The sequence below is a fragment of the Ipomoea triloba genome, chromosome 13, assembly GCF_003576645.1.
Source record: "Ipomoea triloba cultivar NCNSP0323 chromosome 13, ASM357664v1".
Taxonomy (NCBI): Eukaryota; Viridiplantae; Streptophyta; class Magnoliopsida; order Solanales; family Convolvulaceae; genus Ipomoea; species Ipomoea triloba.
In genome coordinates, this window is record NC_044928.1 from 1,588,997 (window position 1) to 1,641,376 (window position 52,380).

The window sequence follows — 52,380 nt, forward strand, 5'->3', positions numbered from 1 at the left end:
AAAAAAAAAAAAAAAAAGAATCAAAATAAATAATTTATTTAATATAAAAATACAAATATATATATATATATATATATATAAAGAATTATATGAATATATATATACCTGGCCTTGGTCTCTCGAAAAGCGAAAAGCGACATAAATCGCAGGTAGCAAACAAATGAGAATAGTTGTGGTAATGATAAATCCCAAAACAACAACCAAGAAAATAGCGAAATCGAAAAATAGGAAAATCGCGGTGAGGCTGCATGCATGAGAAGAAAATTAATAATAATAATCAAAAACTAATTAAATGCTAAAATAAATTATTTAAAAACTAAATAATATAAATGAGACTTGAAAATATTTTTTTGACATAATAAAATTTTAAAAAGAACCTATTTAATACGCATTTAATAATTCATCATGGAGTACACACCTAGTTAGTTGAGGAGCAAGCTCGTCATACCCATTTGAGTTCACAAGCCAAGACAATCCAAGAAACCACCAAGTGAAATAGGCAGAGTCTTTTCCATATTCCACATGCTTAATTAAGCTGTTAAATCAAGATTAATATCAAATAAGTTCATATATAGATTAACTGTATCCAAAAAAATCACCCTAACATTATTGTGAAAAATGGTACATCCATCCATGCATGATAAAGAGTTTAGACATGAAAGCATAAACGTAACATTATTATACGTACTTGGCAACCCTGAATTGTTGTTGTAGATGAGGATAATGCTTCACGTAAAGCCATGCAAGGTGGCCGATGCATTGAAGGGCAAACACGAAGATCCATAACCGAAACGGCATCCTCGGCGTCTCTCTTCTACTCGTCACCAAAACAGTAAACGCAACGACGGCGAAGATGGCCGCCACGGCGACGTCGATAAACCTGAAGGCGAGTGTGACAGCCGCTGCCGGCGGCGCCGCCGGGCGGCGGTGTTCCTGTAAGTCTCTGAGGAAGCGCGAGACGAATGCGCGTACAAGGTTCTTCGTTCTCTCCCACGCCATTTTTGGTGTGGAATTGATTGAAGAACGAAGAAATGTGATGAAATCGACTGCGGTTTTGGTCGTATCGAGAATTGGGTTTTAAGGATTGTTTATGTGTTGATGATGTTAACGTTGCGAAACTCTCGTGCTGACTTTTTGACCTTAATCACCTAGACCAATGATGACCAAATGTCAAAGGGAGGCTTGACCAATGCTACGGAATTTCATATTAGGCTGACCAACACCAATAGATTTCTTTTCGTTTTTTTTTTTTTTTTTTCATATTGCATGGTGTCGGCATAACAGACACTACACGGTAAAAATGATGTCATTTTACACAATTTTTTTTTTACATGACTCGTTGCAATATATATTTTATAATTCATAAGGTACATTATTTTACCCTAAAAGTTTTATTATTCTAACACATCATGTACATTATTTTAATACATAAAGTACATTAAACTATAATATAATGTACATTTTCTTACTTCAAAAGTTTCATTATTCTAACCCATAATGTGCATTATTCTAACTCATAAAATTCAGCGCCTTCGTTTTGGACCGTGATTCACACAATTGTGAACTGTGTCGCGATCTACATTTTACGAGGCGCAAAAAATCTAATGCAGCTGAAAATTAATCGAGTTTTATTTTAGAACAATTGTCTCAAGATCGTGACTAAAATTTATCCCATTTAAATCAATGGTAATAGTTTCAATTTAAGAATTCTAATAATATCTCATCAAATTATTCACCCCCTATTTGAGTGATTAAATTTATTTTTTGGGTTAAAGTTAATTCCATATGATTGATGATCATATATATATATTTGCTATGTACACGAGTAAGCTCAACTGGTCAATCAATTCAAAATAAGCTAGGTCATTATTGGAATTAAGGGGATATTTAATTCATGAAATGTGAAAGTATCTTGATTAGTAATAAGATTGCCTTCCAAAATGTAATGTAAAATTACGTAAATATAATATTAATTAATTAAAATTGTGAGAATGTAATTTTCTTGAAATTCACTATAAATATATGATAGAGTTAATTCTATGAATGGTCCTTCAACTATTTACTTTTATCAATTTATATTTTTACTCTTAAAGTTAACTCTGAATTATTTTAATTAGGTTTACCAGAATGATCAAAATTGGAACAAAATCAATACTCAAGAGATAGATTAATTTTGGTCAAATTAAAAGTCGATGATAAAAATTGATAAAAGTAAATAATTAGTCAAAAGACCATTTCTGGAATTAACTCATATATGATATATGCAGTTTCAATTTAAGAGGAAAGGTTACACGTGTGTGAGACCGTCTCACGGATCCACTCATAAGGAAAAATATTTGTATTACATTTTCCCTTATAATAAGTAATGTTGGGGACTGTTGGCAAATGTTTGTTACTTATAAGTTAAAGCATAATACTTTTGAGGAAAAAAATGTAATACTCTTAAATCAAAATGTAAAAGTATTATATTGTTCTTCAAAAGTATTACAATTTCTCATATAAATAATAAACACTTTTATTCCTTAGAGCAACCTCAATAGTTGATTTTTTTAATCATTTTTTTATGGACCCCAGCATCCATATCATCATTCATTATCTCACTCAATCCCAAAACTTTTTCTCCCCATTAGTTGTAGGTTTATTCAAAGTTTTTTGTGAACAAACCCATTTACAAAAATCAGATTAAAATTTCTTCTTTATTTATTATCATTTTAAAATTATAATTTTAATTATAATTACTACTATTTATATTTAAATTAAATATGTCAATATTAAATTTAATTTATAATTATTAAACTTCAATTCAAATAATATGGTATCAAATTATATACTACATCTACATTACATAAATTTAAAAAATTTAACAACAAAATTAAATTAATTTTTTTAATCAAATTTACTTTAAGAAAAAAAGGCAAAAACAATTCTCAGAGTGGCTGCAGCTGCACGTGCACACGCGCCCACTAGGGCAACCGTGCAGCGTAAGTACGCATTTACCTCTTCTTTTTTTTTTTTTTTTTTGATCTGATAAAAGCCTTCATTTGCAAGAAAACAATTTGCTCAAAGTTCCATCTCCTATTAGTTAAAAACAAACACACTAGTTTTTTACTGTACAAAAAACCAACAAAGATCCTCTATTGGGGTTGCTCTTATTAGTATTATTAGTATTACACAGCTATGTGGACCATAAATAAAAAATGTATTACTTGAGTACTGAAAATACATTATTTTCTATACTATCAAACAATGTACATTTAGTACACAAATAATTTACTTTTAATATATTAAAAATGTACCATGTATTCAAACAAAGCACATTATTTGAATACTGAAAATACATTATTTTGTATAATATACATTTAGTACACAAATAATATATTTTTAGTATATTTATATAAAAAAAATTATTCACAGCAGTGATTTGCCATATATTATAACAGCAACTTTGGTAATAAATTTAATATTTTATATTATATTTAGGTTGTGTTTGGAAGGCAGGAAAATGACTTCTGAAAAAATAGTCATTTTCTAAAAAATAGGTTCATTTTCAGTATTTAGATGTATTTTGGAAAATTGTTGTTGTGTGTTTGGTTTATTTTCTGGAAAATGAGTAGAATTATATAATTATATATTTTTATTATTTATTTAAAATATTAAAATATTTATACTAATTTTAAAAATAATATTTTTAATTAATAAAAAAACTCCGTTTCCGGCTGAAACTAGATCTGGTTCTGCCAAAAACTAAGCGGAAACCAGAGCACTTTGGTTTCCGACAGAAACCATACCATGATCTCCGACGGAAACCTTCGGTTGAAGGGTTAAATGAAATGACAGAAAATGACTTCCGCCCAATCCGTCATTTTGGGTTGATTTTCCTCAATCAACGGAAATCATTTTCAAGTGTAGCCAAACACGGGAAGCTCAGAAAATGATTCTGGGCTTCCACACACAACCTTAGTATTGAAATGACATTCATTAATCATTACGTACGTACTCACGGTTGAAAATTTATGTATTTCCGATCACTTTATTTTAACTATTCATAAAGCCGAAAAAAATTTATGCTTTTTTTTTTTCAAATTTTCAACCACCTTTAACAAGTTATTGAAAACTTTTTAGCATTACTTTTTAAAAAATAATAATAATAATAATAATAATTTGTAACAATTTTTTTAGGTGATCGATATTTACGACTCCTTTCAATTAGTGATGATAAAAAATAGCAACTAATATTTTTCTAAATACTAAAAATAGTACGGTGTAATACAAAAAATGATCAAAACCCTAAAAAAAATTTATAGCAAACATTATGTTTTCAATCACTTTTAATTTCGGTGATTAAAATTTTAAAGTTTTCCAACTATGACTCATAAATTGATCCAAATTATTATAAGTTGTTCATTTTTACTACTTTGATTTACAGGAAAAACATGTCGTCCCTACTTAAACTTGAACGTTAGGTGTCTAGATTACTCATAGATGAATTCGATTATAACGAAGAAAGCCAACTAACAATTAGGCCAACTCGACTAGATTGCTCTTCTTATTGCTACTTTATAATACAATTAGTGTGCTTAAAGATAGACACTTTTTCTTTCTAAAATAAATAAATAATTAAAAGATAGACACTTTTCTGTGTAGCCCAAAGTGACATCTATTAAATTGGGCCGACAACCCCATTTATTGAACAATTGATCTTGGCCCAATTGGTTCATTATAATACATAGTGCTATTTTTTAGAAGTTGATAATAATCTTAGTTCATCAAGTGTGTGTGTGTGTATACTTTTTAATCTTCAATTATTAATTTAAACTACAAATTCAATCCCGGTAAGTAATCGATGTTCAAGGTATAATTCTCAAGTAATAGATCTGAGTGTAAATATCATCATTCCATCTTATCAAATGTCTACTTTACCCCCAAAATGTGTGACTAAGTGGGTAAAGTTGATTATCGTACTGAAGAGTCATGAGTTTCATCAGAACATCTCCAATAGTTGTAATTTTTGAGAAATTTTTGCAAGTGTAATTACGAAAAAGAAGACGATGCGATGAGAAGGAAAAAAGGGGGGAAAGAAAACAAAACAAAATCTTTAAAAAATCGCATTAACACACTTGGGCGCTCCTGGTGCACCTCACACGCACCAGGCGGATCTATTATGTTTTTAGGTGCGGCCCACAACTGAGACTAAAAACCGATTTTCTTACAACACTCTCAATTTTTCTCTCTTCTTCTTTAAATCGTACAAAAACTATGCCAAAAGCACGAGATGCTCTTATTACCAAAGTTTTTTTTGGTCAAACTAGTCACGTGTAGTCTTCCTAGTGTGCTATTACATATCAAATGTAATTTTATGTTTCTATTTAATTCAATTTGACCCTAAAACTATCCTAATTTCTTAGTCTACTTTAATTTCTTTCTTTTCTTTTCTTTTTCATGTCATGAATCATGCCTCTTTTTCTTTTTTCTTTTTTGAAATTTAACAAGCTAAGGGGTCAATATAATATTCTAGATTATAAAACCCTATGGGCTATAATTCAAAACTATTGACATTTAATTTGAATAAGGAAATGCTTCAATGTCTCTTTTTATGTTTGTGCTTCTTTGAATAAAGATATAATTTTTTTTAAAAAAAATCTCATTTTTATTCGCATGTCATTTTCATGTCTAATTATTCTGTTTGTTGGATCACTTTCATATTGTTTGTTGCGTATAGAATCTTCCACTGCCACTTATAATATTCCACAAATTATTACCTACTCTATCAAATCAATCCTCTCTTTTACTTGCAAATATCTTCTTTATATTCGGCATATAATTCAAAATTAGTAACTTAAGGAGTTGTGTGTGGGTTGTTTGTTGAAAGTGTTGATATCATGTGTTACGTTTAATATGTTGATTTGAGTAGTAAGAAATCAGACAAACAGTTTAAGTCGTCGATTAAGCATGAAGTTTGGAGCCGGTAGTCTCATTCCGTTAAGTGTGAATACCAATGTGATAGGTAAAAAACCCAAAAAAAAAAAAAAAAAAATTATATTGAGTTTCCATGCATTATATGTTTTGAATATTCCATTTTTTTAATTGGTGTTGTAATTCAGCTTTCTATCAGCCCAATCTATCGAGATTGTTATTATACTGTAACGATAATAATTGTATACAAGAAGTATATTGAGGATAAGAATATAGAGAAAAGTGAACTCAAATATAAGAACTCCAAAAGCACATCTTATATATTAATCATTCAAACATATATATATATATATATATATATATATATATATATATATATATATATATATATATATATATATATATATATATATATATATNTATATATATATATATATATATATATATATATATATATATATATATTTATTTATTTATTTATTTATTTATTTATTTATTATAACAAGTGGAAGGATTTTTATACAAAGAATTTGAGTATATATTTAGTTCATCATAAAGATTTTTACTAAGGAATATTGAGCATGAACTTGTATGGGGTCCATTTAGTAACCCAACTAAAGCAAACAAGTCCATGGGATTTCGCACCGTGTGACCTAATGAATGAAGAAAACAACTTGAAAATTTTGACTAAATGCTAAAAACTATATATAGTCATTTCCATGCCATGTCTAAAGAATTGAAAACCGTTATAAACATATAGTAAAATCTAGCATATTTGCTTAACAACTACTCCTATCCATTATATTTACACACTAAATACATAAACTCATGTAATTGTACTAAAGGAAACACGGCTAGTCTTCTAGCCAACAAATCTCAATTCTAATCACATTCTAATAAGCAATCAATACAAATTAAATTTCACAATTTTAACTACTTAAATGTTGATTTAGTTTCAATTCTTTTCTCAAAACATACCATCTCTTTCAATCAAAACAATGTACAAAGTTACACCATTCTTCTTATTCCACTTGTATTACTTTCACCATAATATTAAACCCCACTTGTAATTTGATGATAACTAGTAAAATTACAACTTCCTAGTGGTCCAATCATGCTTACCCGCTACTCTTTCTAAAGAAGGGAACTTAAACAATAAGAAAACAACACCACCAATAAAGAAGTAATTAATGAAATGAAAGTATACATGCATGACTAAAACTTGGCATTCACAGCGTGAGAGTTACATTTAATGTGGTGAATTTCTTGTAAACACTAGACACTGGTCCTCCTAAAGAGTAACCCTTCAGTATCATGTCGAGGCGAAGCATGAGACCCTCAGGACAAGAAATTTCACACTTGTGAGTAAGTAGATCAGATGAAATGAAATTTCCCTTTCAATAATCATTCCCAATAATAAACATAGAAGACTATGATATGGTTAAAGAAAATGGACTTTAGTGCTGTTGAGGAAAGTGTTGCTATCTAGAAGAATCGAATTAAAACTGGAGGAAAATCATCTGGTCGTTTTGGCAGGTTTTGCACATGGTATTGGAATGTTATTAAAATGGCATTTATTGGATTTTCGAAACAATGTTTTTTGTTAGCCAATGGTTTGAGCTTGTAAACCTAAATTAGGAATGGCAATGGTCTTTAGAAGAATCATAACATTTCTTTCAAATATTGGGTCCATAATCTATGTCTTTATTAGTATAATAATGTCTTAAAGAATATTCCGAGTATAATTTGTTGGTAATTAACATAGACTCAACTATGATCTTATCACTTCATTATCATAAAAATATATTCAAAACTTAAGAGCACATCACTGCTCTTGCCGGGAAGACTGGTGGAGGATATAAATCGTGATATGTGTCTCAATTGGCTTATAAGTCCATAAATACTTGTCATTGGTCTGATTTGACAATATCCTTGCATCATGTGACTGTCAACAAAGCAAAAGTTTATGAACTTATTTTAGATTAATTGACCAATTAAAATGTGTTCGGAGCAAGAACTACAATTACATAATTAAGAAACAAACAAAATAGATTTTTCACTAATATGTATAGTATATGTTTTTTTTTTTTTGACAAATGATTATTATTTAATGATAGATGAGTATTGTGGTGTCATGTTTTAGAAGTCCATGGTCCCATAGAAAGTGATTCCTGTCACTTTTCAAAACTATAAAAAGGGTATTTATATATTTACCCTAGTGGAATTCTTATCAGGATTGGATGCTTCCAAGACCAAGACTAGATAGCTAAGTTCTAGTCTTTAATGGTGTTCTAGAAGGTAGTAAAAAGACCACTAAACATTGAGCTTTTGAAACAAAAGATGGAAAAAAGAAAGTAAAAGGAAAAGAAAGCATGAAATTATTGAGGGCGGCATTCAAGCTAAGTTAGTTTATTAACCAAACATATATGGAATTAGTAATATAATGCTTTTCATCATAGATTGTTCATTTTATCAAATTTAAATTTTTATTCCCCTTAGACGCATCAAATTTAATCTAAGATGCGCAAATTATATCGTGAACCGCGGTCATTGTGGACCGCGCATCAAAACGACGTCGTTTTGATTAATGAAAACAGACAGATAAAACGACCTCCGTTCCGCGCTATTCACTTGCAGTCCATATACACTGCAGTTACATTTCAACACAACTGCAATTACATTTCAACACAACTGCAGTTACATTTCGATATAACTACAGTTTCATTCAATAATATAAAAACACAAATGTGAAACTGTTATTCAGTATCAGTTCATATACACTGCAATTACATTTCAACACAACTATAATTACATTTCAATATAACTACAGTTTCATTCGATAATATAAAACACAAATGTGAAACTGTTATTCAGTATCAGTTCATATACATTGCAGTTACATTTCAACACAACTACAGTTACATTTCGATATAACTACAGTTTCATTCGATAATATAAAAACAAATTTAAGGCAGTATCTTTTGAGATGAACTGTAGTATCAGTGATCGCGATCCACTATGCATTGTGAACCGTGGTCCACGGTATAACGACGGTCTAAGATGTCCTCTAGTACAAAATGTTAACATTGGATAAAACTTTCACAAAGTGAGAATGATGTTGATTAAAATGTAAAAGGTGGGATTGTTTTCTCTTTCTTTCTCTCTCTCACACATATATAGGTTTAGTTTCAATTGTGAACTTGTATACCATTATTCACCGTTGATTTTGTTCGATCTTGTAATTTATAATGATTTTGACAAAGTAAATATATATCACTGCATCAATGCACCACATCACTACATCACTACACAACTGCGCAATTGCACCACTACTCCTCATATCTTGGCCTGTGGGAGCTGCATATTGGCCTTCTCGATTTGAGTCAATCAACTATAGACAATCTATGTGCGTGGTTTACCTCCTTGTGGTCATTTGTCAACTAAGGTCACAAGATAAGTTTTACCTAAAACACATTTTTTGGAAACTTTTTCGTAAATCTAAGTTATTAGCATTTTTTTTTACACAAAGAGAGAGAGAGTACCACTTCATTTTAGAAGACTTTGATGTAATATTCTTTTATAAATGGTAAAAGACCATTCATATTTTGTTCTTTTTCTTTAACAAGAGTATATAATTTCTAAAGAAATTATCAACATTTTCTTACCCAAAAAAATTAGAGAAAGAAAATCAATTTTAAGAGAACAAAATTATTAGAAGTGTTGGATGGTTATACCAAACTTATAAGTGTGTGTATATATAGAGAGAGGGGGAGGGGTGGGTTGGGGGTTGGGGAAATGATAATCTTAATCATACTAAATAATAATAATAAAAGAAGAGTATATTTATACACATAAGCATAAATTGTTCATTGGATAACTTTTAATTTTGGTTGTTGATCGAATTGTTTTTTTTTTTTAATAATATTTGGTCTTCTCAAACTCTGCTTTGATAGTACACAAGTATCCAAATTTATTCTTTTAAGTGATAAGAGAAACTTACAACAACTACTTAAAGGATGTGTTCAAAATAAATTACACTCTTGTAACATTGTTATATCATGGATCAAGGTTAATATCGCATTGTGAACCTTGATACAAAAATTTTGTACCTTCATTTATCACATTTTGTATCTACAATTAACAGTTTATGTACATGTAAACCAATAACTTAATAATTATATTGCTGATACATAATATAATAGTTACGTGTACATAAATTGTCAATTATAGATACAGAATTTAAAGGTTATTTTTAGACCAATGTCTACAATGTAAAGTAGACCTTGGTCCATGATATAATTTGTCACTCTTGTATATAATATTTTACAACCCATATAGGAGAAGTAAACTTATTTGTGCTAGATTATAAACTTGGCTATTAGTGGACTTCAAGATTATTATACCGTAAGGAATTAAATAAACAGCATTCTATACAATTTAAAAATTAAAATTATTCAAATGGTAAGATATAGACCGAATTTCATATAAAGGGTAACAGTTGATAATCAAACATACATATTCTCTTTTGTTTATAATTTCATTTTAACACAAATTTCAATCAAAAACTTATGAATAAGAGCTGTTCTAACACGTGCAGGCGATGCAAAAATATGGAAATATCAATTAGTAATGATTGGAGGCATGGTTCATGGTTGGTAAGACTTAAATTATCAGCCTCTAACCACCAATACATAAACACAAGAAGTGACACTATTCCATCATCACCAAATATGATATGCATACCAAACTTACAATCTAGCCAGCCAGCCCCAACATTTTGCAAGATTGGGACATCAATTAATAATCATTAAATGCACTGTCTGTTAGGCTCTTACTCACATCACACCAACATACATATATTTCAAAGATTAGATCTGAGGAATTGCATCTGCTCTATATATATATATATATATATATATATATATATATATATATATATATATATATATATATATATATATATATATAAGAATTATAATCAAATGAGACAAGCTATTTAGGTGAGAAATGCGAACTAGTACGTGAGTGCACACAGTTTACTACGCGGATGCACACAGTCCGAAGTGTGTGCACTTAGCCTACATGAGTGCACACAGTTTAGGGTGTGTGCATTCGTGAAGTAGACTATGTGCACTCACGTTGTTCGCATTTCTCACCTAAATACCTTGTCTCATATGAAGTCAACCCTATATATATATATATATATATATGATAAAATGCGGACAGACCTTGCTATGCGGATGTATGAATTTGTACCACCATGTGTTTAGATTGCACCAAGGTGAAATGCACAAATGCACCATACCCTGGTGCATTTCTGAACACGTGGTAGTGCATTCGTGCATACCAGATGGTGTAGATCTGCACGTCCACACGGGAAGGTCTGTCCGCACGGGAACCAGAACCTATATATATGAGGATTCAAGTGAGAACAAGTTCTCACATAAAAAGTAAAGACTAATTTGATCCATATATTTTAGTAGATCAACAGTTGAGATTGCTGAAATACTGTACAAGTGAATTTTGATAGGCAGCTCAAATCACTCTTCACTTTTTACTAGAGAGAGTTATTCTCATTTGAATATGATACATTTTTATACACAATATAATGATAAAAGTATAAAACTATTAAAAACAAGTCTTAATTAATGAGACTTCTCATTCATTAGACGCAGTTGGTAATATGTATATATATAACACAAATGGGGGCAAGCTAGGTCATGAAAGTCTTAACCAACAAGATATATGGCTATAGGCTAAGGTAATGTGTGGACCCCACAGGATTGAGTACAGTCCCAATTAACCTTCACACACACTCCTCCACAACTTGTTTCTTGTCTCTTGTCCCAAGAAGATGAATGTGACAACAAAACAATAACTCCCAACAAAACACACACCGAACAGCTGTGACAACGAATAATGAATGTTTGAGGAGATCTATGAATCAATGAAAAAAAAAAAAAAAAGAATGGTGGAAACTTATTACTTTGGGTAATATATTATCCAGTTAGGAGGGATGTGCACCGCAGATTATTCATCAAATACTTACAGCCTCTCGAATCATTCCCCCATTATCATTCTTCTCTGGAGTAGGTTAGAGTTTTCCTAGATAAATGTTTTTGGTGAACAGTGATGTTTTTGTTCATATTTGAATCATTCCTACTACTTGTCTTAAAGCTTTACATTTTGATGTAACAATTGATCATTAGTTATTAAGACATACTTTTTTCCTTTTTCTTTTTCTTTTACCTAATTAGTGAAGGGTGCATTGTAGGAATATATATAATTCTTTAATTTGCAGGGTCATTGTTTAGGTGAGTCCATTCTTTCCCATAAATCTATATGAACAGATTTGAGTCATTGAATGCTTGAAATTTATGGCTTAAATTTCGTGAATGTGCAAGTGAAATGCATAGTTGCACAATTTGTGAAATATTGGTCATTGATCTCAAGCATGACCCAAATATGTCCACATAGGCTCATGAGAAATGATGAACTCATTTGATCATGAATCTTCTTTGAGGGGTTTCTCCGAATTTTTTTCTCTTTTTTTTTTTTAACAAAACGCAAATAACCATTAATTGGAAATAAAGATGTTACAAATACAAGGAGGAGAGAAGAACTACTCTGGGACCAAATTGAGAGCTGGTAGCCTTAGGCCCTTAGCAAGAACATATGACAAACATTGACACTACTAATAGGATGAACTAAATCAACACAATCAGGAGCGGAGTCAGAAAATTTATGTCAGGGGTTGGAATTATAACAAAAATTTATAATGTTAATCAACATCAGTACTAATTAATTATACATGATATAATTATATATTATATATATCATACATAATTATACTATGTATTATCGATAATGCAATATATATTGGATTTTCAAGATATTTGGAATGTGTCTTTATAAATCAATAAAAATGAATATTTATTTTTCCTGAGTGCATTCCATGGGGTATGTGTCTNAGACTATGTGCACTCACGTTGTTCGCATTTCTCACCTAAATACCTTGTCTCATATGAAGTCAACCCTATATATATATATATATATATATGATAAAATGCGGACAGACCTTGCTATGCGGATGTATGAATTTGTACCACCATGTGTTTAGATTGCACCAAGGTGAAATGCACAAATGCACCATACCCTGGTGCATTTCTGAACACGTGGTAGTGCATTCGTGCATACCAGATGGTGTAGATCTGCACGTCCACACGGGAAGGTCTGTCCGCACGGGAACCAGAACCTATATATATGAGGATTCAAGTGAGAACAAGTTCTCACATAAAAAGTAAAGACTAATTTGATCCATATATTTTAGTAGATCAACAGTTGAGATTGCTGAAATACTGTACAAGTGAATTTTGATAGGCAGCTCAAATCACTCTTCACTTTTTACTAGAGAGAGTTATTCTCATTTGAATATGATACATTTTTATACACAATATAATGATAAAAGTATAAAACTATTAAAAACAAGTCTTAATTAATGAGACTTCTCATTCATTAGACGCAGTTGGTAATATGTATATATATAACACAAATGGGGGCAAGCTAGGTCATGAAAGTCTTAACCAACAAGATATATGGCTATAGGCTAAGGTAATGTGTGGACCCCACAGGATTGAGTACAGTCCCAATTAACCTTCACACACACTCCTCCACAACTTGTTTCTTGTCTCTTGTCCCAAGAAGATGAATGTGACAACAAAACAATAACTCCCAACAAAACACACACCGAACAGCTGTGACAACGAATAATGAATGTTTGAGGAGATCTATGAATCAATGAAAAAAAAAAAAAAAAGAATGGTGGAAACTTATTACTTTGGGTAATATATTATCCAGTTAGGAGGGATGTGCACCGCAGATTATTCATCAAATACTTACAGCCTCTCGAATCATTCCCCCATTATCATTCTTCTCTGGAGTAGGTTAGAGTTTTCCTAGATAAATGTTTTTGGTGAACAGTGATGTTTTTGTTCATATTTGAATCATTCCTACTACTTGTCTTAAAGCTTTACATTTTGATGTAACAATTGATCATTAGTTATTAAGACATACTTTTTTCCTTTTTCTTTTTCTTTTACCTAATTAGTGAAGGGTGCATTGTAGGAATATATATAATTCTTTAATTTGCAGGGTCATTGTTTAGGTGAGTCCATTCTTTCCCATAAATCTATATGAACAGATTTGAGTCATTGAATGCTTGAAATTTATGGCTTAAATTTCGTGAATGTGCAAGTGAAATGCATAGTTGCACAATTTGTGAAATATTGGTCATTGATCTCAAGCATGACCCAAATATGTCCACATAGGCTCATGAGAAATGATGAACTCATTTGATCATGAATCTTCTTTGAGGGGTTTCTCCGAATTTTTTTCTCTTTTTTTTTTTTAACAAAACGCAAATAACCATTAATTGGAAATAAAGATGTTACAAATACAAGGAGGAGAGAAGAACTACTCTGGGACCAAATTGAGAGCTGGTAGCCTTAGGCCCTTAGCAAGAACATATGACAAACATTGACACTACTAATAGGATGAACTAAATCAACACAATCAGGAGCGGAGTCAGAAAATTTATGTCAGGGGTTGGAATTATAACAAAAATTTATAATGTTAATCAACATCAGTACTAATTAATTATACATGATATAATTATATATTATATATATCATACATAATTATACTATGTATTATCGATAATGCAATATATATTGGATTTTCAAGATATTTGGAATGTGTCTTTATAAATCAATAAAAATGAATATTTATTTTTCCTGAGTGCATTCCATGGGGTATGTGTCTTTTCAATGTTTAAGCAAAAATAAATAAAAATTAAAGAATATGCTGTTCCTTAAATTATCCACTTGCCAAATCACACCAGCATTTCTGGTATCAAATTTCCTTTCTGATCTGTTTCTTTTGGCCGAATACATTGGATGCCATCTGATGAAGATGAGATGCAAAAGCAATAGAGAATAGAATGGTGGCAAAAGCAAAAAAGATTGGATTCTCTTAAAAGAAAAATAAAATATATGTTGAAAATTAGCTAGTGCAAAAAGAAAGAAAAAAAGCATGGAGCTGAGGAAGAATAAAGGGAAAATGTTCTTTTGACATTATCACAAGTTCTCAAATACTCAACTATTTAAGAAATAAAATACTCAACTAATTGATTTGTTTTCAAAAAAAAAAAAAAAAAACTATTTGATTTAACGGTAAGAAATAATTGGTAAGTGAAGTCTAAACTAATGCAATTGTAAGATAGGATCATCATCTTTTATACTATGCTGCAATGTTAAATAGTTCTTGTATGCGTGAACCATGTTAAAGAATTATGTGTCAGATATTTTCTCAAGTAAAAATTAAACTTTACGGGTGCAAATATGTTGATCAATTATCAATGTCACCTCTAAATTATTAGTGATAAATGTTGCCCCTCAAATTTCAAAACGTGGCATATATTGTCCCTCCCTAATAGGAAGAAGGAGAAATATTGTTATCATCATAAGGAGAACAAACGAAGAAAGAAAAATGGAGTAAAAGATATAGTCTTTAGACAGAATAAACGACGAATAACTACATTTACATTTTTTAAATGGTCTTACCTTTTTTTTTTTTTAATTTTCTTTCTCTTAAGTTATTTATATTGTAAAAAGACTAAAATGCCCAAACCAAACATTATAAATTACGGTATGTTTGAAACGATGAAAAGGGAAACAGCCCACTTTTGTACATATAACTATATAAAAGTAAAAAATAAAAATAAATAAAAGTATGATTTCCGTGTGCCCATATTATAATATAATGTTCCTAAAATATGCGCCACCATAGTCCATAGAGATCAGCTTTGCACACTTTAGTTCCGTGTCAAAAGACTGCTTCCTCTTTTTTGACACTTTTCATTCATGGTTTGTTACCGTCGGACAAGAAGATAAGATTATGAAAAATAAATATTTTAATAATATTATTTTATCGAATAATGTAGTATGTAATTAAGTGCTATGAATTATTATTTTATTAACTATTTATAAATTAGATTGGCTAATTCATATGGTGCTATCTGCTATGTAATAAGTTATTTACTTTGAACTACTTATGGATTACTTAAAAGGATCACTTCTCAATACTTACAATAAATATTTTGTTGCACTTTCTTTTTATGTTCTCTATTTATTTATCTCTGAATACTCAATTTCACGGTAGGCCTAATTTTAAACAAAAATATCATCACAATGATTTTTTTTAAAAAAAAAGAAGAAGATTAATATACCAAAAAAATAGTCTCACTCGTTTCAATTGTTATATTTATTATTTAAGGGTGTGTTTGGAAACTCAAAAAATAACTTTTGAAAATTATTTTTTGAGTTTTTAGTGTTTCGATGTGCCTGGAAAATCAAGTCAACGAAAATCATTTTTCGTTGACTTGGGAAAAATGAGGCTGTTTTGGAGGAAAATGATTCCACCAAAAGTCATTTTCCATAGACCTTCCAACAATCACAACCAGGGCAGTTTTCCAAAATGCATGCAACCAATCACGGAAAATGAAATCATTTTTTTAGAAAATGACTCATTTTTCAAAAGTCATTCTCTTGGTTTTCAAACACACCCTAAAAGAGAAATAAATTATTATCATTTAATTTAATTAATTTATTAAAATTGGGGTGGAAGCAAATGAATTTTTCTTGAAGGTACCCTAGCTAGTAATTACAATTATAATAATAAGAACAATAATTATAATAATAATAATAATTATTATTATTATTATTATTATTATTATTATTGTCAATAATAATAATAATAATAATAATAATGGAATCAAGCCACTTTTATTGATGATTTCTTTCTAGAAATTAATAATATAAAAGGACCCCATAATAATTAAGTTCGAATAAATGATGTTAACCACCCACTCGATCATTCTTAGTAGCCAACGCTCACGTGCATCTATATGTTCTTTCGATCATCTCATGCAAAAATCTAATGATTTTAATAACATGTTATCCGACAATTTGTTTTTGTTTTGTTTTTTTTTTTTGTTTTTGTTTTTTTTTTTTTTTTGAAAATTTGCATTTGTACAAAGATATGAACTTTCAATAATTAATGCAACAAATAATAAATAAAGTATAATATATAAGACATGCATTCTAATGTAATATAAACAACTCTTTTAAATCTAGCAAATACATAACCGCATGATCATAGTATAGATGTAATCTATTACGGAGTAATTGTTTGCAACATGTGTGGGACAAAGGTTTACAAATAATTTTTTTTTTAAGAAGAAGAAAGAAAGAAAAGTTTACAATTATGATGCATTTAAATCAAATTTAATTGCTAAAGACCTTGTGGTCTACTGACACTCGATTGTACTTCATATGAGAGGGGTAGATTCGAGCCTTGAGAAAATAAAATATATTTAACAAGTAATAAATCTATCAATCTCCTAGAGCCTAAATCAACCCCTCATCTTTTTTCTTTCTTTTTTTTTTTTTCAAAAGCAATAAGGAGATTGTACTTCTAGATGAGAGTAAGTAGCTACTCGTTTTGATGCACCCATGACCTAATTTGATTAAGACAAAAAAACGGCCCCCTTCATATAAATAATAACTTTAATTTAGGTTTTATGTAGACATCATTTGTATAAGTGTATAACTTGACCAAAAATTATACTTTTACTCAATCAATTATTTGTTATTAGGTAACATAAAGCTACTCTTAATCTTCTGTATTTCTGCTTAATCTCGAAAAATAACCACCTCTTATTTAAGAACCAATTCAACAACATCGTGAGTAACAATCAATTAGAAAACAACATATGTTCCTGCATAAGCAGCTCAACTGGTCGCAGGTGTGAAATTTGTCACAAGAGATCAATGATCGAGTTTCACCAGCGGCAATGTGGAATAACCTATCAAAATGAGGAGAATTCCTTGTATGTAGTGAGCAATAATTTAGCATTTGTTGGTTAATTGAGTCACCACAATTTACTCCCCCACAAACTCTGAGGCGCCTGGGTGAGTGGTTCCACATTTTGTCACAAGAAAACATATGTGCCCGCATGGACATCTCAACTGGTCGTAGAGGTTAAATTTGTCATAAGAGACCAAGAATCGAGTCTCATCAATGCCAATGTGGAAGCAACCTCTCAAAATGAGGGGCTCCTTGTGTGCAATGAGCAAAAGTATAATATCTGTTGGTCAATTGAATCACCATGATTTACCCCTTCAATAACTTTCAAGTCAGGGTGTACGGATACCTGGGGTGGGCGATTCTACCTTTTTTCACAACTCACAAGAAAACAACATGACAAAAAGGTAAAAAACTTTTAATTCTGCATTGATTAATGATCAATATATAATTAAAGGCAACTTAAAAGTTAAAGTTAATTATTTTCATTGAATTAATATAATTCCTAATTAATTCAAAAAAAAATTTAAATCTATTCATACCCATAAACACTGCCCATCGTTTTTAGACGAAGCTAAAGTGACTTCACGTTGCTAAAATATCTGATCCAATCCCTTGAGTCATCCTTTTACTATTTTCAATTCGTCGCTATCAGTGTTTTACCGTTGATTTATTTTATTTTATTTTTCATTTCATTTTATTTTTGAAAACGTCACTTTTCACTCTTGTTTACAATTCCATGGGTGTCCATAGGATCTGTATTTCTCTGTTGAAAACTAAACTACAAAAAATAAATATTAAAAAATAAAAAACGATAAAGAATGGACGATCGATATGGAAAGAGGAAAAACCAGGGGTTAAAAGATTGTCATGTCAAAATAATTGAATATTTATATATTTAAAATATATAAATAAATAATTAAAGATCAATTTATATAACATGAGAAAAATATAGTTTGAGACGGATCGGATGACTCGTGGTCCAAGTAAAACTAGTATATAGTTCTCTTAGGCAATATAAAAATGACAATTTTAAAAAGTATACGACACAAAATGTAAAAATATAAAGGTATATTTGTGAACAATTTTTCATAAACAAGTGTAAATTATAAATATTAATTATCAACTAATTGTACAATTAAAAATACAATTCAATAATTTCGGATAGTTAATAAGTGGTTCAACTACTCTTGTAAAGAGTGCCGGTAATACTTGATCCGAATTTCATATTAGTCTTACAATAATGGAATGCTAAATAAAATAGAGGAGCATACATAACAGCAGTTCTTATATCGTGGACCGCGGTCCCAAAACGACGTCGTTTTAGTAAGTGGGAGATGGAGCCCCGTAATTGACACTACATTTCATTCCAAAAGATACTGCCTTACATTTGTTTTGATATTATCGAATGAAACTGTAGTTATATCAAAAAGTAACTGTAGTTGTGTTGAAAAGAAAGTGCAGTGTATATGAAAAGATACTGAATAACAGTTTCACATTTGTGTTTGATATTATCGAATGAAACTGTAGTTATATCAAAATGTAACTGTAGTTGTGTTGAAATGTAACTGCAGTGTATATGAATAGATATTGAATAACAGTTTCACTTTTGTGTTTTTATATTATCGAATGAAACTGTAGTTATATCAAAAAGTAACTGCAGTTGTGTTGAAAGGTAACTGCAGTTGTGTTGAAATGTAACTGCAGTATATATGAAAAGAAAGTGCAGTATATATGAAAAGAAAGTGAGTGGCGCGAATTCATTCGTCTGTTTTCATTAATCAAAACGACGTCGTTTTGGGACCACGATCCACGATATAATTTGCCACATAACAGACCAAGAAAAAAAAACAATTTAATCCCTAAAACAGATTTCTTTTTGGAAAATGCATCCCAAAATATTTTTTAAATTTCAGAAATAGATCTAATAAAAACGTTTTTGGAAACTCTCTCTCTATATATATATATAGAGAGAGAGAGAGAGAGACTTGCTTTTAGTTACAACGTCAAGATTGAGGGTTCGATTCCTACCACAAATATTAAAAGTTTGGATTTAAGTTGAACTCCTTGTTTGCATGAGTATACGAATTGGGCTGGTCTTGAAATTAGATGTATTTGATTTATTTCTTTATAAATTTACAGCACGTTTGGTTCACGGAATGAATTTTGAGGTAATATGAATGTTATTCCATAAGGAATGGAATAGGCAAAGAATAGAATAGGAATTGTATTCTATTGTTTGGTTCGCGGAAGGAATAGACTTTAGGAATTATATTACAGTGTTTGGTTGGTTTAAGGATTAGAAATGTAATATGTTTTAAAAGACATAAATACCCTTATAAAATATGTAATAATAATAATAATAATAATAATAATAATAATAATAATAATAATAATGATAATGATAATAAGGACATTCATGTTATTAATAATAATAATATTATTATTATTATTATGTAACAATAAAATAAAACTTATAATAATATTAATAACAATAATAAGAAAAAAGGTATAATAATAATAATAATAATAATAATAATAATAATAATAAACAAAATTATTTATAAAATAATTTTTAAAACACAAATTAGAGTTTTTGATCCCACATTGATAACTCATGAAGAGGAGCTCATTTGAGCTCTTCTATATAAGAGAAGCATTGTTTAACAACAGGATGAACAAGCCTTAAAGAGCAAAAACTCATTCATTTAAGGAGCCTTAATTGCTCTTAGTTACAAGTTTTTTTTTAAATAAAAATGTATTATTATTATTATTAATTATTAATTACATTTTTAATATATAAATAAATATATATTTAAATAAACAAATATTATATATAAGGATTATAATATAATAAAAAAGGGCATTTTTGTCATTATAGTATAAAAGCTATTCCCTAATACTAGGGGGTCCCCTATGAATGGCTATTCCCCTTGCAAAGGGAATAGCTCATTCCCGGGAATAGAATGACGAAACAAACAATGGAATAGGTCTATTCCCGGGAATGGTATTCCATTCCCGACCTATTCCACGAACCAAACACGCCGTTAATGATGGATTCAGAACACATAGTGTGACAAAATCCAGAAATATGAGCTATAATAAAAAGAAATAATTATGGTTCTATCCGAATATGCCAACGAAAAGGATAAAAAGAGAAGCATCCTCGTACGTCAAATGCATTAACGTTACTACGTTAGGAGGGTAGGACCAACGGTGTCTTTTGTTCTATGATTTTCATGAAGCTAATCTAGACGGTTGAAATTGATCTGACGTGGATGTTTATCCAAACTCAACCTAATCCTCTTTATTGTTCTCAATTGCATGATAATCCGGTGGATAACAATGAAGTTAGATTTATGATCTTTGATATTTGTTTAGTACGTTATTTTTGTTAATGTTTCTCTTTCTCCATAAGGATACTTGTCACCTTCCAAAATCATTACAAAAATGCAATTAGCATAAAAATATGTTACCTAACTTATTTTATTCTAAATGAAAATTTTAAAATAAGTGATTTATTATTCAACATTTATAAAGAGCTATTATCTTAAAGATATTCAAGTCATACTTTTCCTTGAGTAAAATTCAAATTATATATGATGTCTTGAGACAAATTTAGGTTATTCTCACAATAGTGAAAATACCATATAGTATGTATGAGAGATAACAAAAAAAAAAAGTGATTCATTAGTGGACAACCTGAAAGATCAAGATCAGTGCTAATACCCCGAGATCTTCACTTTGCCCCATTAAAAGAAATAAGAATACCAATACACCAGGTAGAGTTTTTTTAATTAATATATAATAATTAATTAATTTATAAATATTATAAGGTATCAATAGACAAGTATGATTTTGATACTTGGCATCATTCTAAAGTGAATGATGAAGATTTTGGGTTTGTATCGTTACCAAGTCAACATTATCCTTACGCTATTTGACTTAGAGTTTGTACAAAGAGTTATGGTGTCGATCAATATCATAGTTTCCCCCTAATTATATATGGTAAATATTGTGAATTACTTTTTTTTAAAACAAAATTACTTTTAATAATACAGGTTAACGATATATTGTGGGGATGGCTCTTTGAGGCCATAATTGTTATACCATGGAGTCATGGACCATGGTCCAGCTTGCATTATGAATTTTGATCGAAATATTACGTATCTACAATTAACATATTGTGTATACGTAAAGGAGACAAATAAGAAGATTTTTTTTTAAACAAATAAAACTGTATCATTAATTCAAGTTAGAAATTAACACATTCTGTTAAACAAATAAAGAATATTTGAAAACGCATATACTGATTATACTCTAATCCGTAAGGCTACTTACATATTGAAAATTTGAAAATTTTTAGCGCCATACATTTTTACCCCCCATAAAAAATCATATTCGAAATCATCGTGTCTGTACTTTTATTTAAAACAAAATAACATATACCGTTAATATAATTATATGTATTTAACTTTTGGAAAGTACAAAACGGTCCAACTACACATATTCATATAAATTGGGCAGAATTTATCATGTGCTTTGACTTACATAAATTCCTTCTCAAATACTCCGGCTTGACCGTTTCATATGTTTACACTTTGTGCCAAATATTTTTGTAATAATTTTACTCGTGTGAAAAAATAAAATCTAACTTGGGGTGCCTATAAAATTGTACTTGACTATTCAATTTAAATAATAATAATAATAATACAATTGGGTTATTGAATAATTTAAAATAATATAATTAAATTAAAAGTGATATGTACACCATATTATAAGTTAATGTGGCGATTAATTTTTTTAAAATTAATTTTTAAATATATTTTAGTATTTTTTATTTTGAATACTATTGACTATGTAAATCTATTTTAATACTTCTAAATAAATTAAAATTTAAAAAGTAAACCCCCTCTTCGTTTTCGCTATGAGACGAATCCACGAAGGGAATGTATTATTATTATTTTTTATTAATTTAAAATTATTAAAATAGATTAATGATTTAATTTTTTAAAACTTTAAGTACCACGTTAGTTTACAAACAGAGGTACAAGTCGTTTTTGGTTTAATTTTATAAATTTGGATTGTTCAATGATGCTATTGCAACTTTTTTGAATTTGATAGCACAATTGTAGTTTTGTATGTAGTTTGGTAGCTTAATTATTTGACTAATATTTTTAATTTTTAATAACAATAAAAGAAATACACAATAAAACAATAAAACATGCATTAAAAGGTGAATAATAAAATATAAATTTAAATAGAAGGTAGATTATAACTCTAAAGATTTCATGAATGAATTAGTTATATTGGAGGACTATTAACTATATTGAGATTGGTTTTATAATTTAACTATCAATCAATCAAAATACATCAGGGTTAGTTGATCCCAAAAAAAAAAAAAAAAATACATCACTTTATGAGAAATTTATTTGTTGGATGTAAGCATAGCATCACTTATTTATAGATTAACTAAAACAAATAATATTTTACTGAACATGCCATTTATATTTTAAAAAAAAAATCTATTAATTATGGTCACATGCTTAGCATTTTACGTTGATTTGACAGAAAAAAAGCTTTTTAAAAAAAAGAGTGAAATATGGATACATATAGTAAAAAAAAAAATCACACTTTATGATATCAATTTTCAAAATTTTTTTTTTTGTATTTTGATTATTTTTCTTGTAGACAATTACTCCATAAAATTTCAATTATAGAAAACAAAAATACTGAATAATAAAAAGTCAATTATTATAAGTAAAAGAAACAATCCGTATTTTTCTAAATAGTAAAATTATTATTTTGTTTACAATATAAAACAAAAAGAAGAAGAAATTACATGAACCAAAAATGTCACCATTTTTTAATGATATGAAGTAACAATATAATTTTTTTTTATTCATTGATTACTATAAATTAATCAATTTTCCCCAAATTAAAAGAGGAATATTCATATATTGTAAGGATTTTTGTGAATAAATTCATCCTTGTAGCATGATAAAGTATCCCCAATAGGGATTTTGGGTGGTTTTTGAGGAGATCTAATCCTATGTGGAAGAGAGAGCGATGAGAGAAAGTATTTTGGGTTGCACGATAAATATGTTGATTTTTATCAGAATTATATCACCCTACATGGTGAGAGAAATGAATTGTCAGCCTCGTTTTTTGCACAAATATGCACCCAGTTTAGTGTGTGCATGCGCCATGTTGGGCGCGTAAAAAATGTTTTTGTGATTTTTTTCATCTAATAGATTTGTCCGCCTTTTTTTTTAATTTCTTTTTTTCCTTTTCCTCTCTCTCCTCTTTTCTAATTGGCACATAGAAATCCACCAAAAAACTTCATCTATTGAGGATGCAAAAAAAATTACTACAATTTTCTATTTATAATGACCAACATTCTTACCTATCTACGAGTTTCACGTTTGACTCACTAAAAAATAACTATTGATTTTCTCAATTTGAAGCAGTCATATATGAATAATCTATACTAGTTTACCTCATTGTTAAGGGTGGATCCAGAGGGGGAACAATGAGGGCTATTTGTCGCCCTCACCCATCTCAGCCCTATTATATATATGTGTGTATATATGTATATATTATATGCTTTAGTAAAAATAAATACGGAGTAACATATTATTATGGCCCTGTTTGGTAAATGGCTATTAGCTGATTGGGTTGGCTGTTTGGGTTAGAATGTATGATTTGTTGATAACACTAGCTGATTGTAGAAAGTTGTTTGATAAATTAGCTGTTAGCTGATAGCTGTTTGGTATAATTTCTTTTCTCAAAAAGCTAATTGAAAAGGCTGCTTTGGATATCCTTTTGAACTTTAGTATTTTGGAGTTACAAAAAGCTTATCAACTTACAACTAATAGTAGTCAAATAAATCAAAATTGGCTGATAGGCTGATTATTTTTCAAACAGGGCCTATACATAAAAGTTATCAAAATTGAGATAGCTTAATTGGTAGTTAATGGTTGTTTTTGTATAAAAGGTCAGAGGATACGAAATATATTTTTGAGATACAAATTATTTAAAGTAATTAATTAATTGATACAAAATATATTTTGTAATTCAATTATGAAATATTTAGAGTTGATCTAATTAAAATAAAAAGTATTTATGACTATCATATTAATAGAGATAATATACAATTTATTTCAACCCTTTCATATTTTATCAGAAATATTTTTATTTTTCGCCCCCACATAGAGAAATTACTGAATTCGCTCTTACTCATTGTGATTTTTATCAACTAAAATTATAAAGCGGACTTCAACCGTTGTGCACTTCCAAAATCTGTAAAATTTTCAATTTGAACAAAATAAACGCAGTCTATTAAGTATATTACCTTTAAAAGGCTACTGGTTTCGAGTTTTAGAATTTGTTACTCCCTTCGTTCCATTTTATGTATTTGGTTCGGTTAACGGGCTTGACTGAAATTATTTTTAATTCGAATTTTCATAATATTTAGTATTAGTATACAAAATTTATTTATTTAGAAAATACACTAAAAGTACTATTAAACATACAAAATCAAATTTAAAAATAAGTAAAAAATATTAAAGAAAATAAATAAAGAAAAAAAGTTGATTTGACCAATAAATTGTAAGAGCACCCCCATCAATGGTCTTTGCTCAGTTTTTGATGAAGGAAAAACCAACCTATGATTTTATTTTAACTAACGTGAGAGGTGATTTTTGTGGGATTTTTATTCCTGCAAATGTAATTTTTTGTGGGTCCTAAATTTTGAGAATAACTGGAAAAAGTAATCTTGCAGGTGTGCGTTTCGCGCACTTGTTGCACACGCGCTAGCTAGTCGCGTAAATAGTCTATTTTTTTTATTTTTACTTTTTGATTATCACTTTTTCCCTTTCATTTTTCTCTCATCCTCCCTCTCTCTGGCATGGATACGACAGAAACCTCATAAAATCCTCCACTAATAGGATGCTTTAAGTAGGACATATAAAATGAGATAAAGAGATTATTTATTAAGTAGGGACAATGACTCTTTGTATTTCAATAAGTTGAAAGAAAATATGTATAGATAGATACTATATTGTAATAGAGTCAGTAGTACTAAAAAAAATAGTATACAAATTTGTTGGATTTAGGTATTTACCAAAATGGCCCCAACATTCTATAAATAGACACACGGAAAGTGTTTAAAATAATTACTGCGGAAATTTGATCCTAAGGTGATTATATAAAAATTTAATTAAGGTTATAACCTTAATTTAGTCGGTTGGCCACCCTAACCCACGCTATAAATGAATCATATAAATACCCCAAAATCCCACGCACCAAAGGCCATATATATCTTCTCTAGAGCGTGAGCCACCGCAGACTCTAAAACCGCTCTTCATCCTCTCCCCATTTCCGTTTCTCTTCTCTTCTCTCTCTCTGACGTTCACTCACTTCGCCGGCGATGGTTGCGGCGACGATTCTGCCAGATCTCGGCACCCAGGTCCTGATCCCGGCGTGTGCGATTGTCGGCATCGCCTTCGCTCTCGTCCAGTGGGTCCTCGTCTCCAAGGTCAAGCTCTCCCCCGAGAAATCCGGCTCCGGGCCCGCCGACGGGAAGAACGGCTTCGCCGAGTCGCTTATTGAGGAGGAGGAAGGCATCAATGACCACAGCGTCGTGCACAAGTGCGCCGAAATCCAAAACGCCATCTCCGAAGGTATACTCTCGCTCACTCTCACATGTCTTCATGCACTGTCTGGATTCGTGGCCTTTTCTCCTTGATTTTCGCGTTTCTCAGCTGAATTTTTGTCGGCATTTTAAAAATAAAGTTAATACTCCCTAATTTTTTTTTTTTCAATGCGGGTAGGAAGTTAGAGTTCTGTGTAATGATTCTTAGATGCGTGCGGTATTGTGCTTAATACGTTGTGCTTTAGTGGTCTTCTTGCTTGCGTGTTTGTTTGTGCTTCATGTATATTTTAGGGAATAACCAAAATAGGAAATTTACTGTGGTTAGAGGTGTAAATTTTGGATTCCATTACTTGCTAATTTATTTACTTTGACTTTTTTTACAGTCATTTTCTGGTAATTTTAACACATTCAGACAAGTTTGAAATTCTGATCTGAATCGTAAAGATCTGGCCTTTTCCTTTTGTTGAAGGTTTCTCTGGCTAATTGATTGTATACTTGACACGAGTATGGTGACTTGGACTTTAGTTTTTGTTCTTTATTTACTTTAGAGTAGTTTATTCATTTTTTTGATTTAAGCAGGCATGCCATCTTTGAATGTCTCCATACTGGTTGACATTAAGAGATAATTACAACTGTCATAAAAAAAGATTTTTTTTTTCATCAGAGCAATCAAAGTGCTGTGCTTCTGTCACACCGAAAATGCTAGATCTGATGAGCTGTGTTTATTAATTATACTAATAATTTATTTATGAGAAATACTGTATATGCTAGGAACGTGTTGCTCCCTGGATAAACAATATTTGCCATAGTGTTTGGCTTTTTTGCACATTTATGTGATGGGTTAAGTGTCCCACATTTATAAAATTAGATAAAACATATGACTTTATAAGTCGATGAGTTAGACTAGCTAATTTGTTGGATTTAATCTTTTAGTGTTGTTTGGTCCATGTGCATTATAGCCAAATTGAGTGACTCTAGCCTAATCTTAAATTATAACATGGTATCAGAGTTGGACTAGCTAATTGGTTGGATTCAATATTATAGCTCAATCTTAAATTATAACAGAGCTTTAATATTGTTTTTCCCTCTTTGTCAACAAACTTTAGTTTTGATGTTTTTACAATGAACTTGGTGAAGTACGCATTTGTTCTGTAATTGGCTTTAGTTTCATTGTCCATGCTTGCTGATGAGATTGCCTTCTTGTTTTCATAATATTCCAGTCATTGAATTATGGAATTTATTTGACATGTAAACTGAGCTTCCAATTGGCTCTTTTAGGTTTTAACTGGATTGTTTCTCATTCTGATTATTTGTTTGAATTTCTTTGAAATTGCTTTTCTCTTTTGAGTGGATCTTGATGCTATTTACCTTTTGTTACATACTGGTTTGGGATGTGTCTAATGCATTTTTTACTATACTAATTGCTGAGTTTATGAATGTTACAGGTGCAACCTCGTTCCTTTTCACTGAATACCAGTATGTTGGTATTTTTATGGTTGCTTTTGCTATTTTGATCTTTGTTTTCCTGGGCTCTGTTGAGGGTTTCAGTACAAAGGACCAGCCTTGCACCTATGACAGCACCAAAACGTGCAAGCCTGCACTTGCCACTGCTGTCTTCAGTACCATATCCTTCTTGCTTGGTGCTATTACTTCCGTAGTTTCTGGCTTTCTCGGAATGAAAATAGCAACTTATGCAAATGCCAGGACTACCTTGGAGGCTAGAAAGGGTGTTGGGAAGGCTTTCATCACTGCATTTAGGTCTGGTGCAGTTATGGGTTTCCTTCTTGCTGCTAATGGTCTTTTGGTCTTGTACATTACCATCAATCTGTTCAAGTTGTACTATGGTGACGACTGGGAAGGCTTGTTCGAGTCTATCACTGGTTATGGGCTTGGTGGATCTTCTATGGCCCTCTTTGGTAGAGTGGGTGGGGGTATTTATACAAAAGCTGCTGATGTTGGAGCTGATCTTGTCGGAAAAGTTGAGAGAAACATTCCAGAGGATGATCCAAGAAACCCAGCGGTAGGGTTGCTCTTTCAATTAGAATACCAAGATTTAGTTGAACTTATATGTTACATGATTCTAACACCTAAATGTTTGCCAGGTTATTGCTGACAACGTTGGAGACAATGTTGGAGATATTGCTGGAATGGGATCAGACTTGTTTGGCTCATATGCAGAATCATCTTGTGCAGCCCTTGTTGTAGCTTCAATATCTTCCTTTGGCATCAACCATGAGTTCACAGCTATGTTATATCCTCTTCTTGTCAGTTCCATCGGCATTCTAGTTTGCTTGTTCACCACCCTTTTCGCTACTGATTTCTTTGAAGTCAAGGCTGTAAAGGAAATTGAGCCAGCATTGAAGAAGCAACTCATAATCTCCACTGCCCTGATGACAGTTGGCATTGCTATTGTTACCTGGATTGCTCTTCCATCGTCCTTCACAATTTTCAACTTTGGTACTCAGAAAGTAGTACAGAGCTGGTAATTACTCATTCTTTTCTGCATCAGGATCTGTAATATCCACTCTGGTATGCATATAATCATTTGTCAAGATTCAATCAGAAAACAAGCAAAAATGATGTTTTCTTTAAGAAAGTCCAATAACAGAAGGTAAAAACATTCATAATAAAGAGCTGGCTGTCTGACTCTAGTTTAAACTTGCAGGCAATTGTTCATCTGTGTTGGTGTTGGCTTGTGGGCTGGTCTTATTATTGGGTTTGTCACAGAGTACTACACTAGCAATGCTTACAGGTACCTGTTTGGCTGTTTCTGTTTTGCCTTTTTGTTGTTTTTATCCCTCACAAAATTTAACTGTCATCCCATTATTTCCAGCCCCGTACAAGATGTTGCTGATTCCTGCCGCACTGGAGCTGCTACCAATGTTATTTTTGGCCTTGCTTTGGGTTACAAATCTGTCATCATTCCGATTTTTGCCATAGCAATCAGCATCTTTGTTAGCTTCAGCTTTGCAGCTATGTATGGTATTGCAGTTGCTGCCCTTGGAATGCTTAGCACCATCGCCACTGGTTTGGCTATTGATGCATATGGTCCCATCAGTGACAATGCTGGAGGCATTGCAGAGATGGCCGGTATGAGTCATAGGATACGTGAAAGAACTGATGCCCTTGATGCTGCAGGAAACACCACCGCTGCTATTGGAAAGGTAAACTTATCTCCTTTGTTTATCCTCTCCTACATTGACATATTTGATCGGAAGAAATGCATTGGTTTATCCAAGTAGTATGGCCCTCACCCCAAAGGCCATGTTAATGCTTTTGGCAATATGTATCCACAAGTTTTACTTCCATGCCTATGCCTATGGATCGGACCCTTGATTTATATATGTGCGTTTCTTCAGGGATTTGCAATTGGATCTGCTGCTCTTGTGTCTCTTGCTCTGTTTGGTGCATTTGTGAGCCGCGCTGAAATTTCTACCGTAGATGTCCTGACACCCAAAGTCTTCATTGGTTTGCTCGTGGGTGCTATGCTTCCCTATTGGTTCTCCGCCATGACAATGAAGAGTGTGGGGAAGGCTGCTCTTAAGATGGTTGAGGAAGTGCGTAGACAATTCAATAACATCCCGGGGCTCATGGAAGGCACTGCCAAGCCCGACTATGCCACCTGTGTCAAGATCTCAACAGACGCCTCCATCAAGGAGATGATTCCACCTGGTGCCCTTGTCATGCTCACTCCACTAATTGTTGGAATCTTCTTCGGTGTCGAAACCTTGTCTGGTGTCCTTGCTGGAGCCCTCGTCTCTGGTGTACAGGTAATATCATCGATAATGCAACCCTTTTGCCATTTACCCAAATTTGTCCTTGAAATTTGAATATACACCGTGACTATACATAATGCATGACAATTGTGATCATCTGACATAGTAACATGCTCTCTACTTGTGTCTCTGTCTTGTTGTAGATTGCTATCTCTGCATCCAACACCGGTGGTGCCTGGGATAACGCCAAGAAGTATATCGAGGTAAATTATCGAAATTCGATCTGTTAAGATTCCTGGCATTGCCCCAAACCCGAGTTTTCAACATTTTTCATACTTTGTGCTTTGCTTCTCGGTTTACAGGCTGGGGCTTCAGAACATGCGAGAACTCTCGGTCCCAAGGGATCCGATTGCCACAAGGCGGCCGTTATTGGTGACACTGTCGGCGACCCTCTCAAGGACACATCTGGCCCGTCGTTGAACATCCTCATCAAGCTCATGGCTGTCGAGTCTCTTGTGTTCGCGCCCTTCTTCGCCACCCACGGCGGCCTTCTCTTCAAGATCTTTTGAGCGGATCCTGTAGTGGTATTTACCTCCGATTTGTGTCATACCAGTCTCTCATCGCCGAAATGTATTCCTCTTTTTGCCTACAACTCCTCCTAACTTCTATGTCAAAAGTACATTTGTCATTTTGTACTTCATTAAATTTTCCGAGAGAAATGTTCACTTATAAATCCTCTTATCTTAGATCTTTGCCAGTCTTTATTTGCTCTTTTTTTTTTTCTTTTTTTTTTCCTTTTTTTAAATAGTGAATATTAACCCATTAAAACATGCCACATCAGAGAGTTATAAGTTTGAGTGGTAATATAGTGGCATAATAACGAGTTTTAGTTGGTGTGAGTGGAGTTTAGTTGGTGTGAGTGGTCATGCTTTCCATTAGGAGAGGTCGGAAGTTCGAACATTCTCTTATATAGAAAAATTAATTTAATCAACACTTTGTCTTTAAATTGAGCTGGTCCGGTTCAAACAGAGATTAGTCTAGTATGGTGCGGAGTTCTTCCTATAGTTAGAGAATGTTTACAACACCTCAGACCAAAATATAGGGGCATAATTTAATCATGTAACTCCAAATAACATATACCCTCCAAATAAAATCCTCAATTATTCACCTCACACAACATGAATACCTTTATCAATTATTCACCTCACACAACATGAATACCTTTATCAGTTAATCTACTAAACTCCAAATCAACGTTAATTTTGATATACCAAAAATAAGTTTATAAGCTTTGCTTTGCTAGTAATTTTAAAGTGCAGGATTGAAATGCTATGTATAAGCATAGGTCAATTGAGACACATATTATGATTTATATTTTATCTATACCACTTTTCATGTAGGACTTGTGAGTGTCCAACTTTGGATATTAAACTTATTGAATGAAGATGAAGGGCAATGCTTGGTGGTGAATGAGTCGCGAAATGAGGATAAAAGAGAACTATAAATTACTTAGAATAACATTTCAAAGTAAACTATTATTTTAAATTACTAGTTTATTTTTGAAACATTTATCAAACAAAATTATAAATTATTAATAACTTAAAATAAATTATAAACTTCTAAATAAGCTTTGCCAAATATAAACTTCAATTTTTTTTTTTTATGTGGCTGAGGGCAGATTCATAAATTCACTATATAATACGATAGAATTGAAAACATTAAACTTGACTTATTTAAAAAAAAAAATCACATAAAAAACACAATGACCACCTTCCCACCTTCCCAGCATCCCACGCCTCTTTTGCCATATCCACAACTTGTTGCTTTCCATTTAGCATCCAAACAAAAATGTTGTCCCGTGTAAAACATAGTTACGCATGTCTATAGGAAATAGACTCCCGTGACGCCGCAAATATAAATAATTTCTAGTTTTTAAACCAAACGGCAACTAAGCCTTTTTCATAAGGCCGCCGCCGCAATCCGCCTCCCTAATCGCAATGTCTTTAGCCGCAGTTCACTTCAACTCCGCAACCGGCGGAGCCGTCGCTTCTAAGACGAAGTCCACTCTTCCTCTTCCCTGCCGGAGCCGCTACATTTCTCATCGAAAATCCAATCCGCCGCCATGTCGCCGCCGCCTCCTCCAAATCAGAGCAATCGACGCCGCCCAGCCGTATGACTACGAGGCAAAAATCTCGAACGATTTAATCCAGTCTACCAAGCTGAAAATCGCCGTAATCGGATTCGGAAATTTCGGCCAATTTCTCGCTAAGGCTTTCATCCGCCAAGGCCACACCCTACTCGCGTATTCTCGGACCGATTACTCCCTGGCGGCGCAATCGCTCGGCGTTTCCTTCTACTCCGACATGCATGACCTCTGCGAGCAGCATCCTGACGTCATCCTCCTCTGCACCTCCATCATCTCCACCGAGCCGGTCCTCCGCGCGCTTCCAATCCAGCGGCTGAAGCGGAATACTCTCTTCGTTGATGTATTATCGGTGAAGGAATTCCCTAAGAACATTATGCTTCAATTGCTCCCTTCTCACTTCGATATTCTCTGCACTCACCCCATGTTCGGGCCGGAAAGCGGGAAGAATGGCTGGCACGGATTGCCGTTTGTGTTTGATAAGGTTCGGATAGGCGATGAGGACTCTAGGGTTTCGAGAGTCGAGAGTTTTCTGGATATTTTCGACAAGGAAGGTTGTAGAATGGTGGAAATGAGCTGTGCTGAGCATGATAAGCACGCCGCCGGGTCACAGTTCATGACGCATACGGTGGGGAGGGTGTTGGAGAAGCTTCAACTGGAGACTACGCCGATTAACACCAAGGGGTATGAGACATTGTTGAATTTGGTAGAGAATACTGCCAGTGATAGCTTCGATTTGTACTATGGATTGTTCATGTACAACAAGAATGCCATGGAGCAGCTTGAGAGGCTTGACTTGGCGTTTGAGTCCTTGAAGAAGGAATTGTTTGGCCATTTGCATGAGAAGTTGAGGAAGCAGTTGTTTGGGAAGGTGGAAGAAGGAGCAGGGGAGCAGCTTATTTTGACAAAGTTGCCCAAGAATGGCCATTCACTGCCAGCATCTTCTTCGGAGAACTCGAGAAATTAATGGAACCTACCTTTGATAGTGGTATGCTTCCTCTTTACATGCTAACTTCCTGGTTTTGGTTGTTTCTATGGATGCTATAAATGTGTTATAAGTTATAACTCATACTCTAATTATTAGAAAACTTTAAGGCTTTGCATAATAGATAAAAGGAGAAAGTGTCAAATAACAATCGAACCATCAACCAAGCAAAATATGTGCAATTAGGATAGTTTTTCAATTTTTCCCGGTAGAATCTGATCATATTGCTTACATGGTATGTATTAAGAGTTGCTCTTTCCCCCTGCGAAATTAGTTGGGAGTAAAGATTGTTTTCAACTCAAATTGCATTAAAGAAATTTAAAAAAAAAATGACTCCGTTACACATATTTTGCTTGTATGATGGTTTAGTTGCACACTTTTTAAGTTTAGTGACCTGATTGCACGATAGTGATAAGTTTAGTAGCTTACTTGACACTTTCTTAGATAAAAAAACAAGGGATGTCAACTCTACTCTAGGGATAAAAACATAGTGGTTGCAGTGTTACACACTTACACCATACTGTGTGTATGCATATTGTGGTTTATTATGCTATAGAGTATGTATGGACAGCTTGGTCATGAATCGCTTTTTATCCCATAGTGAGTTAGGTACTGCTGATGATATAGGGAATTAGGGATTATGGAATGCCAGAAAGATCTAGTTTTTATTTTTTGAGGACTTGGAAAGTTCTAGTTGAAGACAGAATTGCAAATTTGATGTGAAATGTTGCGGTTAAAGGATCAAGCTTTATATTTTGAGGTTAATCAGCTTCATCCATGATTGATGTGGACTCAAACCAAATTAATGTTTGATGTAAATGTGACGTTTCCCCTGACAGACCAGAAGTTTCTGGAAATACATTTTTATTTGTACTCGTACGGATTATATGGATGTAGAGAAAATAGTAGTGAATTGGAATTCACTACTACTTTCTCTGCCATATCATCATATGTTTTTACGTGTGAAGAACATTCTGTCTCAGCAGTAAACCTACCAACTGACAGTGGATCTCCTTCTAGTACACACCTGCAGAAAGGAATTTCTTGAATGGGAGGTGTAAATTAAAAATTCTTCTCACCCCCTCCAGGTGGTTGCTGTTGTTACCTTACTTGAAAATATCTCTCATCCCCATCTAGTGTGAATCATTGCCTTAATGGAAAGAAGAAAACTGTTGCATAGATTTGACAATACAACAAAAAGTGAAGAATTTTTTTTGATAATCTTAAAACAAAAAAACAATCTGTTGATGTAGGAATGTAGGATCACAACCTGGGGGGTGTGGTTGAGTGGAAGAGACTCATCCATCCTTAATCAATCGTCAAGGGATGAAGGGATCGGTTCTTGGCTTTGGGTATGGAGCAACTTTAAATCTCCAGGCCAGTTGTCCCACCCTTAGGTGCCTACAATTCAACGAGGGGATTAGTGTGTTAAACCCAAAAAGGAATGTAGGATTACAACTGATAGATCAGAGTCCAAAGTCATCTACTCTGTTTGCTATTTAACTTATAGAACAGGCATACGTTTTTTTGCTTCCAATGGTGTTGATACTACAAATGCATTATGCAGCATATGATGAGTTTGAGTTACAGCAAACATGTACTGCTTGAGCTGTGTATTTAATGCCCATTTCTTTTTACAATTTTTGATGATTCTCTTCTTTCTTTTCTGGATTCTGCAGGTTCCTTGCCCTTGGTGCAAGAATGACTTTCCACTGCTGATTCAACAAAGCTGGGTGCACATATTTTTGCCACTTAGAAGTAAAGAACCATCCATCTTTCAAGATTTGTTGTGCTTCTTTCATGGCAAACTCTGCTTCATCTTCTGTGGTGTTGACCAGGCTCTGGATGGGGGTTGACTGGCAACAGGGAAAGCCTGTTCAAAATTACTCCCTTTTTAGTGATTCAATTGTCATCTCTACAATTTTAGTTTTTCTATTGGACTTTAAGTTATACGTAGTAAAACTGATATAAGTAAGATGAGTTGAAAGGTATTTTTGTTTAATTTTATTAGCCTTCTTCATGACCAAATTATTCTGTCTCTTTACTTCTCGGATATTTCATAATATGTCCTTGATACCAAATTGAATAATAAAATTTTGTTTCAGCTAAAAATATAACTTAATAGCTGGGATATACATTTATGTTTTATATATATTATTATTATGCTTAACACTTCTTAAAGCATCTCATCCTCCATCTACATATTATGGTTAAGAACCAGTGAAATGAGGAAATAAATTGGAAAGGTGAAGAAAATATAGGGTTAATAAACATTTTTAAAATAGGAAATTGTTATTTGAATAACAAATTGTAATTAATTATTTTACTAAATGATTTATCATGTAATGTAATAATGTATATTCAATACATGAGTAATGTACATTTAATATATTAAAAATATATATTTTGTTATAGTCCATACAGTAATTTATCGTGTAATAGTTTGCAAACTACACGCAGAGATAAACTGAACTAGGAAGATCCTATGCAAATTGCAATAGGCTCGATCGAGATGGTATTTGACAAAAATAAAAATTGTGACTTTTTTGTATAAGAATCATGTTCCACACATTCAACCACGGGCAAAATTACAATGCCTATTGAGGGAGTAAATTCTTAACTTTAATGAAAAATCTTTTATGTTGTTCATCATTGATGTCAATAGTATTAACTATTAAATACAATCTTAAATATACGCAAATCTTATATCAAGTATTATTAATATCAATAATCAAGTTGATATGAAAAAAAACAAGTCTCTAATTTTTATCTAAAAAATGAATAAATATTAACAAAACTTTGGTAAACCCTAAGACTTTGAAAATGGATCCCAAAATTCAAAGGTATTTTTTTTGGTTATTTTTCAGAAAATATATGATTGGATGTCCGTATATCTTAATATCTTAATAGTCATAAGGCAAAAGGGACATGGGGAAAAAATGGTATCCATTTTGAAGGGCGAGGAGTCGGTTACTACAGACTATGCCTCGTTGTTTCCTGTCTCATCTGATAAAAACTTCCCCAATCTTCTCTCGCTGTCCCCTCCTCTATCAATCAATCCATATATGAACTTTGTTCTCATTTAATTCCACCAGGTTTCAGTGTGTATTCTATTCTTTTTGAATTTCCCCCAAAACTTGCAAAATTTTGCATACCCTTCGATTCTATCCTTTCCTCAAACAAATTTCTGCTGGTTTCAGTTTCTGTTTTCGATCCAAAATTAAGTGTTTTGAACTGGGTTTTTCTTTGTTTAGTAGGGTAAAATAGGGCAAGGATTTTAGTTGTTAATGGTAATTTGGCATTGCCAGAGCTGTGAAATTCTTGGATGGATGCAGAGAGTGTGATACCATCAGGTAAGTCTTTCTCCTGAATTTTCTATTTTACTTGAACTTTGTGCTTTGACCAATTTCTTGTGTATAGTTATAGTTGGTGCTGCTTATATCTGTTCATTTATGAGTATATGTGCTAATAATCAGGTATAAATGTGTTCTGTTCTGTTTTGTTTCATTAATTAATGTTCTGTTATTATTAGCTTTCAACATTGTGCTGATTTATTCTGTAATGATTTTGTGGACTTGGCTGTTCTGCAATAGTGTGGATAGAATTGCTGAGTCATTGTGAAGTCTGGGAACAAATAAATGGAGGTTAACCTGCAGTTTTATCCTTTTGGTTTTAAATATACAATTCTTTTGGTGTTTTTAAGGAAATGCGAGTGGGTGAATAGAACTAGGGTTGTGCTGAAGAGATAAAAGGAATGTAGTGATGTACAAAGATGGAAAGGACTTTACCATGTTTGGAATTGCATTCAGCTTCTCGCAAGAAATGGAGCAAATTAATTGAAGAACTTTGAATTCACAGTCAACAATGTCATTATGGTTGTTCGGGTGTATTGTTTGGTAGAAAATTGCCTTAATGTTGAAACACATAACCGTTTTTGCTCTTAAATGCTTATTAATGTTGAAACACATAACCGTTTTTGCTCTTAAATGCTTAAAGTCTCCAGGGGATAAATTTGGATGGTAATGACCCTTCAAGCCTGAGTCTATTGCTTGTGGTGTAGTCTAAATTTGTTCTGTTACTGATCTAGGTGTTCGTTCATGCATGCAATAATCCTTTCTGGGACTTTATGCTTTTTAGGGTTAGTATGGAGCTTCTATACAAGGATTTCTTTCTCCAGGGGTGTTTTATTCCTCAGAGACTTAACACATAGTTCTTGTTTTTTCTGTAATTTAACTTTCGGTGCTCAAATAACTCAGTTGATTATGTGCTATTTTTTATTTTTTTTTTAAGATTCTTAATCTGGAGTACAGAGGCAATCATTTTTTTTTTAAGATTCTTAATCTGGAGTACAGAGGCAATCTGGAGTACAGTCAACAATGTCATTATGGTTGTTCGGGTGTATTGTTTGGTAGAAAATTGCCTTAATGTTGAAACACATAACCGTTTTTGCTCTTAAATGCTTAAAGTCTCCAGGGGATAAATTTGGATGGTAATGACCCTTCAAGCCTGAGTCTATTGCTTGTGGTGTAGTCTAAATTTGTTCTGTTACTGATCTAGGTGTTCGTTCATGCATGCAATAATCCTTTCTGGGATTTTATGCTTTTTAGGGTTAGTATGGAGCTTCTATACAAGGATTTCTTTCTCCAGGGGTGTTTTATTCCTCAGAGACTTAACACATAGTTCTTGTTTTTTCTGTAATTTAACTTTCGGTGCTCAAATAACTCAGTTGATTATGTGCTATTTTTTATTTTTTTTTTAAGATTCTTAATCTGGAGTACAGAGGCAATCCAGTAAGCTAAGAGTTGTATTTTGAGCTGTAAATCATTCATCTGCATATTATATGTGGGTAGTTAAAAATCAATAAATCTTTCTCTATTTTACACTAGAGGATTTCCTTTACGAGTTGTATTTGACCTGTAAATTGTTTATCTAGTTCCACATCTCCATTGCTATTAGATAAGCTATTATAATCTGATTGTTTCCTCCTTTTTTTCAATGATAAAGGCATTATGAGCTTCAAGGATTGGGTCCTATCTCAATTAGTGTCCAAGACACTAGCATCATCAAGACCACTTTCAACATCGGAAAGCTTTTTGTCACCGGAATCACCAAATGAAGAGTATCAAAACCAAGGTATGCTCTCTTATCTTAGCGCATATTTATGCAAATATTTTCTTAAATCTGAATTTTGGTTGCATGTCAATTTAAGAGCTAGTTGAGTCTGCCCTAATGGTTGCAAGTTTGCCATGTTTGACACGTGTAGTGGTGACCGTATTCCTTTGTATGAAATTTGTAAGCAACATGTTTGGTCCCTTTGTGGTAACCTTGATTTGTCACTCTCGATGTCCTTTTCTATGAGGAAATTGGGGTCAATCACTCTTTGTCTGATGCCGAAAATAAATTCTCCTTGGTTCATGATGAGCTCTTGCACCAATATAATAGCAAGATCGCTTGTAGCACCTTCAACTAGTGATTTCTAGTTAATATACTAAGTTCTGTATTGATGACATGCCACTTTTTCGATTTTTTTCTCTTCTATGTTCAGCTTGCACCACTAATGTGGCCATGTTACCGGCATCTTCCAATACTTCTTATTCTTCCAATAATAATCCGGAAAATCATAACCAGTTGCCTTCAGAGCAAGTCTTCGACGAAATATCTTGTCAGTCTAGTAGCAATGTTGTTGAGAAAAATCCAATTGTTAGAATTGAACAACTTCAAATCAAGTTTTTACGTGTTCTTCATCGACTTGGTTTGCCACTAGACAATATCATGGTGTCCAAGGTCTTGTATCGGATCCACCTGGCCACAATGATTCGAGCGGGGGAATCCGATTTAAAAAGATGCAATCTTAAAATTGAGAAAGCAAGAGAAATAGCAGCAGAACAGGAGGGTTTTGGTCAGCCTGAATTGGATGTCTCCTTCAAAGTACTTTTACTTGGTAAAACTGGAGTGGGCAAGAGTTCAACGATAAATTCGATATTCGATCAAAATAAGGCTATGACAAATGCATTTCATCCTGCAACTAAGCATGTCCAAGAAATTACTGGAACTGTGAAGGGTGTCAAAATTGCTTTTATTGATACTCCTGGTTTGCTGCCTTCCTCTCCAAGTACTGCCCGGAGAAACAGGAAGATTTTGCGGTCTGTGAAGCGATATGTAAGAAAGAACCCTCCAGATTTGGTGTTATATTTTGAACGGCTTGATTTGATCAATGTGGGTTATAGTGATTTCCCTTTATTGAGGCTTGTAACTGAAGTCTTTGGCCCTGCAATTTGGTTCAATACCGTCCTTGTGATGACTCATTCTTCCTCTGCTCTTCCCGAAGGACCACATGGGTACCCCGTTACCTTCGAATCTTATGTCACCCACTGCACAGATCTGGTGCAACATTACATTCACCAGGCGGTCTCCGACACAAAACTTGAAAACCCGGTAATTTTGGTGGAGAATCATCCTCACTGCAAGACCAACGATGCTGGAGAGAAGCTTCTCCCTAATGGACAGGTGTGGAGGTTCCAGTTCTTGTTGACATGCCTATGTACCAAAGTTCTGGGTGATGTTAATACCCTGTTGGATTTTGGAAACAGGATAAAATTGGGGCCATCTAATGTTAGCCGATTGCCTTCACTTCCCCATCTCCTCTCGTCTTTTCTTAAGCATCGTGCTCAACTAACTGATACTGGAACAGAAGATGTAGTTGACGAAGTTTGCTTTTCAGAGTCAGATGAAGAAGATGAGTATGACCAATTACCTCCCATTCGAGTTCTGACGAAAGCCCAGTATCAAAAATTGAGTCCTCAGCAAAAGAACGATTATCTTGATGAGTTGGATTACAGGGAAACCCTTTATTTGAAAAAACAGATGAAAGAAGAAGCACGGCAACGAAGAGAAGCCCTTCGTTCCCAGAGTGGGATCTCAGCCCCGAATGGCGATTCTGATGGTCAGCAGGAACGCCCAGAACCTGTTCTGTTGCCCGACATGGATATTCCTCCTAGTTTTAGTTCAGATTATCCCGTACATAGATACAGGTGCCTCACTACTAGCGATCAGTGGCTTGCAAGGCCAGTTCTTGATCCCCATGGATGGGACCACGAAGTGAGCTTCGATGGCATCAATCTAGAGACGACTGCCAAAGTAACGAAGAACATCTCTGCATCCGTCACAGGACAAATGAGCAAGGACAAGCAAGACTTCAGCATTCAATCCAAGTGCACCGCAGCTTATTCCGATCCTTCAGATTCAAGAGCATCCGTTTACACCGCAGGTCTCGATATTCAATCCGCCCGCCAAGAATTGATCTGCTCACTTCACAGCAATGCACAAGCTAGGACTCTGAAGCATAACATCACCGAATGTGGGGTTTCTCTAACTTCATTCGGGGGAAACTACTTCCTCGGCACCAAGGTCGAAGACAGCTTCACCATCGGGAAGAGGCTGAATTTCACGGTAACTGGCGGCCGGATGGGAGGCGCCAGGCAGGCAGCGCTGGGCGGTAGCTTCGGAGCCACCCTGAGAGGGAGAGACTACCCGGTGAGAAACGAGAGCGTAAGTTTCACAATGACACTCCTCTCATTCAACAAAGAAACGGTGTTGAGCGGAAACTTGCAGTCGGACTTGAGATTGAGCAGGGGAACAAATGTTTCTGTGAATGCTAATCTCAACAGCCAGAAAATGGGGCAGGTTTCAATCAAGACAAGCAGTTGTGAGCACATGGAAATAGCTTTCATTGCACTTTTCTCTATTCTTAGAGGTCTATTGCGAAGAAAAGTAACAGACCATGGCAGCACAGGGACTCTGGAAACTGGATCTACTCTGTAATCATTCTAATATTGGGAGGATAGTTGTTCAGTTTTAAAGTTCAGAGCATATTTTGTTATGTGGTTAAAATAAAACTCATGATTATTACTTAATAACTAGACTAGAGTACAATCATTATTGTGTGGACAATGGTCCATACAGCTGTGTGGACCATACTATTAATTAATGTACATTCAATACACAAAGAATGTACTTTAGTATATTAAAGATGTACAATGTATTTAGGAAAGATACATTATTTGAATATTAAAAGTACATTATTTTGTATAATATACATTCAATATACAAATAATGTACTTTTAGTATATTAAAAATGTACTTTTTGTTATAGTCCACACAATAATTTGTCACTAGAGTAATGCGCCAGCAACATATTGGTGCAATGGTGCTCTTTTTCTTCTTCTTCTTCCGGTTTTCAAACACACCCTTAGTTGATTAATGAATTTGTTTCTTCTAAAAAAAATCTGTCAATTGAACATCCGAAATTTTATTTTTTTAAGAAGTAGAATAATGCCATGTTGTACTTGTAAAAGAAAACCAAGTTTTACTTTTCCTTTCCCCAAAAAACTCTTGAAATGATTGTGTGTTCCACCGAAACACTGGAGAGGTCTGTTTGGATATGTGTTTCTTAAAAAGCATTGGCCTTTTTTGATTGGTTTTGTTGTCTGCCAAGTCATCCACTTTTGGTTCTCAATTTTCTCAGAACACTTCTTTTCCATCACGGCAAGGCACTAGAAAAACTTGCTATCAAAAGAATAAATAAATAAATTTTGTAAGAATTTTTGTATTGCCATATATAATAAATAATAATGCATATTTCATTTTCGTTATTACGACGGGATTCATCGAAAGTAGTCAAATTATTGTGTCCACATAAATGTGTGGAACATAGATGTAATATACACTTTTTACATACTAAAGTTACATTATTTGTGTATTAAATGTACATTATTTGATAATATAAAAAAATATGTACTTTCAAATAATGTACTTTGTGTATACAAATAATATACTTTTAATATATTAAAAATATTTTTTTTTTATTTATGGTTTACACAAATGTGTGAACCATAGTCCATGGAATAATGATTGTCAAAACTCGAAAGAGTGTAAGCAAGAATTAAAATTGTAATTTTTAGATACTAGAATCATGTTTTATATATTGTACTATTTTGTTAAGGTAATATTATGAGATTATTGGATTATATTGATAAGATTATTGGATAGCTAATTGGCCTAATAACTTAAATAATCAACTTGATAGACTCAATCAGTCAATCCAAGACATCAACATTCTAAAAGATTGGACCGATTACTTTTGGTTGATAAATTAACCAATTAGGCCCAATACTCTACAAATTATGCTAGGTTGACCTACACCTACTATGTTACAAGTTCGACATGTTGTAACTATTTAATATGACTCCACTCTCTCTGGATGACTAGTCATATTCGCTAACTAGAATACGACACGTCAGTCCACTGGCCACTTGTCATCATATCTTTGATAGAGTGATATAGTAAGTAGCCTTTAGCCGCTACATACATACACAAAATTTAGATGAAAAAATCAACATAAAAATAGATAATAAATATACATAAACACATGGAACTGGAAAGAAGAAGAAAAACATAAACTATATATGCACACACATACATGAAATTGTAAAAAAAAAAAAAAAAGAAAGAAAAAAAAAAGAAGCATATTATCGTACTTTAGTTATGATGAGAAACTGACAAATTAATTGTTGGAGCTTGAAATTAAGAAGCTTAGAAATATTGCATTTATATGTAGGGTTTTAAGGGTATATTTGGAATAATAAAATAGCTATTCTAACTTCTCTCAAAATGCCCGACAGAGCATTTGGGAGGATGTAATAAATCACATTGATTTAAGACAGGCATAAACCCCACACTGCCGCTGCTGAGGTTCAAACATTGCTCTCTTCCCCCGAATGTCTACTGAATCAATGAGTTAAGCCCGTGCGGACATGTTAAGAATAACTAACAAGGTGTTTGGTTGGCTGCAATTGAAATTCCTTTTCAATGAAAACTCTATTGTTTGGTTGAAAAGAATTGTAATTCCCTCAAACCATTAAATTACAATTCATGAGCCCCTAATGAATTGGAATTAAACAGCAAATTGGAAAAGGAAAAAAGAAATAAAAATAAAAATAAAAATGAAAATAATAATAATAATATTATTATTATTATTACACAAGGACATTTTAGTCTTTATATCACTTTCTTCTCTTTCTATTCTCAATAATTTTATTATTTTGTGTCAAACAATGTAACTTAAATTCCTATTTTATTTCTATATTATTTTTTTTCACAAAATTATAATTTTTGTCCTCTAACCAAACGCCCTGTAATATCAAGAGGACACTGAGAATGACTATTTTCATTGCAAAAGAAATAACTCATTTTGTAAAATTCAATTCCTTGTTATAAAACTCAAATTAAACAATGAAATAGATTTATTCTACAAAATAATATTTTATTTTCAATGCATTGCATGAACCAAACGTCACCTAAGATTTCGGCACACGGAGACACGGAGTTGAAACATATAATTCAGAGTTTGGCTTCAGATTGTAGACCATTAGAGGATATGATTATTCAATAACATCTAAGATTATTATTTTGTATACGTCCACCTTCTAGGCCACCACCCAATAGTAATAAACCACATGTTTATTTGATAAACAAATGGACCCATCCAAGGAATATGCTATGTTTTGCTACCTTTGTGCCATCATGTGTCTTTGACCATCAAAATTCCATGTTGCAATAACATTTTTTTTTTAATATTATTGTGAGATCAATAATAGCCAACCAAATCCCTATATACTATTTGTTTATTTATTTATTTGGGGTTAGGTACTTAGGTCCACAATAGCTTCTTCTTCAATAATAATAGCCAAGCCTTTTTAGTTTTTATTTGCAATGCAATTATACATATTTAATCTTTTTTTCTTTTTCAAAAATCCATCCTACCCCTCCATCGCGATATGAGCATCTCCGATACTTGTAGTTTTTGAAGAGAAGAAAATAAAAAGCAAAACAAAGTTGAAAACCCAAAAAAAATAAGGAAAAAAAGAAAAGAAAATGAATAAAGCGTCGGGTTTCACGCGAGATGGCCACGAAATGAAATTTTCCTTGGTAGGTCCCATTATTCTGCCAAAAATCAATGCATTCAATGAGGCTTTTGTTATTCTCTCTCCTCTCCCTCTCCCTCTCCCACATAAGCTAAGGTTCCTCAAAAATCACACCAAAATATATTGATGGAGATGCTCTTATATATGTATAATTCCCAATTGAGATAAAATTATAAAGAGAATACAACTAGCTTTTACCTTCTCCTTTTATTTTCACATACACAAAGAATTGTATAGACAATTACAAAAAAAATGCAAAACATTTTATGGCTTGATGACACCACTACTATTTTTTATAAAGAAATTCTCAGATTTAAACATATACTATTAATAGATTATAGTGTGCTAAAAATATTACAAAAAGATCATATAAATTTAGACTACTCCTCAATTAAAAGAGGGTATATGAATCATTATTAAAAGAAACTAGACGTATCATATACTACTTAAGAAAATTAAAATTTAGAATTAAAAAGAGGGTATATGAATTTATTACCGTGCATAAGAATTAAACAATTTAGAAAGAGTTCTCAAGCACCTTCAGCTCAATTGAAACATATGTACTTTTCTTGAGGAAATGTCACAAAGAAATTAAAAACAATAAAAAATTATGAGAAGAGTGATATCATTATTAAGTATGTTGGAAATGGATTAATAACTAAAATGCAATCCATTTAAAAGGAAATGCATATATATCTTATTCACTAATTTACAGCACAAACAAATCTATGGTGAATTACACCAAGAACTTCAACATAATTACTAAAAAAAGATCCCAGAAAATAAAACACAAAATTGCATCCTATACCTCATGTTTAATTTTCTGGGTTTTTTTTTTCTTTTTGTTGCTAACTGAGATTGATGTTTTCAAGGTGATGAACCCCACAAGACCTCTGCAATAATGGTGGCAGTTTCAGCATCAGATGCAGAGGTCTCTCTCACTCTCTTCAACACTTCCTGCTTCATTGCCCTCTTCTCTCTCTGCCTCAACCCTTCTCCCACCTCCATCTGCACTGCAAATCTTGCTACACAGCTCGCAAATGGATGATGCTTTGCCAACAACATCTTCTCATTCTTCTTCCCAGATTTCCCACCTTCACTCTGATCAATCAAGTCTCCTCCCAGCTCAGACCTCTGCATTTCCACAAGCCTTTTGATCAACCCCTCTTTCAGCATCGCCTCAATTGCTTCTTTCCGCCCGAAATAAGCGATTTCTAGAACGCAGTCCATGGCCATGGCGTTGAATTCTGAGTCTTGGGAGCTCTGCAGATAGGAGATGATGATGGGGATTCCGCCGTTTGAGTGGATTTCGTCCACCAGAGGGCTTCTGATCGCTTTGATTAGAGATGATAGGACTTCCATCGACCATTTTGAGCCCATTGATGCTAAAGCTTTGATGATTCCTCCTGTGAGGACTTGCCCCACGAACACATCCTTGTTGAACAGGACTAGCTCTTTCAACGCGTAAGCAGCATTTTGTCGAACACCTTTGGTGCAATCACCGCTGCACACCACCCACTCCAGCTCCGCGAATGTCCGCGATCTGAGAAGCAAATCTTGGAGGCTTAAATCGAACCCTCTCGCGAGTGTTTCGCGGAAATTGATCAAATTCTCCTCGATCACCGATTCCTCGTGCGGCGCCGGGTCGAGAGACCGGAAACGCCGGAGCTGAGAAGTGAGGCTCACGATGGTTTCCCGGTCAATCCAGGCTTGGATTTCGGCCTCGACGGAGCCGGCGAGCCTGGAGATCTCGTGGGACCTAACACGGCGAGCCAAGAACGAGGTAAACCGGCCATGCTTAACCTCGGAGGTGGAGATTAGAGACTTGAGGTCGGAGAGATGGGCGGTAAGGGCGTTCAGCTGCGGGTCGGCGGCGAGAAGCGAGTCGGACTCAGCTCCGCCGAGTTCCAGTAAAGCTTTGATAGCCGGAGACGGCGAGTCGGAGTCGAGCAATTTGGAAGCGGCGTTGGTTTGGAGTTCTTTTGAGGCTTGTTTGAGGGCTTCTAAGATTCTCAAAATTTGCTTTGATTCTTCTTTCATGGCGAATGGCGATCGTCTTCTTCTTACGAGTTAATTAAGGTTGTTGACTATTTGTTATGGGTTTATGGCGCTGAATGGGGGTGACTGGCAACTGGAAAAGCCCGTTTTATAAGTAACTAGTATGATACCCGTGCGTTGCACGGACTGAAATTAAATAGTATTATGTGAACTTATTATGTATATTACAATGATAGAATCCATAGAACTTACTTAATTTGTGATTTCTGCAACAGGCAATGTACTTAAAAAAAAACATGATATATTAAACAGTACATGTTACAACTATATGAAAATGCAAAAGCTACAAATTATTAAAAACTTCATGGTACACAACATTCGTAGTATAGTTACTACTCTCACCACCCTCATTCTGAATTAGAATTTTTAACCCATCCGGGTTACTAATCCTTGAAGCAGCAACATATAGTTGACCATGAACAAAAACCGACTTCTTTAGTAGTAATCCAACATGTGTTAAAGTCTGCCCTTGACTTTTGTTGATAGTCATCGCATATGACAGCATTAGAGGAAATTGCCTCCTTTGGAATTTGAAAGGCAATCTTGTATCAGTTGGAGTCATTGACATCCTCGGAATCAAGACTACATTACCGGCATTGTGGCCTGCGACAATCTTAGCTTCTACAACATGATCAGATAACCTAGTAATGATCAATCTTGTACCATTACAAAGTCCCATTGAGTGATCTATATTTCTGAGCAACATGACGGGGGAGCCAATCTTCAAAGTTAAAGAATGGTTGGGTATGCCAGAAGCTTTCAAACCATTTAGGAATTCAGGAGTATGCATATCATATAGTATACCATTTGTTGCATCAGACTTACAAACTGTGTCAGAACTTAGGTAGGTCTTGCTCTCAGCCACATGCAAACCACTCATATATTCATTGACCTCGTTTACCACATCTAGTGTTGGAGCAAGTATGGCACGATTCTCCATTTGTTGTAAGTTAGACCCACCCTGCCTAAACATTGGAAAAATAGTATCAACTATTGTAGAGATGTAGTCACCATTTGATGGCAATAACATTTCTTCTGGTATTTCAACTTTTCCGTGACCGTCATTAGGACCACCTAATATTCCATTTCCTATATCAGCCAACCACGCAGCAAATCGTTCAATGTGTTCCTTTCTGGCTGAATCATCAAGTGTCCTAAGACGCAAATTTTTGGTTAGTCGAAGGACTTTGCAAGAATCCCAAAGGTAAGATGAGTTTATTGCAGCTGAAACAATATCTTGCCTCGAACCTTTAGGAATGACAGGCAATATTTGCCGGAAGTCACCGCCTAGCACAACAGTCTTGCCTCCGAATGTCTTATGTACACTGTTAGGATCACAGTGGCGTAACAGATCGCGCATTGTCTTATCTAGAGCCTCAAAGCAGTGTTTGTGCATCATCGGTGCTTCATCCCATATGATTAGCTTGGCTTGGATTAACAATTCCGCCAGTTGACTCCCTTGGCATATATTGCAAGTTGAATCCTCATTAATTGCTATTGGAATAGCGAACCTTGAGTGAGCTGTTCGACCTCCTGGCAAGAGCAATGAGGCGATCCCACTCGAAGCAACATTTAGCACAATATCCCCAGTAGAACGTAGCTTCGAAGACAACGCTTTCCAGACAAATGTTTTTCCTGTACCTCCATAACCATATACAAAGAAGAGCCCCCCTTTCTGATGTTGTATATCACTCAGAACAGTTTCGTAAACAACTAACTGCTCATCAGTTAATTGTTTTTCCATCGTCTCATACTCTTCTGTCATTGCCTGTCGGTCATAGTTGAGCTCGTCAAACAACAATCGATTGTTCGAGAATAAAGAATCATCGTAATTTGGGATTGGCATATCAGGGTAATCTTTCAAACACTTGTTGTACATCTGCAACAACCTATCTAATTCAAGAAGTCCTAAGTTCTTCTTCTCATCATCAGACAAACACAAATCTGTAATTATAGAATTAAGACATATCGATTTCAGTAATGACAGAGCAAAAGATTACTTATTATGAAAATTAATTGTGTTGAAATTGAATTAAGAACTTACCCATATCTTTCAACATTTTCCTCTTGTTAAATTGCACATCCTCACATAGATGGTGCCAGACGTGATTCCAGACATTCTCTGGCCGATTCACCAAGTTTGCCGTCAGTAAAATGACAAATAATTTTCTCATAGAATTGGCAGTTGACCAATGACTTGCTTCATTAATTGCATCAATATATTCTCTATCATCGTCTAGCATCCCTCTAGCATAGCATGCATCTCTAAAGGTTGGGTATACAACACCTTGAACTGTCTTGATGTCTTCAAAACTCGTTGGGCCACGAACTACGTTTAAAAGACATCGCAAGTAGTAGACTTCACCGCTGCCGGGAGGTACAAAAAATATGCGTCCAATAGCGAACCCCCTCTTCCTAGGATGCCATTCCCTAATATCTTTCTTCCATACAAATTTGTTTGGCATGTCGATATAAGCCAACTCTTTAGCCTCAACATATTTCTTGTTTGCGTTAAACCATGCGGTGAACATGCTGTGACTGACAGTCGGCCTATTTAAAACATTCTCGATCCTATCATCATCCTCAAACACAACTGTTTGGCAATCTGGCAAGTGGAAGCTTAATCTCTCAACGGGCGGGTGCCTTAGTTGTACATCGAAGGACAACAAACGCCATGCTGCCTCGCAAGCGGACACGTACCGGCAGTCGTAATACATGGTAATTTCATCCACAGTTGCATTCTCGTTGGCATCAGTTGTGGTCTTGTAGAATTCAGCAGTAACCCTGTCATTCCCTTTGTTGACATATTTGAACAAATACTTTATTGATCTTGATTGGTTGCACCATTCTACGTTAATATGCGCCTTATACTTCAACAGTAAGTACCTGTTATGCGGGACACAATACCTGCTGTCCAACTGAACCCCATTTTTCTCAACTGTTGCACCATTTTCACGACGCCTGTAGATAGGGTAACCGTCCTCGTCCAATGTGGATACCTCAACAAACTTCTTAGGGAAATGTTTAGAGCACTTTTGATTGACCATGCATGGAGATTTAGGCCTTTCGTGTCCACATGGGCCGTGCATCATGAATTCCCCAACAGCTTTATAATACTCACTGTCTAGTTCCTTGTTGGGTATTTCAGCGAATATGATCTGGTCCATCTGATTAGCTGAAAATCCTTCTGACAACCTTTGGAGGAATATGAGAATGTGAGCGTGTGGTAATCCACGTTTTTGGAATTCGATAGTATAAATCACTGCATATATTAAAAAAAAATATTAACACCCAAAAACTGAATAATACAGAAACAGGTAGGTAATACTATTTAAATTTGCTATTGATGTCATGTTTGTAGAAAGGAAATAAGAAGGAATTAGTAAAATTACCTGCGGTTACAATACCAAATAGCTTGCCAGTGCGTATCTCTTTGACTAAAGCATCTAACTTAATCTTGAAGACCCTAGATACAATGTCTGGTCTGTCTTCTGCGTTGAGGTTGCATTTGTCCATATATCTTTGGATCTCAGGCCACTTTGGGTTGCATGTGAAGGTTATAAATAAGTTTGGATACCCCTTATGTCTGCATATGGCCATCGCATCCTGATAATTCTGAATCATATATCGGGCACCGCCAGTGAATGTCGACGGTAAGATGATTCGCTTACCTTGCTTGTTTGTATCAACCTCTCCCCTTGTTAACGCGTCAGACAACCCCTTGTATGCTTCACACCGCAATGCCTTCTGATTATTTCTTATGTACTGTAGTCTGCCCGACTCTACCATCGTGTATGCATCGACCAAGAATTGTTGGAATAATCGCTTGGCGTATGACAGCAAAGACAGTTCACCGAACCTGTCATGTATCTTGTATGCAAAGTATTCACGCTGCGATACCCGAACCCTAGCAGCGGTTGGTTTATTGGATGCTGTGCAGTATTGTATGTCTTCTCGATAGCCATCTTCGCCTAAAGGGAATAAAAGGGGATATTGCAATGGCAAATACGCTGGGTTGAGCTCGTTTATCCTCTTGAGTGATCCAGCCTTGGTCTCCACTATTATGTCCCGTTGCCCGAGTGTGTGGTCTAGATCGCCAACAATTAAAGCAGCCACCTCTGAAACAGTGGGTAGATTGTACGTCCTTGCATCACTTTGACGCTTACCAATCAACCTCATCCTAAAATTAACTTCTGGATTGTTGTCAATCTGATTTTTTGCCCAACGAAATGATTGCACCAACACATTGTGCTCATCTAGATCTTGCTTGATATCTTGAACTATATCAACATGCGTTTGGTCATTGGGGTCAGCACCACTATTTAAAAAATTCAATTACATTAGATTAGCATATTGTTGTTAGAATTTTGTTATACTAAATTAATAGTAACTAATATCATATTAAAAAAATAGAGCATCGTATTACCTGAATGCATTTATGCGGTTCTCTACTTCGTTCTCTGTATCATGGATGTATAATTGAGCAAACTTTGGACTCTTTCCAGGATCGGGCATTAATCCTCCCATCAAATGATAATTTTGCCCATTTATCCTAAATATTGGTGGGCAATTTCCAAGGTTGATTGATTTATCAACCTTAGCCCCCAAGGATGTAAAAGAAAACATGTTATTGAAGCTTCTTATGTGCTTTAGAAATTCATTCCGTTTCTTTCCTCTTGCAAAGAATAAGTTGAAAATCCTTTTTGGAGGTGGCACCATCTTTGGCAATTTGATCTTCCCATGACCACAGCACGTTGAATATTTAGTTGTTCCGCTACGCACTGCCTTATTAACACGCTCCTCATACCAATAGATTGCATTGCAATGTTCACATATATTGTTTGGGTCACCGATATCCATGTATGCAACTACATAAATGTAAGCAATTTAGATATATATGTCAATATGATTACATAAAATTTAATACAATGATAATAGCTGCATTAGAAACTTGCAATTAGAATAACATACCAATATTTGGTGTTGGTGTTAGACCCAACTCTTTTTGTGGTTCAATGCATTGTTTTGATATATTTGACCGTATTGGTATTGTTTGAGATGTACGTTGGTCATTTAGGAAGATTTGTGAATCTGTTTGCAAAATGACACAATTAACCCAAGGAAATTGTGATGAACAAAATTAAATTTGGGTTCATGGGTACCTAGCATTGCTATTGATAAATGAACTAAAAACAATTGATTTGAATTGAATTAAGAAATAAAATAAATGAATTTTCAAATAAAAAAAAACAAATAAAATAAAGGATGCCCTCAATTGAAAAATCGTTATAAGTTTGAAAAACTTACCAATAATGCACGGGTTTGACATTTGTTCATGATTGTTGTCTACTTGTTGGAACTCTTGCGCTAGATTTCGAACAACTAAATTGTCTTCCATTCCATGATTGACATGGGTGTCACCGCATTGCACTGTTTAGAAATGAAATGCGTTATTGGATGCAAAATAGCGGTATCATTTGTTATATCATAAAGTAAAGGACATGGTACAAACTTGTGACAAAGTGACAACATGGTAAATAATTATAAGATGCGCTAAGACCTAATATATTTGGATCCTCTTTTGTGCTACATCCTAAATAATTATAATTATAAGATGCGCTAAGACCTAATATAAGACATGAAATAATTATAAGATGCGCTAAGACCTAATATATTTGGATCCTCTTTTTTGCGTTATTGGAAATAAACATTCTTTGTTATCCGCATCTTTTAATTAGACAAAATTGTTATACAACTTTAAATGTGTTTTTTAAACATCACTAATATTTAAAGCATATCATTATAATGGGAAAATAGTATAGTAACTAATAGGATTTTGTATCATTGTCACGGAATTTGATTTCCTAATAAATAGTATCGTATCATAATGCAAAATTGAACTAAAAACAATTGATTTGAATTGAATTAACAAATAAAATAAAGGAGTTTTTAAATTAAAAAATAAAATAAAATAAAGGATGCCCTCGAATGAAAAATCGTTATTA

General features: G+C 33.5%; 5 protein-coding genes across 7 annotated transcripts; 3 read left to right on the forward strand and 2 right to left on the reverse strand.

Moving 5' to 3' along the window:
- The first annotated feature begins 26,167 nt into the window (after window positions 1-26,167).
- On the forward strand, window positions 26,168-30,955 carry LOC116002099 (pyrophosphate-energized vacuolar membrane proton pump). Its single transcript, XM_031242120.1, has 8 exons — window positions 26,168-26,519; window positions 27,937-28,511; window positions 28,594-28,973; window positions 29,157-29,243; window positions 29,325-29,655; window positions 29,851-30,261; window positions 30,411-30,470; window positions 30,570-30,955. Exons 1-8 carry the CDS (start codon window positions 26,267-26,269, stop codon window positions 30,774-30,776), a joined length of 2,304 nt encoding a protein of 767 aa, XP_031097980.1. The 5' UTR covers window positions 26,168-26,266; the 3' UTR covers window positions 30,777-30,955.
- A 1,139-nt stretch (window positions 30,956-32,094) lies between these two features.
- On the forward strand, window positions 32,095-35,447 carry LOC116002100 (arogenate dehydrogenase 2, chloroplastic-like). Its single transcript, XM_031242121.1, has 2 exons — window positions 32,095-33,338; window positions 35,015-35,447. Exon 1 carries the CDS (start codon window positions 32,205-32,207, stop codon window positions 33,315-33,317), a length of 1,113 nt encoding a protein of 370 aa, XP_031097981.1. The 5' UTR covers window positions 32,095-32,204; the 3' UTR covers window positions 33,318-33,338; window positions 35,015-35,447.
- Window positions 35,448-36,258: 811 nt separating this feature from the next.
- Window positions 36,259-41,270, forward strand: LOC116002069 (translocase of chloroplast 90, chloroplastic). 3 transcript variants are annotated; one of them, XM_031242076.1, is made up of 4 exons: window positions 36,259-36,430; window positions 36,590-36,688; window positions 38,340-38,468; window positions 38,881-41,270. In XM_031242076.1, the coding sequence occupies exons 2-4, from the start codon at window positions 36,661-36,663 to the stop codon at window positions 41,154-41,156; spliced, it is 2,433 nt and encodes an 810-aa protein (XP_031097936.1). In that variant the 5' UTR covers window positions 36,259-36,430; window positions 36,590-36,660; the 3' UTR covers window positions 41,157-41,270. The 3 variants fall into 3 exon arrangements, with proteins under 3 accessions (XP_031097936.1, XP_031097937.1, XP_031097935.1); XM_031242077.1 differs by having other exon boundaries at window positions 36,593-36,688; XM_031242075.1 differs by having other exon boundaries at window positions 36,259-36,688.
- Window positions 41,271-46,658: 5,388 nt separating this feature from the next.
- On the reverse strand, window positions 46,659-47,323 carry LOC116000839 (ATP-dependent DNA helicase PIF1-like). The gene has a single exon (XM_031240686.1). The coding sequence runs from the start codon at window positions 47,313-47,315 to the stop codon at window positions 46,659-46,661; it is 657 nt and encodes a 218-aa protein (XP_031096546.1). The 5' UTR covers window positions 47,316-47,323.
- A 2-nt stretch (window positions 47,324-47,325) lies between these two features.
- LOC116002332 lies at window positions 47,326-51,235 on the reverse strand. The gene is made up of 5 exons (XM_031242444.1): window positions 50,802-51,235; window positions 49,768-50,693; window positions 48,420-49,637; window positions 47,387-48,319; window positions 47,326-47,336 (listed from the first exon to the last, which is right to left on the reverse strand). The coding sequence occupies exons 1-5, from the start codon at window positions 51,233-51,235 to the stop codon at window positions 47,326-47,328; spliced, it is 3,522 nt and encodes a 1,173-aa protein (XP_031098304.1).
- Window positions 51,236-52,380: the final 1,145 nt, after the last annotated feature.

Excerpts from the sequence above, each read along its gene's own strand:
- LOC116002099 (XM_031242120.1), top strand. The coding sequence starts at position 26,267 with ATGGTTGCGGCGACGATTCTGCCAGATCTCGGCACCCAGGTCCTGATC. Across the intron at positions 26,520-27,936 it reads CCAAAACGCCATCTCCGAAG|GTGCAACCTCGTTCCTTTTC; the intron begins GTATACTCTCGC and ends TGAATGTTACAG. Across the intron at positions 30,262-30,410 it reads CCCTCGTCTCTGGTGTACAG|ATTGCTATCTCTGCATCCAA; the intron begins GTAATATCATCG and ends GTCTTGTTGTAG.
- LOC116002100 (XM_031242121.1), top strand. The coding sequence starts at position 32,205 with ATGTCTTTAGCCGCAGTTCACTTCAACTCCGCAACCGGCGGAGCCGTC.
- LOC116002069 (XM_031242075.1), top strand. The coding sequence starts at position 36,661 with ATGGATGCAGAGAGTGTGATACCATCAG. Across the intron at positions 36,689-38,339 it reads AGAGAGTGTGATACCATCAG|GCATTATGAGCTTCAAGGAT; the intron begins GTAAGTCTTTCT and ends TCAATGATAAAG. Across the intron at positions 38,469-38,880 it reads TGAAGAGTATCAAAACCAAG|CTTGCACCACTAATGTGGCC; the intron begins GTATGCTCTCTT and ends TTCTATGTTCAG.
- LOC116000839 (XM_031240686.1), bottom strand. The coding sequence starts at position 47,315 with ATGGAGAATCGTGCCATACTTGCTCCAACACTAGATGTGGTAAACGAG.
- LOC116002332 (XM_031242444.1), bottom strand. The coding sequence starts at position 51,235 with ATGGATATCGGTGACCCAAACAATATATGTGAACATTGCAATGCAATC. Across the intron at positions 49,638-49,767 it reads ATTTGGTATTGTAACCGCAG|TGATTTATACTATCGAATTC; the intron begins GTAATTTTACTA and ends TAATATATGCAG. Across the intron at positions 48,320-48,419 it reads GAAAATGTTGAAAGATATGG|ATTTGTGTTTGTCTGATGAT; the intron begins GTAAGTTCTTAA and ends CTATAATTACAG.